General features: G+C 36.0%; 2 protein-coding genes across 2 annotated transcripts in view; one reads left to right on the top strand and one right to left on the bottom strand.

Annotated features, from left to right (window-relative positions):
* Positions 1 to 22,673: 22,673 nt before the first annotated feature.
* On the top strand, positions 22,674 to 38,214 carry TRMT10A (tRNA methyltransferase 10A). The gene is made up of 8 exons (XM_003798504.3): positions 22,674 to 22,806; positions 28,721 to 28,925; positions 29,775 to 29,937; positions 30,582 to 30,653; positions 32,108 to 32,182; positions 34,087 to 34,236; positions 36,219 to 36,324; positions 37,768 to 38,214. Exons 2-8 carry the CDS (start codon positions 28,741 to 28,743, stop codon positions 38,034 to 38,036), a joined length of 1,020 nt encoding a protein of 339 aa, XP_003798552.1. The 5' UTR covers positions 22,674 to 22,806; positions 28,721 to 28,740; the 3' UTR covers positions 38,037 to 38,214.
* Positions 38,215 to 44,758: 6,544 nt separating this feature from the next.
* CUNH4orf17 (chromosome unknown C4orf17 homolog) overlaps positions 44,759 to 54,150 on the bottom strand; it is a 51,903-nt gene continuing 42,511 nt past the window's right edge. The window contains exons 6-9 of the mRNA XM_003798523.2: positions 48,848 to 48,929; positions 47,574 to 47,757; positions 46,358 to 46,401; positions 44,759 to 44,973 (exon numbers count right to left, since the gene is read on the bottom strand). Of these exons, the coding sequence (XP_003798571.1) occupies positions 44,759 to 44,973; positions 46,358 to 46,401; positions 47,574 to 47,757; positions 48,848 to 48,929 (525 nt within the window). The remainder of the gene's footprint in view (positions 44,974 to 46,357; positions 46,402 to 47,573; positions 47,758 to 48,847; positions 48,930 to 54,150) is intronic.

Below are 54,150 nucleotides of genomic sequence, written 5' to 3'. Positions count from 1 at the left end.
AGGCGAAAGAGAGCAAACCAATAGGGCCGCAAAATGAAATATAAAATTTAAAAATCTCTAAAATTAAGCATGTTTCCTCTGAAATTATATCCTGACAAAGAGAATTAAAAGATGAAAATTGTTCTTAACTTCTATTGAGATTAGAACTTCATTTGCTATCATGAGTTTATGTACAAATTATGTCTAAAGTAGCTAACAAAAATAAATCGGTTGTAGCTCGGAAATTTTTCTGGGGTTAAACAGAAAAGATCATTCCTAAACAAGTAGCTTTGTTAAAATATGTAAGCTTTTATGAATAGTAAGGGTTATGACTGTAAGGCAATGTGAAAATTCTTTATTGCTTTTTATTTGAATAGATTTCTAAGGGTTCCCACAACTTCTGCCTTTATAGGGACATAAAACCATTGTAGTCACTCACACTTTACTTACACATTTATTTAAATTAAAGACTAGTTGGCATCTTATTTCATTTGAGGCTCACAGTTACACAGACCTTTAGTGATGTGGTTAGACTACATGGTACATGATACGTGTCCCTTCGGGTAAAGTTCTGTTCGTTGTCAGGTATTTACCAGAGTCCAGTCAATAAAAGGCATATCACTAGTGGCTAATAAACTACACATTGTTTCATCTGAACACTTGATTTCTCCTAGAAAGCTCCTATGAGTCACTGTATTAAGTAGTCATTTCAACATATTGCAGAAAAGACTTCTTTGGATTGTTTTACTGGGTATGAAACAAAAATGTCAAAACCTTTCCATATTCAGTGAACTCTGTGTACCAGAGAAGAAGCATTTTCCTCTGTGGCTCTGTTGATCAAGCAAACCAAACACTGTACAATAAAAGTACTAAATGTACTAAAACTCACCAGCTATTTTTGAAGCAGCCAGAAGCACAACACAGCATAAAAATAACAAGATCAATCATCTACGCAACAATTAACTTGTACAATACACCACGTTGAACACTTCACATATTTTACAGTAGGTCCTCAGAACATTTTACATATTTGAAAAATGATGCTGATTCATTTTATAAAGTACTTAAAGGAAGATAAAAAAAAATAAACCTTGAGGCTTGGTGCCTATAGTTTAGTGGGTAGGGTGCTGGCCACATACACTGAGGCTGGCAGGTTCAAGCCTGACCCTGGCCTGCTAAACAACAATGACAACTACATTCAAAAAATAGCCAGGCATTGTGGTGGGCGACTGTAGCCCCAACTACTGGGGAGGCTGAAGCAAGAGAATTGCTTAAGACCAAGAGTTTGAGGTTGCTGTGAGCTGTGATGCTGCAGCACTCTACCAAGGGCGACATAGTGAGACTCTGTCTCAGAATAAGTAAATAAATAAACCTTGAAACCTAGATCCAAGGATTCTTCTTTGCTTAAAAACATTAGAGATGGGAAGTGGGCAAAAAATTGATTTTTTATCAATGACTGAAGTTTTTAATTTGCACTGTCTTTTAGTAAGTCCATCTCAATTTTGCATGGAAGCTAACAGAGCACGTGATTTTTGTGGTTAGACATTCCAGGGTGAACATACTATGGAAATAATTCATCTGTGCTAGTCAGATCAAAATCAAACGATACATTTTAACACAATACTATTGCAATGAAATTCCTTTGGCAGTACATGACACCGAAATATTTGCTATACTAATATTTTTCAGCAATAAATAAGGATACAATGAAAGGAAGGTGGATAACTGATTCCAAAGTACAGTTGTGTTTCTAGTGAGTGTCAGAGGTTATTAGGACTTATTTTCTAGATTAGAAGATAAATGAACTTTACCCCACTAAAGGTTGGAAGAAAATGCATTACCTTACCAGATATAGATAAAGTAAGTCAGAATGTATGAACCCTGGTGAGAAAAAGTCTATTTATAACATTAGAGCACTTTGTGCTTAGAAGAATGACATTGATGAAAAGAAAGTTTTAGAAGGACACTTTATTCACATTATTCCTAAATGGTGATAATAGTTTAAAATCTATTAATGATAGTAGTTTCAATTCAGTGAAGGAGGTAAAAGAAAGAAGTTTTGAAGGAAACTTGAGAAAAGTTTTTCTTAGGTTAAGAATATTCTTTTATTTTTAAGTTCAGATTGATATGAGGGTGCAAATGTTTAGGTGACTCTGTTTTCATTTCTGAGGTAAAGTTCCAGTTGTAGTTGAGCCTTTCAGCCCAGGGGCATGATGAACACCCTCACATTGTGCACATTGGGTGAGATATTGCTCTCCCTCCTCCCCTCTCCCTCCTTTCTACTCCCTCTCAACGGGATATACTTCTGATTTTCTTTCATGTAGGCATGTAGTTGTTTATATATTGGTTTCTTTCATATTAGTATTGAGTACGTTGGATACTTGTTTTTCCATTCTTATGATACTTGACTAAGAAGAATGTGTTTCAACTCTATTCAGGTAAACACAAAAGATGTAAAGTCTCCATCTTTTCTTAATGGCTAAATAGTACTCCATGGCATACATATACCACAGTTTGTTAATCCATTCACAGGTTGATGGGCACTTGGGTTGATTCCAGATCTTGGCAACTGTGAACTGGGCTGCAATAAACATTGTCGTGTACCACAATGTCCTTGTGGTAAATGATTTTTTTTCTTCTGGGTATATATCTAGTAATGGGATTGCAGGATCAAATTCAAGGTCTACTTTTAGTTCTTTGAGAATTCTCCACGCTTCTTTCCACAGAGGTTGTACTAGTTTGCAATCCTACCAGTAGTGCATAAGTGTTTCCTTCTCTCCACATCCATGACAGCATCTGCATAGTCAGGATTTTGTGATGTGGGCTAATCTCACTGGAGTTAGGTGATAGCTCAGAGTGGTTTTGATTTGCATTTCTCTGATGATTAAAGATGACGAGTATTTTTTTCATGTATTTTTTGATCATTCATCTGTCATCTTCAGAGAAGTTTCTCTTCAAGTCTCTTGCCCATTTATAAATAGGGTTATTTGCTCTTTTCTTGTTGATTAATTTGAGTTCTCTGTAGATTCTAGTTATTAACTCTTTGTTAAATTTATAGCATGCAAATATCTTCTCCTATTCTGAAGGCTGTCTGTTTTCTTTAGTTGTGGTAACCTAGGCAGTGCAGAAGCTTTTTTGTTTTATCAAACCTCTTTTATTTACTTTTGGCATTATTGCAACTGCCATAGGGGTCTTCTTCATAAAATTTTTTCCTAGGCCAATTTTGTCAGGAGTTTTCCCCATACTTTCTTCTAGAATTTTTATTGTTTTATGTCTTAAATTTAAAACTTTTGTCCAGCAAGAGTCAATTTTTGTCAGTTGTGAGAGGTGCAGGTCTAATTTCAGTCTTCTGTGGCTGAACATGTGGCTAACAAGTTCTCCCAGCATCAGTTATTAAACAGAGATTCTTTTCCCCAGTGCACTTTTGTTTGGTTTATCAAAGATTTGATAGTGATATATCACTGGGTTCATCTCTAGGTTCTCTATTCTATTCCATAGATCTATCTCTATTCTTGTGTCAGTGTCATGCTGTTTATCATTATAGACTTGCAGTATAAACTAATGTGCTTATGTAATCCCTCCAGATTTTTTCTTTTATTTCTTAAATTTGTACTGGCTATGTGGGTTTTTTTCCTGGTTCCATATGAAAAAAAAAATACTATTTTTTCAAGTTCTTGAAAGTATGATATTTGTTCTTTGATGGAGATTGCATTAAACCTGTATATTGCTTTGGGTAGTATGGACATTTTAACAATGTTGATTCTTGTCAGCCACAAGTATGGTATGGTCTTCTATTTAACATCCTCTGCTATTTCTTTTCTCAAGGTTTTGTAGTTCTCACTATAGAGACCCTTCGCATCATTTGTTAGGTATATTCCCAGGTATTTCTTTTTTTCTTTTATTGAATGGTAACTATGTACATTAATGCACTTCTTGGGTACAGTGTGGTGTTTTCACATACAATTTGAAACATTTCCATCAAACTGGTTAACATAGCCTTCATGTCATTTTCTTAGTTATTGTGTTAAAACGTTCATATTCTACTCTTAGAAAGATTCACTTATACCCTTGTAAGATAAACCACAGAAGTGATCCCTCCAATCCTCCTCCCTCCACCCATTCCCTCCTCCCCTTCCCTCCCCCCTCCCTGTATTTTTGGGCTGTTATTAGGTTATAGCTGGTATTTCATTTTTTTTTTGAGCTATTGTGAAGGGTATTATGTCTTTAATTTGATTCTTGATTTGACTATTATTGGCATATATGAAGGCTACTGATTTGTGGACATTACTGATTTTTATCCTGAGACATTACTATATTTCTTGATCACTTCTAAGAGCTTTGTAGTTGAGTCCCTGAGGTTTTCCTGGTATAAGATCATTTCATCTCTGAAGAACAAGAATTTGACCTACTCTATCCCTATTTGAGTACCTTTTATCTCCTTCCTTACCTGATTGCACTGGCTAGGACTTCCTGCACTATGTGGAATAGTAGTTGTGATAATGGACATCCTTGTCTGGTTCCAGTTCTAAGTAGAAATGCCTTCAATTTTATTCCACTCAATATGATAATGGCTGTGAGTTTATCGTAGATGACCTCTATCAGGTTAAGAAATGTCCCACCTATACCTATTTTCTTCCGTGTTCTAATCAGAAAAGGATCCTGGATTTTGTCAAATGTCTTTTCTGAATCAGTTGAGAGAATCATATGGTCTTTGTTTTTGGTTTTTTATGGTGAATTACCTTTATGGATTTACTTATGCTGAACCAACCTTGCATCACTGGGATAAAATTTACTTGGTCATGATGTATAGTTTTTATAATGTGTCACTGTATTCTGCTTGCTAAGATTTTATTGAATATTTTTACATCAATAATCATTATTGGTATTGGCCTATAGTTTTCCTTTTTGTTGAATCCTTTCCTGGTTTTGGAATCAGGGTGATACTTTTTTTGTAGAATGTATTGAGGATTCCTTCCTTCTCTATGTCTTAAAATAGGTTATGCAATATAGGTACTAACTCCTCTTTGAAGGTTCGGTAGAATTCTGAGGTGAAACTATCTGTTCCAGGGCTTTTCATTTTTGGAAGAGTTTATATTATTGACACAGTTTCAGTGTTTTATATAGGCCTCTTCAAAATTTCTAATTCTTGCTGGTTGAATTTAGAAGGTGGGATGTTTCCAGGCATTGGTCCATTTCCTCTACATTTTCAAATATCTGGGCATGGAGTTATTTGTAGTTATCATTGAGGAACTATTGTTTTTCTTTGGTATCTGTTGTTATTTCCCCCTTTTCATTTCTGATTGACATTATTAGAGATTTTACTTTTCTGTTTCTGGTTAGCCTGGTTGAAAGTTTATCGATTTTATTAATTTTTTCAAAGAATCAACTTTTTTTGTTTCACTGATCTTCTGAATGATTCTTCTGTTCTCAATTTCACCTAATTCTGCTCTAATTTTGGTTATTTCTTTTCTTCTGCTAAGTTTGGAGTTGGATTGTTTTTCCTTTTCCAGTTGCTTGAGATGGCCCATTAGGTTGTTGACTTGCTCTTTCTGTTTTCTGGATGAAAGCATCTAATGCTATAAAGTTGCCTCTTAGGACTGCTTTTGCAGCATCCCACAGGTTTTGATAGCTTGTGGCTTCATTATCACTTTGTTTAAGAAATCTAATTATTTCTTTCTTAATCTCATCCTTAACCCAGCTGTCATTCAGCATAAGGTTATTTAGTTTCTATGATTTATGTGGGTATAGAGATTTCTGTTGGTGTTGAGTTCAATTTTTATTCTGTGAAGGTTTAAGAAAAAATAATTTCTATTCTTTTAAATTTGTTGAAGTTAGATTAGTGCCCTAAGACATGGTTTTAATTTTGTATGATGATCCATAGGCTGATGAAAACAATGTGTAATTTAGTTTTACTAGGATGAAATGAAATGTTCTTTATATGTCTGTTAAGTCTATTTGTTCTAAGGTCATTTTTAAATCCATTACTTCTTTGTTTAGTTTCTACTTAGAGGATCTGTCCAGTACTATCAGAGGGGTGTTGAAATCTCCAACTATTATGGAGCTGGCAGATATCATATTGTTCAGGTCACTTAGTGTTTGCTTTATGTATTTAGTGTTTAGGTTGGGGGCATAAATGTTAATGAATGAAATCTCTTCATGTTATATGCTTCCCCTGATCAGTATATAATACTCATCCTTGTATTTCCTTATTTTTGTTGATTTAAATCCAATTGTATCCACAAATAAGATTGCAACCCCTGCTTTTATCTGATTTCAATTTGTCAGGGAAAACTGTTTTCCATCCCTTCATTCGGAGTCTTGTTTTACCTCAGAGACTAGGTATTTTTTTGGAGACAACAGACATTGCATTTGAACTTCTGTATCCAATCAATCAGTCTGTGTCTCTTTGGGGGGAGAATTCAAGCCGTTCACGTTTATTGAGAGAATTGATAGATATGGTGTTGCCATAAGGGTCTCACAGAAAAGCAATGTCATGGAGAATAAGCATGCTTATTGAAATTGTGTTTTAAATAAAGGTGACCATCTGCTCGCTCAAGCAAAATGGTGAGCTTCTTTATTCATGGTTGGTTTATATAGGGAATTCTGTACATGTGCACAATACAGCAATGACCTCATTGATCCAATTAAACATCATGTGACTACCTCGTGATTAGCTCCTAGCCATCTGATAATCCATTTAACATATACCTTTTGATATAACCCTATCAACATAACCCAATTTAACATAACTTAATGGAGAACATGTTGTTAGCCATTACTTCTTTGTTCTTATCTGATGACGCCTGAGGCTATGGAGGAACAAGGTAGATTGACTACCCACCCTTGCTGGCCTTGCCATTTGGAGGCTGTTACTTTGGATCTTTGAGCAAAGCATAGAGAAACTTCTTGGGCATACAGGGATTTGTGTGCAAACCTCTGCTCCCATGTGGGCTTTAATTCAGGGTTTTTTGCTGGAACTTTTTATAAGGAATTTTCAGGCTAGACTTCTCAAAAGCCTTTCACAAGCCCAGGTTTCATCTGTGCCATTAGATACCTGTATGCATTGGATAAATTCCTCTTCTTGAGGTCCCCGAACACATTTCCATTCCTGGACCCATCAACAAGCAACCTTCATTAGTTACCACAGATCAGGAAAGGTTATTGATGGGTATCTAACCAGTTTTCCAAAGGGCTTTTTTATTGGCCATATAAAGTCAACCTTAATTCTTTAATGCAGTCTGGATAACTCTGGAAATGCTATTCTAACCAAAGCCTTGGTCATGTTAGGCCTGCAATTAACCTGGCCATATAGGATTCTGCCTCAGTTTCTCACAAGTATGCCTGCACAAAGTCTTTTCATTGCTCTCTCTCAAATGACTTTTTTGGCCAGAGGCATATAGGTATTTTGCCTATACTATGGTACAGTTTTGTTCATCTTGTTTTATGGCTATCCATTGTTTTATTGCTTATACCATTGTGGAAACTAGGCTTTTTTCTTTAATGTCTGGGTGTGTTTACTTTAGTAATGAATCATAATGCTGGTCAGTATGAAAAATGAGTCTGAGTACTTCCTATACAGCTAGTCTAATTGTGGCAAATTTTCTTAACATTTGCACATCAGTAAAAAATTTGATTTCTCCATCACAAATGAAACTCAGTTTCATAGGATACTGGATCCTTGGTTGAAGGATCAGTGATGGCTTTGTTTAAGAAGGTTAAAAGCTGATCACCCTCTTCTGGTTTGAAAAGCTTCAGCTAAAAGATCTGTGGTCATCTTAATATTTTTCCCTTTTCTTATGCCTGGCTACTTTCAGGATTTTCTCTTTTAATTGCAATGTGTATAAGAGATGCTTTGTTTGAGTTGTACTGGGGTTCTGAAACTACTGCAATGAATTCTTGTGTCTGTCACAATGCTTGAGGAATTCTCCATCGTGATGATTTGAAGCAGAGCTTTAGTGCTTTTAGTGCTATTTTCTTCTCCTTAGAGAATCCCTATCATTGAGATGCTCAGTCTTTTGAAGAAATCCCATAACTCTCTCAGGGAATATTCTGTTTTTGTTCTTTTTTTCTGTCTCTGTGAATGATAGGGTTTGTTCAAAAGTCTTATCTTCAACTTATGGAATTCTTTCTTCTCCATGGTCTACTCTGTTACTGACCCTCTCTACTGTATTTTAAAGCTCCTCAAATGCCTCTTTCAATAACTTAAGCTCTGGTATATATTTCCTAATTATGCATAGATCCTTGGTGACTTTGTCTTTAATTTCATTAATTTCTTGAGACAATTTTTGGATTGTTGTTTAGTTTTCCTTTTTCATCTTCTCCTCAATTCCATCCATATTTGCCATCAATGTTCTGAATTCTATTTCTGACATTTCAACAATTTCCCTATGGATTATATATTTTTAGGTATATTTCCCTTGTAATATCTTCAGGGAGTTGATCTGCTCTGATTTTTCATGTTGCCAGGATTCTTCTGCTGGTTCCTCCCCATGTGTATTTTCAGCTTATTTTTTATATTAATTATAGTTTTTTAGATGAAATGTTAGGTTGCCCCTAAATAGTTATTAAGAGATAATCTAATTGGGGACTCAAAGAAAGCACCCCAGAGACCTTTTGGCAACTAAAAGTAAAATTAAAACTTTCAGGTTGAAATTAGTTCCAGAGGTCCCAGGATATGGGTCTTGCTACCTCTTCACTTCTGACCATTGAAATGAATTAGAGTATATATCTGTGGCCTCCTCCACACACAGCCTTCCAAAGCCCCCTTCCCAGGCTGCAGCATGAGATTCTCTAAGGGCCAGCCTTATTTTCTCCAAATTGGGTAGGGTAGTGCTTGGGGATAGACCACCAGGTGCTGGCTGGGTGTGTGTGTGTGATGTTTGTCTCACCAGTCTGCTTCTGTCCTAGTATCAACCAGCCATCAACCCACTTTAAAGGAGCTTTGTAATTTTCTAAAGTTCCTGTAGTAAACAATAGAACCACTGTGGTTCCCCTCTACCCTGCCACAGCACAAATGACCCTTAGGCCAATAAATTCAAAGCTCCCAGGGTTTTCATTGGAGTCCTGGTTGCAACTGACTGGATACACAGCAATCCTCATCATGGCTGGTCAGAGGGCATGGAGGTCTGCTAACAGATTCCCAGATCTTCCTAAGGCAGGGTGGCCTGAGACTAGGCCTGTCTCTCTCCAAGATGAGGGTGGGGGAGCCTGGCTGAACCTCTAGGAGAGGCCAGCAAGGTGCAGACACAGGGCAGAGTCACTCCAGAGGGCAGAGAAAAGATCTCTCCTAGCAGATGGGACACCTAGTAGAGACCCCGCCTTGTCCAAGTCAGTGCAGTCAAGCCTCAATTTTCTCTCTCAGTAGGGGGCAGAGCAGACTCAGTTCACTGGAACACACAATGCAGAAGAGCTCATAGACCCTGCCAGACACATTAGAGGGCAAGAGCTGCCTCCCTTTCCCCATGGCCAGTCAGGATTGGCCAGTTGTAGTGAGGATAAAGGTAGCCTCTGTGGTTCCCTTGTGGGTTTGGTCAGAATTCTTTTGGCTTTCTTGTGCCTGGGGTTGGGGAAGACCCTCTGGACTATCTGGGCCAGCCCGGTCAGTACTCCAATTGCCACTGGCATCTGCAGGGAATAGTCTTTCCATTGACCAAAGCTGGGGGATGCGCTGTGGGCACAAGGCTGCAAAGACAAAGTTTGTTCACTATTCTGTCAGGTGGAATGGGGACCAAGGGGTAGAAATTCTTAGGTGAAAAAAATTGAGGTTTTATAGCTTAAAAGTAGTTGCTAGCATTTAAAGGAGAGAATTGATGGAAGCTCTTTTAGTAGACTACTGTAAAGACAATACAATATTAATTTGATCAGAACAATTTTACTGGACTTTTCTTAAAAAGAAAAATTTGAGAGCATAGTATAATGTCCAAGTATATATACAATTTTGTTTTAAAACTATATACAATGTAACAATTACTTACAGACTAATTCTTAATATATAGCTATAAAAGTATAAGTTTATTTCAAGTAGAAAGCTAATCATTTTAGGTGATCACCAATATAAAAAGATAGACAATATTAAAGAGAGATTAAAAAGAATATGGAGCAACGTGAATGGGGCACATATTGAGGGAGATATTTGAAGAATTTCCCAGAACTTTTAAAAGGCACTGTATTAATTCTCTGTAGCTGCCAGAACAAATTACCACAATATTCATGGCTAAAACAACAATGAATTGTCTTACTAGTCCTGAAGGTCAGAAGTCTAACATTGGTCACACTTGGCTAAAATCAAGATTTTGGCAGGATTCATTTCTTCCTGGAAGCTCTAGGGGACAATCTGTTTCCTTGCCTTTTCCAGCTTCTAGAAGCTGCCCACATTCTTTGGTGTATAGCCCCTTCCTCCATTTTATAAACCAGCAAGAGTGGGATGAGTCCTTTTTATTTCACTCTCATCTCTTGGAACATCACTCTCCTACATTATGGATCCCTGTGATTACACTGGGCCTACCTGGATAATCCAGGATAATGTTTCTATTTGAGGTCAAATGAATAGCTACTTTAATTTCATATACAGTCTTTACATAGATATTTATAGGGTCCAGGAATTAAGACATGAACATCTTTGGGGAACTATTTTTCTTTCTATCACAGATATCAATCCACAGTTTCATGACACTTGATAAATCCTAAGCAGGAAAATTAAAAAAAAAAAAAAAAGGACCACAGTAAGTCAGGCACAGTGGCTCATGCCTATAATTTTAGCACTTTAGGAGGCCAAAGTGGGAGGATTGCTTGAGGCTAGGAGTTTAAGACCAGCCTAAGCATAAACAAGACCCCATCTCTACAATAAATAGAAAAATTAGCTGGGCATAGCAGTGGGCACCTATAGTCCCAGATACTCAGGAGACTGAAACAGGAGGATCATGAGCTATGATGATATCACTTCCCAGGCAACAGAGCGAGACCTTGTCTCAAAAAACAAAAACATAAGGGGGAGGGGAAGATGGCACACCAAAAGGATCTTTCAACTGACCTCTCATAGAACTACTGGGGGAAAAGAGAGAACCCAACCATACCTGGTACAGGGACATTACCCAGAGGTATAGCTCAAGGAGCACAGTGAGGAGGTGGTGAGCTGGATACAGCATATGACCCAGAGCAGTAGAAATCTGATGAATTAGGCAAGTGATGTCCACCAACTGGGTTTGGCTGCCCCCCCCCCCAAGAGATCCAGGATGGGAGAAAGCCTTTGCAGAGTTTTCAGGTGTTGGGCGAAGCTGAGCATTGAGTGGAAAGCTTGAAAGAGTGGGCAGACTTGAATAGTATATGGCAACCAGATTTGAATACTGGTTGGAGTGGATTTGCCATAGGTTTGATGGCTGGAAGATAGCCATACTGAGAAGGGCTTGGGGCCAGGGAGCTGCCATTGTGGGAAGGTCATGAGAAGGTCTTAGCAGGGGCCTAAAGCATGGCTATCTTAATTCTGCCTGCCGGTATAAGAGGTCCACTCTTGGGACAAACTGAGAGTCTTCCACGCCCCATGGGAACTGGAGTCAGGAAGCACTGTGAGACCTGCCCCTGAAGTATTCTTGTGAACTTTAAGATCCCAACATGGCAGTGTCTGAATGCTAATGAAACAGATCTTGATTTGTCTGAGCAATATGATAGAACACCATAATGTCAGGGACTTTAACACCCCTCTTACAGAACTGAACAGACCCTCTAACAGAAACTAAACAAAGATACAAAGGACTTAAATGTGACCCTAGAACAAAAGGGATTGATAGACATATACCGAACACACCATCCTGAGGGGCATCTGTGGCTCAGTGAGAAGGGTGCTGGCCTCATATACTAAGGGTGGCGGGTTCATACCCAGCCCTGGCCAAAACTGCTACAAAAGCATAGCCAGGCATTGTGGCAGGCACCTATAGTCCTAGCTAATTGTGAGGCTGAGGCAAGAGAATTGCCTAAGCCCAAGAGCTGGAGGTTGCTGTGAGCTGTGACACCATGGCACTCTACCAAGGGCAACAAAGTGAGACTCTGTCTCAAAAAAAAAAAGTAAGTAAGTAAATAAATAAATACACCATCCCAAAGCTAGTATACATTTTTCTCATCAACCCACGAAATGTACTCCAAAATCAACCACATCCTAGGACAAAAATCAAACCTCACCAAAATTAAAAGATTAGAAATTATACCTTGTATCTTCTCAAACCACAAGGCAATAAAGACATATGCTATATAATAAAGGTGAAACTCAACTCCAACAAAAACATTCATCTTCACACATAGACTTGGAAATTAAACAATCTTATGTTGAATGATAGTTGGGTTCAGGAAGAGATAAAAGAAAAAAATTGTTAAATTCTTCAAATATAACAACAATGAAGACACAAATTACCAAAACATCTGGGATACAGCAAAAGCAGTCCTAATAGGGAAATTATTGCATTAGATACCTACATTCAAAAAAGATAAAGCAAGTGAATCAACAAATTCATGAACCATCTTATGGAATTGGAAAAATAAGAACAATCTAATCCCAAACCCAGGAGAATAAAAGAAATAACAAAAATTAAATCAGAGATTAATGAAATTGAAAACAAAAGGATCATTCAGAAAACTAATAAAACAAAAAGTTGGGGTTTTTTTTTTTCAAAAAAATAAATAAAATCGATGAAACTTTGGCCAGATTAGATGGAAACAGAAAGGTAAAATCTCTAATAACCTCAATCAGAAACAATAAACAGTATAATGAAACCTCAAATAACCTGAATCAGAAACAACAATGGATGCCACAGAGATACAAGAGAAAATCTCTGAGTACTATAAGAAACTCTGTGTCCAAAAATTTGACAATGTGGAGGAAACGGATCAATACCTATAATCACACCCTCTCCCTAGACTTAATCAAGAAGAAATAAATCTGTTGAGCAGACTGATTTTAAGAACCAGCAGGGAAGAAATGATAAAAAAAATCTCCCAAGAAAAAAATGCCTGGGTCCAGACAGCTTTACACCAGAGTTCTATCAAACCTGGAAAGAAGAGCTTTATACCCATACTGCAGAAATTATTCCAAAAAACTGAGAAGGAAGGAATCTTACCCAGTACATTCTATGAAGCAAACATCACCCTGATACCAAAACCAGGAAAAGACCCAACAAAAATGGAGAATATCAGACCAATTTCACTAACAAATTTAGATGTAAAAGTTCTCAATAAAATCCTAGCCAATAGATTACAGAGACACATTTAAAAATCATTCATCACAATCAAGTAGGTTTCATCCCAGGGATACAAGGCTGATTTAACTTACTCAAGTCCATAAACATAATTTACCATATCAACAGAAGCAGAAACAAAGACCATATGATCCTTTCAATAGATTCAGAAAAAGCATTTGATAAAATTCAGCATCCTTTTTTAATTAGAACACTTGAGAATATAGGAATAGCTGGCACATTTCTGAATCTGATTGAAGCCATCTATGACAAATCCACAGCTAATATTATACTGAATGGAGTAAAACAGAAAGTTTTTCCACTTAGAACTAGAACCAGACAAGATTGTCCTCTATGGCCACTATTATTCAACACAGTGCTAGAAGTTTCAGCCAATACAATTAGGCAAAAGAAGGAAATAAAGGCCAACCAAATGGGTGCAAAGGAGGTCAAACTCTCACTCTCTGCTGACAATATGACCTTATACTTAGAGAACCAAAAGACTCCTGGAAGTCATCAAAAAATACAGTAATGTCTCAGGATATAAAATCAATGTCCACAAGTAGCCTTTGTATACGCCAATAACAGCCAAGATGAGAGGCTAAGTAAGGACACAACTCCCTTCACCATAGCTTCGAAGAAAATAAAATACCTAGGAATATACCTAATAAAAGAGGTAAAGGACTTCTGTAAAGAAAACTATGAAACCCTAAGGAAAAAAATAGCAGACAATACTAACAAATGGAAGAACATACCACGCTCATGGCCGGGAAGAATCAACATTATTAAAATGTCTATGCTTCTTAAAGCAATCTACAGATTCAATGCCATCTCTATTGAAATACCAACATACTTTCAATGTATGGATGTTTACTTTTCTAAGACTTGGAAAAAAAATTCTTCATTTTGTATGGAAGCAGGAAAAAACCCTTATAGCTAAGGCAGTTCTTAGTAATAAAAACAAAGCCAGGGGCATCAGCCTACCAGAGTTTAGGCTGTACTACAAGGTACATTGGGAATTAAATAGAAATCAGGGAATGAAACTAACATCTTACAGCCACCTAATCTTCCATAAAACCAAACAAAAACATACACTGGGGGAAGAATCCCTATTCATAAATGGTACTGGGAGAACTGGATATCCAAATGTAAAAGACTGAAACTAGACATGCACCATCTCCACTCACAAAAATTCATTCGAGTTGGATAAAAGACCTAAATTTAAGGCATGAAACAATAAAAATTCTCAAAGAAAGCACGAGAAAAACACTTGAAGATATTGGCCTTGGGAAAGACTTTATGAAGACTTCCCTGGCAATTGCAACAACAATAAAAATAAACAAATGAGACTTAATTAAACTGAAAAGCTTCTGTACAGCTAAGGAGACAACAACCAAAGCAAATAGACAACCTACACAATGGGAAAGGATATTTGCATATCTTGAATCAAACAAAAGCTTGATAACTAGGGCCTGTAGAGATCTCATATTAGTCCACATGAAAAAAAGCCAACAATCCCATATATCAATGGGGAAGAAAGATAAATAGAACCTTCTCTAAAGAAGACAGACAAATGGCTAACAAACATGAAAAAATGTTCATCGTCCTTAATCATCAAAGAAATGCAACTCAAAACTACCCTGAATGTTAACCAATTTGATGGAAGGATTTCAAATTGTATATAAAACCAGCACCTTGTACCCCATAACTGCATTAATGTACACAGCTATGATTTAATAATAATAAACTACCTTGAGATGTCACCTAACCGCAGTGAGAATGGCCCACATCATAAAGACTCAAAGCTTCAGATGCTGGAGTGGATGTGGAGAGAAGGTCACAGTTTTACACTGCTGGTGAGACTGCAAACGAATACCTTTTTAGGAAGATGTATGGAGAATCCTCAAAGAACTCAAAGTAGACTTCCCATTTGATCCTACAATCTCATTACTAGATATCTACCCAGAACAAAAATCCTTCTGTCGTAAGGACATTTGCACTAGACTGTTTACCACAGCTCAATTTATAATCACCACAATGTGGAAACAGCCTAAATGCCCATCAGCCGAGGAATGGATTAACAAGCTGTGGTATATGTATACCATGGGATACTATTCAGCCATTAATTGTATTAACCTGGATGGAGGTGGAACACATTCTTCTTACTGAAGCATCGCAAGAATGGATAAGCAGGATTCCAATGTACTCTATTCTAGTATGAAGGCATCAGCTGAGCTAATACAAGGTGGGGTAGGGGAATGAGCAAGTGGGGAGAGGGAGGAGGATGGAGGTCCCAGTGTATGGCACCCCTCTTGGGGGCAGGACATAATTTTAAGAGGGACTTTATCTAACAAATGCAACCAGGGTAACCCAATTCTTTGCTCAATGAATCCCAAACAATAAAATAATAATAAGAAAAAAATTATAAAAAGATAAAAAAGCAGAAAAAAACCAAAAACAAAAACAAAACCCTGTAAGTAAACACATAATAACAAAACACAGACTATCCAATGTATAGAGAAGAGGTTTAAAAAAGCCTAATGGAGAACATAAATTACTTTAAAGGAGCAAGAGAAACAGACAGCTTCTAATTTACTAATTACTAATTACTAATTTACTAATTACTAACAACATTAGTTAATATTAGGAGACATTAGAAGGATGTATTCAATGTTATAAGAGAAAATACTTATCAATTTAGTATTCTATATTTTGCAAGTGTCTTTTTTTTTTTTTGAAACAGAGTCTCACTGGAGTGCTATGGTGTCACAGCTCACAGCAACCTCAAACTCTTAGGCTAAAGGGATTCTCTTGCCTCAGCCTCCCAAGTAGCTGGGACCACAGGCGCCTACTACAGTGTCTGGTTATTTTTTGTTGCAGTTGTCATTGTTGTTTAGCTGGCCCAGGCCAGATTCAAATCTGCCACCTTTGATGTATGTGGCTGGCCCCATAACCACTGCTATGGGGGCCGAGCCTCTGCAAATTGTCTTTCTAGTGTAAGATTAAAATAAAAATATTTCCAGAAAAATTGAAACTGAATGTTTACAACTAAAGGACCTCCCTAAGAGACATTTTTTAAAAATCTACTTCAATTAGGAAAAAAATGGCCCCAGAAGCAAGCTTTGATACAAGGAGGAATGAAGAGCAAGAGAGTGTGGTGGGGAAACACAGTGACTGACTCCTTAAATCTCAATAATAATGTGTGGTGGGGTTGAGCATTGCTTATAATGTACACAAAAACAACATGAAAAATGCTGTCATGAGGCCCTTTGTGGTACAGTGAAAATTTGGATACCATAATGTTCATTTAATGACAACAATTAGTTCAATAAATTAGGGTGCAACAAGTCAACAGAATTCCACGAAGCCATTTTAAATACAATTCTACAAATATATTTTTGACATACTTTAACCATACCTTGGTAAGTAAAAGAAAGTAATCTACTAAAAAGATACAGATACGGTTTGAGGTACTTTTTCATTTTTGTTGTTGTTTTTTACAGACAGTCTCAAGTTTATTTATTTTTGTCAGACAGTGTCAAGTCTCTGTCACCCTAGGTAGAGTGCCATGGCATCATTATAGCTCACAGCAACCTCAAACTCTTAGGCTTGAACAATCCTCTTGCCTTAGCCTCTGCGGTAGCTGGGACAGGCACCTGAGACAACATTGGGTTAGTTTTTCTATTTTTAGTAGAGATGAGGTCTCACTCTTCCTCAGGCTGATCTCAAACTCTTGAGCTCAAATGATCCTCCTTCCTCAGGCTCCTAGAGTGCTAGGATTACAGGTGTGAGCCGCCCTGCCCAGCCACAATTTCTCATTAGACATATGAGAAAAGGAGTGGAACAGCATTCACTGAAAATACTAACACTTATCGCTGAGAGGTGGAACTATAGTTTGTGTTTGTATTTTCTTTTTTTGCCATTATTTATATTTTTTCACATTCCATATGTTAACTTTATAAAAACAGTCTAGTGCAGAGGCTCATGCCTGTAATCCCAGCACTTTAGGAAGGCTGAGGAAGGAGGATCACCTGAGGCCAGGAAAGAGTTCAGGACCAGCCTGAGAAACATAGTGAGACTGTATCTCTACAAAAAGAAAAGAAAAGAAAAGAAAAGTTATTCCAGTGTGGTGGTCCTTAGCTATTTGAGAGGGTGAAGCAGGAAGACTGCTTGATCATTTGAGCTCAGGACTTTGAGGATACAGTGAGCTATGATCATGCCACTGCATTGTCATGTAGGTGACAGAGAGAGACTTTATCTGCCAGACTTATAGCAGTTTATAACTGTTTATAAAAGTTTTAAATTTAAAGAAAAATTGCTTAGTTAGTACGAAGACTTTCCATATAATAAGACCTGCATTTCGTTACCTCTATTATTAATGTGTCACATTAGTAGATTTAATAATACTAAGAAAACAATACTGACATGTTGTTAACTAAAATTCATCCTTTATTTAGGTTACCTTTGTTTTTACCTAATCCTTCCCCCCACCCCATTCCAAGATCCTACGTAGCCAGGATACATTACATTTCATGCCATGTATCTTTAGGCTCCTCTTGGGTGCGACAGTTTTTCTTGTAAGAGGCTTCACTATTGGAATTTTGTGATATTTTTCTCATGATTTGACTGAGGTTGTAAGTTTGGAGGAAGAAGAGCAGAGGAAAAGTGTCATTTTCATCACATCACAACACATCAGAAGTACATACTTTCAAAATGATTTAGCACTATTTATGGTGGCCTTGATAGATTGACTAAACAGTGTTATCAGATTTCTCCGTTGTAAAGTTATTCTTTTATTCATCCTCATTTTCCATACTGTCCTCTTTGGAAGAAAGCCCATGCTTAAGTGAAGAATGATATTCCTCCTCCCTGAGGGTGGAGCATCTACTTAAAATATTTGGAATTCCTCTCCATGAGAAATTTGTTTTTTCCTTCCCATTTATGTATTTAACCATTTACATCAGTATGGACTGATGGATATTTATTTTACACTTTGGGTATCATCTAATACTATACTTGTCACTTCAGTTGTTCTGTGTCTAACCACTGGATGGTCCTTCACTTGGCTCCTGTGTTCCTTTGACATACTCCATGAATGTGGTTTGGTTTTGTTCTGGTGCTGGTTCTGGTTTTGGTTTTTAGCATTTCCTTATTCTCAGGTACTACAAAATGTTCACGACTTATCTTGAATGTTTTACTCCCATCCTAGATTAAATCATTTCTCTAAGCATCCTTGGTTTCTATAAGAAAAGAATGATATTAGAAACCAAGATTTGGGCACTAGATGTGCTCATTTCTACAATATCGAGTCTTCTAATCCATGAACACAAAATATCTGTTCATTTCTTTAGATATTCTTTGATTCTTTTTGTCAGAGTTTTGAAGCTTTTCTCATAGATTCTGTACATTTATTAGATTTATGTCTTTTGGGGGTATTATTGTTTTTTAATTTCAAGTCCCAATTTTGCACTGCTGGTATATAGGAAAGCAATTGACTTTATATGTTAATCTTGTATCCTATAATTACTTATTAGTTTAGTAATAGGGTTTTTTTTGGGGGGGGTTGGTAGGTTTTCGTTTTTTGGTGGGTTTTTTTTGATGATTTTCTAGGTAGACAATCCTGTTGTCTATGTTTCTTCTATTTTTTTTAAAAAAAGAATCTTATTGCAGTGGTTAATACTTCCAGCATGATGTTGAATATATGTGCACTGTGTGTATGTATATATATATGTGTGTGTGTGTGTGTGTATCTTTTCTTTTCTTTCTTTGAGACAGAATCTCACTCTGTCATACCTGCTGGAGTGCAGTGGTATCATCATAGCTCACTGCAATCTCCAACTCTTGGGCTTATGTGATCCTCCTGGCTCAACTCCCTGAGTAGCTGGGGCTGCAGGTGCATGCCACCACACCCAGCTACATATATATTTTCTTAGTTCTGTTACTTCTCTTCAAATCTTTGTTTAGTGAATCATTTCATTTATGAGACTTTTGTCTTATATATTTTTAAATATTTTCTATCATTTAAAAAATTGTTCTTGTTTTGAAATATTAGGCCTGCTTTTTCTTTGCCCCTATTGTCCCTCTCCTGTTCAATTTGGATTCTGCTCCCAGAGGTTTCTCCTTGATGCTCAGCTATGTTCAGAAATGGAGCTCCAGTTTGTTAGTTTTGAGAGGTTACAGGCCTCACACCCCTCCAGCAACTTCATTCTCATTCCTTAACATGAGCACAGGGGCGAGAAACCTGGGGCCTTGAGGTCTCATGTGGCCTTGTTGAGTATGATCTTTCGGCTGAATCCAAATTTTACTGAACAAAATTTTTTTATTATAAGGGGTGCTGCAAATAAAGATGAAGGTTTTCATGCCTCCTTTGGTGCTTTAAAAAGAATAATTTTGAGATCAGAAGGCTGCAGGATCCCCATTCACTGAACTCCCTGCTAGTTTTGCTGTTGACCTAGCACTGGTCCCCTCTCTCTCTCCTCTTTTTCAGGGATTACTTGCTGGCAGTTTAGGTGGCCTCCCATTCTCAGAGCTTTCAGATGCTCCGTTGTCTTCCCACTATTTTCTCCTACACAGATGCTGATATTAAGTTGGCTTTGTTCCTTCCTGCTCATATTTTGGGGTTGGTAAGGATTCCTTTCCACCCAGCTATGTTATAGCTTATCATCTGGGATTGTTGCTGTGTTACTGTTGTTTGTTTATCCTAGATATTTTACCAGTTTTTTATGAGGAGATTCACAGACTATACTGCCTCCATAGTTGTCTTTCTAAAGTCTTCAATATTATATATCATTTGGGGGGGGGGTTAATATATTTAACAATACATCTTAAACTTTTCCTATATTTTGAAATCAATAAAATTGTAGGTTGGAATGATTACAGGTGAAAGGTTAATTCTTCCTTCTAGATATCTTTGTGTTTTAAAATTGGTTTCTTTTTGGCTTTCTTAGCCTGAAAGTATTCACAAATGTTACTCTATTCCTACCTCCCCACTGAAGAGTACTCTCAAACTTAAAAATCCCATTTAGACTTGAAATAATGAAATTTGTAATGATTGTCAAATGTTTTGAAACCAAACATATGGAGTAATTCATAACCATATTTATTGCTGTGCTTTTTATTCTAAGATTCTAGTTGAAGCTGTAGCCCCTTTCTCACTCTATGATCATCAGTCCAATTTAACAAACTGGATGCCAATTTTCTGGATGTAGTCCACAAACAAGTTTTGTTTAGCCTGCTCAGCACTTAAAAAAACTAAGAAAACAGTTGTCAACATTTTAAAATCAGACCGTACGTACAAATTCAGTTTCTCCTATTCTAAAAATTGAAATCTGGTGCCATTATGCCCACATTGTACCCTAATTAAAGAGGGAAGGATTCTTTCCTCCCAATAGCTTCTCTCATTTGTTACCTTCCAGTTCCCATGATGTATAGAGTAGTTTCACCTTGAGTTCAACTTCTTATACTGGCTTACACTACGAATATGTTGATGAATTTTTTCAGTGTTTCTACTTAGATATCTTGGAGACTCTCCAAAATCCACACACTCAAACTTATTTTTTTAAAACAATTTTCTTCCAGTATTCTGTACGTGACCTAGTTAATTTTAGTATATCCCTACAGTTATTCAAATTTTAAAAACCCTTAGAGTTCTTTCCTCCTTCTCATTCATCCTATTCACACCTCTACAGTCATGTGCAAAATCATGACATTTTGCTTTCACTGTTCCCAATATTTTTAACTTCTGTGCTTGCCTGATACCTGAAAAACTCCTATTTTCCAAGAAGATGTAAAAATCATTCAATGTCCAAATACATTTTGTCTGCCTCAAGAAGTATTTAGTAACTTCTCTCAATATACAGGGATCTCAAGTACATAATATTTACTTACTGTGGGCTTTCCTATTGGACTATGGATTCTGTAAGGACAGAAATTATGATTTAAGTCATCTTTGTATTACCAGTATTAACACAAAAAGTTTGAAGCTCAGTAAGTGGGTCAAATAAACACACTAATTTTACAAATCCATCAAAAGATTCCTTTGTATCACATGATTTCACCTTAAGTTCCTATGTTTTATTTTTGGTTAAATTGACTTATAGGAGGGCACTTTTTTGGTGGTTACTCTGGGTTGATATTAATAGTAGAATCATTTTAAGTTTTGTAACAAATTACTACAAAGTTAAATGTCTATGTCAAAGGAAAATTTGGCTTCATTATTAAAATATGGAGGGTCTTTTTGTAACTTAAAAACTAAGATGCCAAGTGCTAACTCTGAAAAAAAATGTATAAATGTGTAATTATTTATAAAACAGATCCCATAGGGGCAACTGAACAGCTGTTGAAAGATCTGGCACATCGCTATGTCAGCCTGAATTTAATGACCTACATGTGAAGGACTACATATCCAATTACTAATCCTCCCTCAGCTACTTTTTGCTCTCATATGGAGGCAGCTGAAAAAAGATGCCCTACTAACAGATCAGAAATGGACCCAGACTTCATTGCCAACACTCAGTCCACAAAGATCTTTTAGATTTGACATAAGGAAGAAATGGAAAGGAGCCCACAAGAATGCTATAGCTGACAGTTCTTCAAATAAATTTCTAGGGTTTAAAGTACAAGTGACTTTAGTTTTGTAACTAGATTCATATTAGGTTTAATTCTTTTAGAGAATCTCAAATTCTGGATTTAATTTCCTATTCATTGAAGGCTTTAAGCATGGTAAAATTTTTTTAAGCATCAAGAATCATTTAATTCAGATTTCTTTCCAAATTGAGAAGGCCATCTTCTATTCAAACCTTCAAATCTTATTCTGATCTTCAAATTCGGCAATAATCACCTATTAGAAGAAGAGCCAAACAAAAAACGAAATAGAAAACGACAATCTATGGGATTGTGTTTCATTTCTCCCTCAGTTGACTTGGTCTATATATAGAAAAAAGATTAAATAAGGTCAAATATTATAAACAATGAAATGTCACCTGATATTTTGCAAAACAGCATAGGAAAAATAGCTCCAGTAATGAATAAAGAGTAAAGCTATGGCTATTTCACTTAAGCCATAAAAAAGACTTAGAAATTCTAAACTTAAATGTACCTTACTATGAATTCGATTCACTTTTAAATTTAATTATCCACTCGAGTTATGTAAAATTATGTAATACTGTAACCTTTTTTCTGTATAAATTATAAACAATTTAGACAGAGAAGCTTTCATTTTCAACGCAGAAAAATTAAGAGCCTTTTGTCTATTTTGTAAAAAGGGCCTATTAACCCCCCCCAACACGCACAAATACGTGAATGAATTGATGCCTACAGGTATACCGCTGCACTCACAAGGGGAAAAACAGACAGCGCTGCAACTACATCCCACTCCCCAACCCCTAGCTCCAGACCCCGCCCAGTGCAAACCCCTCCCCTTTCTCCTGCTGCGGGTCCGAACTGGGCGCAGTTCAATGACGTAAGGAACAACCGCCATAGCTTCCACCGGATAACTACCGACCCTGCCTCTGGGAGTTGAAGTTTCTGAGTAAGGACTCGAGAGCGGTTTGAGACCACTCCTGGAAGGCTTTCTGTGCACGCACGTTCCAATCAATCCCTCAATCCGGTAAGTCTCCTGGCACCGGAGCTGACACTCGCCTGCCTCCTGATACCTTTCGGGTGTAAAAGGACCGCGTGCCATGCTGCCCAGGGCGGGCAACGAGGATTTCCGGGGGAGAGGAGTACGGGGCTGTGGAAGCGGCTGCTGCGACGCAACTCGAAGGAAATGACGTTAGACGATAGCGGCTCCGCGGCACGCCTGTCCGCTCCCTGGTTCGCCGGCTGCGGCCTAGTCCCACCTCTAGGGTGCGTTCGTGGGCGGGGCCCGGAGGAGAGAGATGGGCGAGGCTCTGCCCGTCCGCAGTGCGGCGCTTTTGGCTAGCGTTTGTTTTGTGGGTCGGGATCTAGTCTCCGGTTTGTGAACAGTGTGCGTTTGCAAAGTAGGAGAGGGAAAGCTGGACTCTGAAGGGACGGAAAACGAGTTGTGGTTGTGGAGACCTTGGGCAATCGCTTTTCCTCTTTAAACCTGCCTTACCTCGTTTCTCCTACGAGGGGCTGACGTGGATGAGCTCTCTGAAATGGAGAGAGCCAGATGGGACCTTGCTGCAGGTGCTCGTAAGGCCCCCTTGGTGGTGAGCTGAAGATGATTTTGAGAAGATCAAAGTGTTGCTTGATCTCACTGACATATTTTAAGTTGGTTTTTTTTTTCTAGAGATACAAAGTATAAAGCGACAGATTACTTTATCTTTTTTCAAATAGAACCTCCTCTCCCCCCTTCATCACTACCCTCCGCCCAAGGGGCTTGACAGCTGAACAAAGGGCTTTAGCTAGGTCAGCGCGTTTTTAGAAGGGTATTTCTTCGCTATCGCTGTCAGGTCATTAATTTCATTATGCAGTTATTCCAGAATTCCTTTGTATCTTTCTGAAAGGGAGGCTGTGCCCATAAATTTATAAGAGAACTGTTTAGCCTGTGTGAGAAACTCTTGCAAGTTTTAAAAACTTTTTTCCTTTGGATTTCACTCATTTATGAAGTGTGTCTTCCCTGCTGTAAGCTGTGCTGAGAAATGGAAGTACAAGGAATGTTGAGATACTTTTTCACATTCATTCCACCCACATCAAATGGCCTTCGTCATCTTTTTTTTTTACTTTTGAAAACCATTATCTGTGAATGAACCGCCCAACTTTATTTTATGCTAAAGTAAAATTTCACACATATATTTCTATAATTACTGTAAAGTATTTGTTGAACTTGGCTGAAAGCATGAAAATGCACTCTTAGCGTCATTGCATGTGAGGGAGGAACACCAAACTCTCTGCCACACAGATTTTGTAAATTATTGCTTAAACTAAGATAATCAGATAGTCTTAAGTACCGTATTTTGTTTAACAGGTAATCTGAACAAACTAGTACATAGTGCAGTACGTATACATTATACTTACGATATACAGTGTGAGTTGGTAGCTATTTTTATAGGTAAAGTATACTGCAAGTAATTTATAAAATAACAGGCTAGCACAATTTTTGCTGCATTCTACTTATTTATGTCTCAATATGTCTAGCATTACGTAAAGCTTTAAAAGATTCACTTAGTACAACGTATTTTCTTAAGTGAGAATAGCTAGAAAATAATGACGATGGTGGTGATGAGGTTGACTAGCTCATGACCTTTCCTTGCATTTAATAGGTTGCTTTGCTTTAAAAAGTTACTATGATAAGTCAAGTTAAATTTAACTTGAGACTTCTTAGATGGGAAAGGCAAATGCTCCCCCTGGTGTACATGAGCTGTAAAACATTACCTTTTATGAATGTTCACGTTCCAGTGAGCATTCTAGGAGAACTAGCCCAAAATAATGCCACTGATAAACAGAAATGTACACTACTGGAATATTAATTATTATTTCACGAAGAGGGAAGTTTGTTTCTTGTGAAATTTAATTGTGCTTTTAAGTTTTCTTGTTGAGTTTGATGGGTCTTAAATTTTCTCCACCTAGTATTGTTTTGGACACATGGATTTTATTTAATGTACTGTGCATTGGAAAGAAAGGAAAATAAAATTGATCCTGGGGATTGCAATATATATATATCTAGATAGATAGATATAGCTATATAGATATTTAAAAAAAAAATTTCCTTCTAATCATTTTAGGCTTATGGAGTTTCTCCTGACTCCAGTTTTTTAAAATGAATGCTTAGCTTATTTTCTAGCTTTAGAAAAAAATTAAAGAATGCATTACCCTTTCCCCCTTGTATCTCTTTCATCCTGTGGCTTACCTTCTCCATGTTATTTTCTGTACTATTTCTCTGTATTTTGAGTCAGATTGTCACGATGTTTTCTAATTCATTAATCACCTCTTGGACCACAGGTAATCTTGAGTTTATCTCACATATTGAACTGTTTGTGTCTTCATTTTCTAATTTTCAAGTTATTTTTCTGTTTCATGGGTTCTTGTTTTTCCATTTTTTAATACCTTTTGTGTCACGCAATTTTGTTTTTTGTTTTTATGGTTCTTTTTTTTATTTCTCTGAAATATTTTAACTAAACTTATTTTAAAGTCATTTTTAGATTGTCCTATTATTTTTAATTTGTATAGAGTGAATTTATTTCTTGATTATTGACTTTTTAAAAATCAGTTCTTTCTGTAATTTTGCTTTGCAGATTCATCTTGAATAGAGTTATTACCTCTCCTTTCCTAAGCCCTCTCTTGATCCCTATTGATACCATCTACTACTTGACCTTTGACCCTGTTCTGTGTTCCACCAGTACACAGCAGATTCATTTTTTTTTAACTTTATTCAAATTAATATGAGGGCACAATCTTTAGGTTACATTGTTCTCACTTCCAGGGTAAATTTTCATTTATAGAAGAGCCCCTCACCCAGGGGGTGTGTCATACACTCTCACAATGTGCCCCTTAGGAAGGGAAGTACAAGGAATCATCTTCAGCTCACCACCAAGGGGGCCTCCTGCCCTCCTTGCTACACAGCACATTCTTACAGGAGCGATTCAGATGAAATCATATAATAAGTTCACTTGTCACATTATGGTCCAGGATGTGACTGAGAGGCTATGTCAGCTTTTTTCAGGCTGAGTACCCAAGTACTCAGTTTTATATAAACCATAGTCTACTTGTACTTGTTTTCAGACCTTTTTTTAGGGAAGGAGAAGGTCCACTCCAAGTCTAGTTTCAGCTCATCTGTCCCCCATTTTCCTGCCTTATATTATTATTATTATTTTTCTCCCTATTTTAAAGCTGAAGAAACTTACAGTCTGACTGCCCAGTAGATCCAACAAGAACAGTCTCTGTTCTACTTCTTATTGGTAGTTTTGAGAGAGGCTGTACCTTTTTCTATCTCCATTTTATATTTTATCTACTGTTTTCATGTATTTCAAGATTGGGAGGGAGGATGCCTCAAAGCGTAAACTTTTGGCAACCATCTCTAGAAAGTCTGTTCAAATCTTTTGATTCAGTGGTATAGAAATAGACCTAGAGCTATTTTTTCTTCTTTTTCGGTGACACAGGTCTTCTCAGAGCCTCTATCAGCAGGATTAAAGCACCATAGCTCTGTTACACTCCTTGGAAACCTCATTTTCTAAATAAGGTTTGGGGTTACTAAGAGTAGTAGAGATAGATTTGGGTTTGAATCCTAACATCCATCATTCAACAAAATATTTTTGAGTATGTACTTTGTGCTGTATTTGTAATTCTTGGCAAATTAACCTCACTGTGCCTTCTTCCTTTGTAAAGTAGACATGATGTTATCTATCTAATAGGATTGTTTCAAGGATTAAATTAAATAATAAATTCTTTATTAAGCACAATGAGACTTAATGTTTACTATTATTATTTTTATTACTTTTAAAAATGTTTTGTAATATTCTATTTGCTCATTTATTCTACCAATATATAGTAAGCATCTACTAAGTGCCAACCACCGTGTTAGTACTGGCCATATAATATTAAGCAAAAGCAGACATCATCCTTCCTCCCATGGAGTTTATAGTGTAAGATCAAATTTGAGTCTTTCTTTCTAGGGGGTATTCTCCCAAACTGAGTATACTATTTGATTAATGGAATAAGGAAAATTTGTGAACTCTTACTTAGATTCCTAGACAATTCTTTCCCCCTTTTAGAAGTTCTGTGCTTGCTTTGGCAGCACATATACTAGAAGTTTTGTGATCTAGTAAAATGACAGGGCTTTTGTAGCCCCCAAAGCACACATCTCCTTAAAATTTGTCTCTCAGTCAAAATTAGGTACATTTCTAAGTTTGCTTTGTTATCCTCATATATCTTATTACAGCATTGCACTTTAAAGAAAGCGGGAACAATATAATAACACCACTGTTTAAATTATGTTTTGCAAACATCTTTGTCTGCACATCTTGGGAGATTATCTTGTTTCTTTTAGCGTCTTTGCACAGACTCGTTAGTGATCCTATATGAAAGAAGATTCGTAGAATTTTCCTTAAGGCCAGTAGAACATTTGGTAGCATCATGCTTAATCTTTGGTAGGGATAAATAAAAGGTACATTTCTGAGTTTTGGTGTTGATAATCTCTTAAAGAGAAAAAGAATCTCACTGTTTCTAGTCTTTCCTTAAACTGAAGGTAAGTTCAGTTCTAGTCAATAGGGAGAAAGATGTGTGTGGTTAACTTCAAATAAAGATATGTTTGAGATGACCCTAAACATTCCACAAAGCCAGACTGATTATGAAATCAAGTTTCATGTTTTGTTTCATAGCCATGACTAAAGAGGAATATTTATAATTAATCTATTTACCATGAAATATGTTAGAGGGGGGAAACCAAATTTGTTTTCTGTCCTGTTCAAAGTTTACAAAGCAACATATAACATCTCTTTTGTCAAAAACCTTTTGTGAGTGTACACTCAGATAATGAAAAACATTCTTATTTCTCTTGTTCTACAGCATTAAAGAAGACTAAAGAAAAGGTTTTTCCATCTGTGTTTAAAAATATTTTTTCATAAACAATATATTTTCATTTTATAAGATACAGAACATGCAGAAAACCATGGGTAAGAACTGAACATATGGGGCGGCACCTGTGGCTCAGTGAGTAGGGCTCCAGCCCTACATACCAGAGGTGGCAGATTCAAACCCAGCCTTGGCCAAAAAAAAAAAAAGAATTGAACGTATGTTTGTGTATATACTTTTTAAAAGCAATTGGGTATAAATATCTATATGTATTGGTTTTTGTTTTGATTTGTTTATTTAACATATTATTTCCCTTTATGACTAAATAATTTTGGCTTTTCATCATTAAACCGAACACATGGTGTATATACTGTAGTGCATATTTTTGTGTACATTTCTGATTCATTTACAGGAATTAGTCTAAGGAAATAAATTACTAGATCAAAGATTATCACTGTTTTAAAGCTTTTAAATTGTCTGTGTTGCCTTCTGAAAAGATTATACCATGACATACAATAGTATATAAAAAACATCTTACTTCGGCTTGGTGCCTATGGCTCAAGTGGCTAAGGCGCCAGCCACATACACCTAATTTGGTGGGTTCGAATCCAGCCTGGGCCTGCCAAAAAAACAACAACGATGGCTGCAATCAAAAAATAGCCAGGCATTGTGGCGGGCGCCTGTGGTCCCAACTACTTGGGAGGCTAAGATAGGAGACTTGCTTGAGCCCAGGAGTTGGAGGTTGCTGTGAGCTGTGATGCCACAGCACTCTACCCAGGGGGATAGCTTGAGGCTCTGTCTCAAAAAAAAAACCCCACACCTTACTTCTTCAGACCTTTATCAGCATTGCTACTGAATGATATTTATTAATTGACATTAGGTGATATTTAAATGGTGTTTGCCAATAAATGGCATTTAATTGTCTAAATTTGCATTTCCCTGTATTACTAATAGGATTTAATTTTAATCATATGTATTTGATATTTGGGATATTTTTACTTTTTTGTGTATTTTTAAGTTATCTGTTGATGTCAAAAGTTGCTTTTCAGTTTTTCAGAGTCACCAAATAATGTCATCTGAAATGCTGCCAGCATTTATTCAATCTTCTAATGTTGAAAAAAGGCAAGACTTAAGTGAAGATCAAGAGCAGAGCCAGAAGCCAAGATTAGGTGAAGGGTGTGAACCAATATCTAAACGGCAAATGAAAAAACTTGTAAAACAGAAACAATGGGAAGAACAACGAGAACTCCGAAAGTATGTGTTTCAAAAGTATATGCTCCACTCCTAGTCTTAAGTATGAATGTTAGATCTTGTGTACCCCTTTGTCCTCCTAAAAGTGATTGTGTTAATTAAAATTAGGGTTATACATGTACTTAGCTATCACTGTTGGCTGGCTGTTAAAACTACATGTGCTTTGAATTACATTATTGGAATATTTTTAAGCAGTGTTGATGAACTTGCACTCAATAGATTTTCCACCCAGAACCTATTATGAGTAGCACCACAATTTTTGAAACAATCATCTTAGAGAAGGGATATAGTTAGTAGCCGTATCCTAGGTATAGAATCAAAATAACCAACTCAGAAAGATCAAGTTTTAGCCTGACTTTGATTTTTGTTAGAAGAACCATTTCAGGTTTGGGGGAGAAGAGTTAGGCTGAATTTGTTGTATAAATGCCAAAATTTACTGAGAGAAAATAAACTATAGTTGCTATAAATCAAAGAAAAAGTATGCAAAAATATACCACATAAATGTTTTAAAATCTTATAGAGGATGAATGACGAAAGTAAAATTCATCATAACTCCCAAATTCAGTATCTAAAAGATTATCTTGGAGATACTGTGATACCAATAACAAATGAACCTATTGAGGTGGTATAGTTAGGATTTAGATTGAAAGATAGATCAGATTTTTTGCAAGCTCATTTCCTTCTTATCGAAAGCTTTCAGATGGCCATATAAATAGCTATCTGTTCACAGAAGTGGCAGTTTCACATGGTTTAACTTAATTACTTCAAAATGTTTCATATCTCTATTTAGAAGAGTTTTATGAATATCTGAGTATACAGGTAACACAAAGTTATTGTAATTACTAATTTTAGACAAAAGCGAAAGGAAAAACGCAAGAGAAAGAAATTAGAGCGACAATGTCAACTGGAATCAAAATCAGATGAAAACGACAGAAAACGTATTCGAAGACAAGCTGTTCACAGCACCCTCCGCCTTATCATTGACTGTAGTTTTGATGACTTGATGGTTTTAAAGGTATTACGAATTATTACTATGTACAGAAAAATTCTGCAGGTCAACTAGGCTGAATCATTCTTGTTTTTATGTGTAGTATCACTTTCATATAAACTTATGTACTAAAATGCATCTTAAGTTTTTCCAAATCTCTACCCTCTAAGTTAAATTAGCTAGTAAACTGCTTTTGCTATACAAAGCAAAGTTTAATATTTTAAATTGCACACAGACTTTATGGACAACCTGTGTATGTATATTTATGTATATGGGTGTCTGTGTATGTAGATAGGGGAGACAAAGACACACATTTCCTCATTAGATAATAAAGCTGAATAACTACATATTCATAATCATTGAGATCTGTGGGGTTTTACCAACATCATTGGTAAGGTGTGAAAATTATAATATGGCTCTCAAAGAATTATTTGTTTTTGTCTCTTAAGAGAGTAGTACAAAATATGAAATAATGGGTCACCTACAGAGTATTTATTTGTATTTTTTCTTAGTATGTAACAAAATCAAATGAAAATTATCAGAATGGACTTGTATTAAAGAAGAAAATTGTACCTATCTAGTCATCCTTTCTGCTTAGTGTAGCCCTTTAAGATCATGGAATGGGCATACTGTATTTTGATAACTTTGCTTTAAAAATTGTACTATTCTAGGACATTAAGAAACTTCATAAGCAGATTCAGCGATGTTATGCAGAAAACCGCCGAGCACTGCACCCTGTGCAGGTATGTCTGAAGAATTTAAAACAGATTCCAGTTTTCCTTTGTATCCTCCATGGCAAAAGACATAGATTACAATTCTGTTTTTTTTTTTTTTTTTTTTTTTTTTTGAGACAGAGCCTCAAGCTGTCCCCCTGGGTAGAGTGCCGTGGCATTACAGCTCACAGCAACCTCCAACTCCTGGGCTCAAGCGAGTCTCCTGCCTCTGCCTCCCGTAGCTGGGACCACAGGCGCCCGCCACAACGCCCGGCTATTTTTTGGTTGCAGCCGTCATTGTTGTTTTGGCGGGTCCGGGCTGGGGATTCGAACCCACCACCTTAGGTGTACATGGCTGGCGCCTTAGCCGGTTGAGCTATAGGCGCCGAGCCAATTCTGATTGTTTTTGCCAGAGCCTTGCTGGTGATCTTGTTTAATGCCTATTTGAAAAATGTTTTCTTTTTTATAAAAAGAAAGCAAACTGTTTTAAGCATATTTTCACATATGCCATTCTAAGACACTTTGTAGTCATTATCAGTCTTGGACACATTAACCTGTTCACAGCTGTGTAGTTGAATGTCTTTGTTATAGGACATACACATTTTTATACCAGTTTCTCCACTTTGAATTCCTGAGATAGGGTGGTAGAGGCTGTGGCTACCATTGCCTGATGTATGCTGTGGTACCTATTGCATAAGTTTTATCTATTTAAAGGATTTTTTTGTCCTTTTGAGTCACTGATAATTTTGAGAAGTATTTCTTAAGCTGGGTGAGGGAGTGATTGGGGAGACTAGTTGGCTGCTGTTAAGAATAGGGTCTTTTTGTTTGAGTTCTGGGTGATCTAAACATTAACAATGGCTCAGTGATGTTAAGAACCAGGATCTCTTATTTTTAGTTAGATATTTTCTTTTTACCAAGTGATAGTAATCTTATATTTTTGTATTTTGTTTTTTCAATTTTATAATTTTTTTATTCTGCATCTATCATAATCCTTTATACCCTTATTTTTAACTATACCCTTTAATCTGTAATGGGCCTCTTCTTACCCTTGATTAAGACTTATATAGATGTCAGGGTTCAGAATCAAAGAAAAATTACAAAGACTATGGATTGGTTAGAAAAAAAAAAAACCAAAAACTGTGGTGCCCTCCCAAAATAAAAAAAAGTCGAAGGGGAGTAATGGGAACTTGACCTGTAAGCAAGGATTTTGCAGAAAAGAGATCAAGTAGAGGCAGATTTTAACTACATGAATGAGAAGGATGAAAATGTAGATGGAATACTACAGCTAGTAAGTTATGAGTTATACAACACATATCACTTCTACCACATTTTATTGTATGCCTAAAGCATGTAAATATTTTTTTCCATTGAGAATAAATATATCATGTGTATCATTAATGATGAAGTGAGTAGATGAGGGAAAGAAAAATTGGACTTAAATAGTTATTTGCTCTCTCTTTCTGTACATACCAATCTCCTGTTAGTTTTACCTGACAAGCCATGGAGGCCAGCTGAAAAAAAACATGGATGAAAATGACAAAGGATGGGTCAACTGGAAGGTAATTAAAACACATCAACTCTCACATAATTTTTTGTATTTTCACGCTTCTAAAGGTCTATATTTTTACCTAAATTTCATGGAATGCTACTAAATTTAGCAGTCTGCAAACCCTATGTGTCACCAAACCTACGTCCGAGGTTACAGATGGAAGAAGCTGAAGAAGAGAGGAAGATGTGTGTTAGTTTGTACTTGCTCTTGTTAATTCTTGCCTACTCTTTTGCTATCTTTAAAACATTTTTTTTAAAGAAAAGACAATTTGAAAGGTCTTTGTATAATTTCTTCCTAGCAAGCCAGCTATGTTATACATTATCTAGAAGAGTGAAGTCATTCTAAAATTTGGAAGTGTGCCTACATTTGGTTTCTTCTAAATCTGTGATGTTCAACAAGTGACTATCAGCCTTGTGTGGCTGTCAAACTCTTGAAATGTAATATTTTGAATTGTGAATTGAAATGTGCTATTTCATCCCTCTTCATATGAAATATATGCTGGATTTAAAAGGCTCAGTACCAGAAAGAGGGCGAGAGAATACAAAATATCTCCTAGTTTTTGAAATAATTATATGTTGAAATAACATTATAGGCATATTGCATTAATAAAATGTGTTATTAAAATTAATTTCACCTATTTTTTTTTCACTTTTTTTAATGTGGCTACTAGAAGACTTAAAATTGCATTTGTGGCTTGAAGTTTTTTCCTATTAGACTGAATTTTCCTCAGTCATTGGTAAAGATGACTAAGATTGGCTTTAGTATCAATGCCTAAGGAACTCTGTTCTATTCAGACAGTACTGGGTTATTCCTATACTTTTTTTCTTTCTCAAAGTCAATTATCTTATTGATAAACTTTCCCTTTCACATGCACTAATTCCATATTGACTGCATTTGTTTCATTAATAACCTATAATATGAAATATTTTCAAAGGCTTTTTAAGTACAATATATTCATCAACTCTTATATCTGTGCCTATTTTCCTAAGAAGTAATTTAATAAATTATAATAGGTGGATTTTCAGTTATTTTTGTGGCTTCTTAACTTTAACATTTATACTACCAGCTTTCCAGAGAGACATGAGTTTCCCTGGTCTCTAATGACACGGGTTTCTCTTGAGGCCTTTATTGAGTATAGGGATCAAATTTATAATATACCACTTTTCAGAAAAGTAGCTGTTTATTAATAAATTATATATCTTAGGTGAGAGTTCTGCTTTTCTCTTGATTTCCTTAAGAATTATTGGGTAACTGTCATCTGAGACTGGTGATATATCCTCTTTTATGCAGTTAATGTTGTTTGCAAAATCCTAACTGTTGTTCAGTTTTGTACCTGTGACTTGACAATTCTGGTGAAGAAGTTTTCAAATCTTTGTAGAAATAGATGCATGAGATTAACTAAATCTATAAGCAATTTCCTTTCATGATTCATGTAGATGGAGAGGAAGTAATTGGAGAAGGCATTCTTTGACTGGAGAACAATATCAGCAAATATGTGGCAGTAAAAATGCATTTGTTTTGTTGGAACAGAGATAAAATTGGAAAGGTAGGTTAGTGCCATATTTAGGAAAGAGTTTTTAAATTAAGGAGTTTGGACTTTATTCTGCAGTGAAAGATAAAACTTCAAAAGTAGCGTTTTTAGAAAAGGAGCCTGCCATCAGTGTGTGGAAGTAAATTGTAGAGGTCGGAGGCCAGTGACAGGGAAATAAAATTAAGAGGCTATTTAAATGACCAAAGTGTAAGGCAATAAGGATTGAAGTAGTAAGTTCTAAATAACACATTGTAATGATACTCTTTCAAACTTTATTTCAGATGTTTTTGGATGGGTTTGTTTTGGGAAAAGAGGATATACATTTTTAGCCATCTTTCACAAACTCCTGTAAATTAGTAATGTCTTTCCCCTGTGTCTTAAAGGATATACACATCAAATCAGAGCACTATAGTGAACTCATGAAAAAAGAAGATCTGGTTTATCTTACATCAGATTCACCTAATGTACTGAAGGAATTAGATGAATCAAAGGCCTATGTGATTGGAGGATTAGTAGATCACAACCATCACAAGGTACTATTAACTTTGTATTTTTGCCTTTGTTTATACTTTAAGTCAGAGTTTCCTGATAGTAACAGCAGTACCAATAATAGCTAATTTTTATTGAGCATGTACCATGTTTCATCACTTTAAGAGAAAAACAAAGTTAGTTTGCTTAATCCTCACTATAGCCCAGTGAGGTCAGTGCTATTACTATCTACATTTTACAGATAGGGAATATGAGGCACAGAGAAATTAAATCTAAAATCAATAGTAGTAGGTGTCAAAACAGAGAGTTGAAATGAGACAAGTTGCTCCAGAGCCCACATGCTTAAACATGATACTGTATTGATAGAAGATGCTGCTACTAATCAATTCCAAATCCATTGAAATTTACGCACCAAGGCTACAAACGTGTACACTCAGCCTGCTACTGTACTGAATACTGTGTCGGCAATTATAACACAGTGGTAAGTATTTATGTGTCTAGACATCCCTAAAGATAGAAGAAGCATAGTTAAATGATACAAATGGTGCACTTGTATTGGGCGCTTACCATGAATGGCACTTATAGGACTGGAAGTTGCTCTGGGTGAATCAATGAGAGAGGGGTGAGTGACTGTGAAGGCCTGGACATTACTTACATCACTGTAGACTTTATAAACAGTGTACACTTAGGCTACACTATTTAAAAATTTGTTCTTCAATTATTAACTTTAGTTTACTCTCACTTTTGTACTTTATATATTTAAAATTTTTTAAAAACCATTTGACTCTTAGCACTTAGCTCAAAATACAATCACATTGTACAGCTGTACAAAAATTTCTTAATGTCCTTATTTTGGACGCTTTTTCCTACTTTTAATATTTTTTTTCACTTTTAAAAATTTTTGTTAAAAACTAAGGCACAAACACACCCATGTTTCATCAAAATCACTGTCTTCCACCTCTACATCTTGTTCCACTGGAAGGTCTTCTGGAACAGTAACAGACATGGAGCTGTCATCTCCTATGACAGCATTGCTGCCTTCTAGGATACCTCCTGAAGGATCGGCCTGAGGCTATTTTCCAGTTACCTTTTTTATTTTTTATGAGTAGGAGAATTACCTCTAAAATAACTATAAAAATATACTATAGTATATACGTAAATCAGTAACATAATTCTTCTTTATCATTATTAAGTATTATGGACTGTACATGATTGTGTGTGCTACACTTTTATATAACTTCAGCATAGACGGTTTATTCCCACCAGCATCACCACAAACATGTGAGTAATGTATTGCACTATGATGTTCTGATAGCTACAACATCACTAGGTGACAAGAGTTTTTCAACTCCTTTGTAATCTCATGGGACCACTGTCATACATACTGTCTGTCATTGATTAAAATGTCGTTATGCTGTGCATGACTATATTTTAAATGGAGAAAAAGGCAAGGGGGAATGATGAAAAGATATTTGAGTCTGGAGATGAGTGAGCTACATTTTTCTTGTGGTTCTGCTAGTGTGGAGTAGGGAAGATAATGTCTTTGGTTTCCTCATTTGTAAATTGAGAAGGTTAAAACATATGCTCTAAACATTCTCACTATATTTATTGTCAAGAGAATGTTACAAAGTTAGCAGTTAAACACACACATGCATGCACACCTTCCCTCTTCAGAAAATATTTTGCATCTACAATCTGTTCTAAAAATTACTGATACTGTCATAGACTTTGAAGTAATGTAATGTTCTACTCTAGGAGTGTCCAACCTGAGGCCAGTGGGCTGCATGTGATTTGAGAGACAGGTTTTGCTTATGTGTGGTGTCAGATATTACCAGAAGTATGCACAGACCTTTTCTTCTCCTTCCTTTTTTTTTTTTTTTTTTTTGCTAACCAGCTTTCATTAGTGTTTGTGTATTTAATGTGTGGCTAGAGACACTCTTATTCATCTAATGTGTGGCAGAGGAAAAGGCGGGGCACCCCTGTTGGACACTAGAATCTAGTTCAAGTCATAGTGTTTTTGTTTTAGGGACTCACATATAAACAAGCATCAGATTATGGAATTGATCACGCACAGCTCCCTCTTGGAAATTTTGTGAAGATGAATAGCAGAAAAGTTCTGGCAGTTAATCATGGTAAGCTATAAAAGTAAACTGAAAATATACCTGAGTAAACATTGTGAGAAGGTACATTATCATTTGCAATTTGGACAAGTAGAAAATATTACATCCTGCTGGAGTCAGAATTATAAAAAGTAATCATTTAAAATTTGTTTAATAAGAGAAATAACTCACAGTTTAGAAATTTTGAACATGTACAAAACTCTAAAAAATTAACTGTAGTCTTTTTTGGTGTTGGCTTCCAGTTTTTTCCCTGTGCATATATGTTGTGTACATACACATATTATATGACTGGATTCTTATACTCTGTTACATACTATGCTATATAACCCCATTTATCATTTTATTTTTCCATGGCTGTATAATATTCCATCATCTGAATATATAATAATTTAACCATCCTCCTGCTAAATTGTTTCTTTCTTTTTGCTATTTGCATAAATAACACTGAAATAGACATTCTTGGACTAAATTTGTTAAGGAGAGATTTTAATCAGTAAACAACTACTTATTGAACTCTTTTCCTATGCCAAATACTTTAGGCTCTAGGGAGTTATAGAAATGAAGGTATTGATTCAGGGAACAGACTTCTTCTAAAACCTCTGATACATTGTGAAAATTACTTTTCTTTTTTTTTTTTTTTTCTTTTTTTTTTTTTTTTTTTTTTCTTTTTTTTTTTCTTTTTTGAGACAGAGCCTCAAGCTGTCCGCCTGGGCAGAGTGCCGTGGCATTACAGCTCACAGCAACCTCCAACTCCTGGGCTCAGGCAAGTCTCCTGCCTCCGCCTCCCAAGTAGCTGGGACCACAGGCACCCGCCACAACGCCCGGCTATTTTTTGGTTGCAGCCATCATTGTTGTTTGGCGGGTCCGGGCTGGGGATTCGAACCCGCCACCTTAGGTGTACGTGGCTGGCGCCTTAGCCGGTTAAGCTATAAGCGCCGAGCCGAAAATTACTTTTCTATAAAGTAATCTAAGTTAGCACTTCCTCAGTGTGTTGATATTCAGTATTGATAATTCTTTACTTGCAACATAAAAATAAAGCAGGTTAAGACACTCCTCAGAGTGAGTGGCTCCTTATAGGACAGATAGAAGAAATTTAGATGAATGTTAATCATTTTTTTCTAGGTGTATCTTAGCACATAAAGAAGTGAGAGGACTGAAAAAGAATAGGAAGGAAACTACAGAGGTCCTTTGCCTATTATTTATGATTGACAGGGGATACTGTAAATTTCTGAGTACTTAAGAACTGAACCGAGGAAAATCTAGAAAGGAGGTAACAGGCAGTAGAACCTTGGGGCAGATTGGCCTTAGTGGCTAAAAGAAGAAGGAAAAGATAAGAACAAAGTAGTTATTAGGACAAGGTAATGCTCTTAGCAAAAGACAGTGTATGTTAAAAGACAGTATATAGCACTGTAATGAACCTGGCTAAGAAATGTATGGAGTTTGTCTTTGTTGCAGTGTTTGAGATTATTCTGGAATACCTGGAAACCAGAGACTGGCAAGAAGCCTTTTTTACTATCTTGCCCCAGCGGAAAGGAGCTGTTCCCACAAACAAAGCCTATGACAGTTCTTCCCAGGACAAACAATCTGTCAGGGTTGAAGATGGATCAGATAGTGATTCCAGTGAAGAAGAAGATAGCAGAAATGAACTAAATTCACCACAGGAGGAAGGAAAGCAGGATAAGGAAAATAGCGCTGAATCCACAGAGAACTCTGTACCACACTAACGTTACCTGGTTTTCTTTTAGTTTAAGGAAAAATGAGAAAATGAGGTGCTTCATAGAATGTTGCTCTTATTTGTCATTAATAATTTTTTTAAACTTTTTTTGGAGCTGATCATAATAAAAAGCCCTGTAAACTTGGTGAGAAAGTTTTTTTGTTGTTTTTGCATAAGAAGATTTAAATGTTCATGTGAATTTTTTAAAATTTGGGGGGACCTCAAGTGATAGTCTCTAGAGGATTTTACTTTCTTAGTATTCCCTCCATTCTCTTTCATTTACTCGGTTATATTCAGAATGTGCCTTCTGACCTTCCAGTTTTATTTTATGTTCACAGCATTATCTTTCTGATCAATTGTTCACATATTTGTGGGGGCAGATATTTATAAGTACCTATAAGTCTACCAGAATGTTACCCTCTGTTTGTACCTCTTATTTTCAATGTAGTTACTTCAATGAAATAGTAATTTCAGGAAGAAGTTTGAGTTTGACAAACTCAACAAAATTCATTTCTTTTGAACTATGAAGCCCATATCCGTTCCTTTGGTGATACCCATATCTGTTCCTTTTGTGATGCCTTTTTATGGTTTTGAAGTAATCACTGAGGAGTTTAGAGTCTCTTTAATACATTTTCTGAATTCTTATAATGGTGATAAATTATTTCAGTTTTAAAAATTGAATTTTTGCAGGCTGAATTATTTATACAGCTGTTAGTTTTGAAAGATCAATTTTGTCTTTACCGTTAAATGAAATAGCTCTTAGCAGCTGTTGTTTCCTTCCATTTTTTAAAACAAAATACCTATTGTTTTTTTAAAGTGAATAGTTGATATATGCATTTGCCTCCTATCTTATAATAAAGTTCAAACTAATATAAATGTGTTTGGTAAATATCATACACATGTATGAAAATCTGTATAATTGTATTTTCGTCTTTTTTCTACTTCATGTATGGTTCTTAGTTACTAATTGATAACATCATAGATTTGCCATATGTTTGTATTATTTCTATGAATGGTTGTGTTGAACACACTAAGCAATTTGGGTTTCAGTAAATGCAAAAATCTATAATTAAACATATATATGGGAAATTTGGCAAGAGAGAATAGAGCAAAAGAAAGATGCTTTAGTTCGTAGTAATAAAGCAGTTAAATGTTTATGGTAAGATGACTGTTCTCTGGTGTAGTTAAAGTAAGATTTTAAGAGTCTTTACTAAATTTGGATGAAATAAGTTGCTTTCCTTTTTTTAAAAAAAAACATAAAAGTTATATTAAAAAGTGCATAAGTTTTTTATGTTAATTCTAACTAGAAACTTTATTGGATTTAGGATTGATATTCACTGTCTTTTGCTTTTCGTTGCTTATTCTTAGTAATCTATTATAGGTATCTATGTTAAAGTAAGTCTGTAAGCAAGGTATATAAATAAAAGTTCTACAATTCTAAAATAACAAAGCTATGTCTTAAGTTATATATTTCAAAGATTTAGTTTTTTTTTTTTAGTAAGTGTTGTTTATCAGCTTGAAATATTATGCCTATTACTCGAATTATTACATATGGAATACGGCACTGTTTAATTATGAAAGGTAGTAAAAAATCATTATAGACATTACCTATTTTGATTTTCATCAATTATAAAAAAGTCCTGTATTAGTGTCCTAGGAGTGCTGTAACAAATGAACACAAACTGAGTAGCTTAAAATGACAGAAATTGATTGTCTAAAAGTTCAAGGCTAAAAGTCCAGAATCAAGGTATCAAGGGCCAAACCTCCTCTGAAGGCCCTTGGGAAGAATACTTTTTTAGCTTTTTCCCTGCAATGCCTAGTGTTCCTTAACTTGCAGTGGTGTTACTCTTATCTCTGCTTTGTTGTCACACAGCCAGTTATGCTCTGTGTTCCATGTCTGCTTCTATGTCTACATTTTCCTCTTCTTAGAAGGCGACCAGCACTGGATTAGGGTTCACCATAATCCACCTCACCTGAACTTGATTATATCTGCAAAGACCTGTTTCCAAATTAGGTCATATTCTTGGGTGCTAGATGTTAGAACTTGACATATCTTTTTAAGAGACACAATTCTACCCACTACAAGCCCATATCTTATCTAGTTTGTTAGTGGTAAGAAAGTGAAGATTACCACTTCTTTTGAAATAACTAATTTTTGAGGTAGTTAAAAATTTGATACTAAAAATATTATTAAATTTTTTTCACTTTAATGTATCTTTTTCTCTGAACATTGTTTTGGTTTATTTAGGTTCCTTATTAAACTTTAGTAAATATTAACGTTACTTTTATTGTGACATAAAAAGGCAGTAAATTTAATGCTTAAATATTTGCATCAAAAGGTTATATGTCTCCTGATCTAACAGGATTTGCCCTCATTCAATTTCTTCAATAACCTGCAGTCTTCATAAAACACACTTCTTTTTTTTTTTCAGACAGAGTCACTTTGTCATCATTGGTAGAGTGACTTGGAATCATAGCTGATAGCCACCTTAAACTCTTGGGCTCAAGTTATCCTTTAGCCTCAGTTTCTCATTCTTAGTAGAGACAGGGTCTCACTCTTGCTCAAGCTGTTCTCCCACTAGTGAGCTCAAGTGATCCACCTGCCTCAGCCTCACAGAGTACTAGGATTACAGGGGTGAGTCACCGTGCCCAGCCTAACAAATTTTGCAAAGGATGGACCATTCTTCAGTCTTACTCTTCAGAGTGTGTTGACATCTTGCAGCATTTGAAAATGCTTGGAATGGAAAAGGAAGAAATTCTACTGAAGAAATGTCTCTTAGGTGGAAAATGAGCAATGAAGAAACCCACCAATTACTGGCAATTAGAAACTAAAGTGATGTTACCACTTCACTGTAAATGGAAACGGCCATTAAAATACATAGATGAAAGAATTGTCCATCGAGCACTGAGAACATGTACAGACAACACATATGAAATGAGATAAACAAGAAAAGAAAAGATAATGGCAGGGATTAGAACTAAAGGCAGCCAAGGAATATGCCGTCATTAAACTTTGATCTCAGCATTGAGATGTTTATGTCTGTTTCACTAACTCATTGCCCCACACATATATTAAGCACTTATTAAATGTGAAGAAAAGAACCAGTGACAAAATCAATGGACCCATTGCCTCTGTTGTATGCATGACTTTGGGCAAGTTTTTCAACTTTGTAAGTCTCAACATACATATATGGAAAATGAGAATCATCCCATTTACCCTATTTCTTAGGATTTTTGCAAATAATTGGGTTTGGAACCAAGCAGTTGCTAATTCAATAATGTCTCACATTGGCTTTCTCTCATTTCTTGCCTTATTCTCTTGTATTTCACTCTGCATGGTTAACATTGCCTGCTGTAAAAAAGTGTTAATATCAAGCTTTTGTTCTGAAGTACGCAGGCTTAGCCACGATTCTAAAAATGTAAACTTTCTAAATTGAGAAAGGAATATTTACTAAATAAAACAAGGAAACTACAGACCATTCAGCAAAACATTTAATAAAAGCAATTAAAACAATGCCAACAAAATATAGTAAACACACAAGACAAAATCTGTATGTCCTAGAGGCAAATATAAATGGTGTAAAAATCACTCAGGTTGACTAAAAAACGTAAATATATACTGCAATTAATATTACTTAGTAATGTAGAAAGTAAAATAGTAAAAAACATACTGAGCTAATTAAAAGAAAGAAGTCACAGTTTAACAGTGAATAAGGTCCAACACATTGTGAATAAACAAGAAAAAGGAGGTCATGTTGTAATGGTCGAATAAACAAGAAAAAAAAAATGCAAGCCTTAGTAAAGATCTAACAGTTGTGATACTGTGCACCAGGTAGCATAGTTTCAAATTCATTTTAAAAATTACATTAAACAATAAGAAACATATCAACATAAAGAGTCCCAAGTGGACAAAACAGAAATACCTGTGTGGAAAATGTAAACATTGTAATGATGCCGATAGTGATATTAAGTTCTACTGGCTACAAACAACAAAAAGAAATGCACTTTGTTTTCCAGTGTCCATGTGATATTCATATAAGTAGCTATATTTCAAAACTAGAAATTATATAGGCAACTTCCCTGATAACAATGCACTAGAAAATAAACGGGATGAGATAAAATCCATATCACCTAGAACTTTTAAATTTTTTCTCAAGCAAGTTTTGGATGAAAGAGGAAATCCAATCTGAGATTATAAGATATTTTAGAAGTAAACATAATAAAAACACTACATATTAGACCTGTAGATCCAGCTAAAGCTGTGATTAAGAAAATTCAAAAACTTATGATAATGAGAATGACTGAATATAAATATATTAAAAATATTCAACTCAAGATATTAGAACAATAGTGAACTTAAAGAAACTAATAAAAAAAAAAAGTAGCCTAAAGAAATAAAAAATGAAAGGAGATGAGAAATAGAAACAGGAGGGCACCATCTATGGCTCAAGGAGTAGGGTGCCAGCCCCATATGCCGAGAGTGGCGGGTTCAAACCCAGCCCTGGCCAAAAAAGTGAAAAAAAAAAAAAAGAGAAACAGGAAAATTATTGAATGTGTGAATAAATCTGAGATCCAGTCTTTTGAAAATGATAGTAAAAAGTCATGAGCTAAGTAAGTCAAGAAGGAAATTACAAGTAACACAAAAAATAAGATTGTAGAATAAACAGGAATTTCAAAGAATTATGAGACAAATCTGCCTTAAAAAATATATTTGGAAACCTGAACAAAATAGATAATTGCCTAGAAAAATACCAATCACCAAAAGTGACACCCCCTAAAAGTACAGAAAATATAAACAGACCATTTACCACAGAAGAAGGGTAGCCCTTGTCAAAGGGCTACCACCCCTTAAAACACAAAACCTACAGGGTCTAAGAGGTGAATTTTACCAAATTTTCAAGGGAAAGGAATTGGCAATGCTATTACCACCTCTTCATAAGAGGAAAGACAGAGCACTTCCGTATTAATGTTATCAATTGAGCATGATCTTATTAAAACATATGTCAATAGCACCAGTAGTGAAGCACACAGACTCCCACCACACTTTGAACCTGTCACTAAACTGATGTGTCAGAAAGTTAACTGTCCATTAATTTTCCTTTCCATAGAATATAGCTATGGCTAGAATATAGTCTATACTCAAGAGCTGTCGATCAGCTTCCCCATTTCCAGGCCAAGACTTTAAGCAGATATACTCTTTTTGAAGAAGGCAGAATAATATCCCCTCAAAGATTATAATCCCTGGAGCCTGCAGATGTGTTATGTTACATGGTAAGGGAAAATTTAAGGTTTCAGATGAAGTTAAATCACTAATCAGTTGACCTTCAGATAAGGAGATTATTTTGGATTAGTGTAATCCAAAACAGGCAGGCTTGGTGTAATCACAGGAGTCTTTAAGAGTGGACAAAGGAGGTGACAGAGTCAGTGTCAGAGTGATTTGTTTATGACAACTCAACTGGCTATTGTCTTTGAAGACAGACAAGAGCCATGAAACAAGGAGAATTGGTAACCTCCAAAAAAACAGAAAAAGTAAGGAAACAGATTCTTTCCTAGATCCTCCAAAGGGATGCAGCCCTGGCAACATCTTTATTTTAACCCAGTGAGACCCATCTTGGACTTCTACCTCCAGAAGTGTAAGAGAACAAACATTTGTGTTGCATTAAGGCACTAAATTTGACAGCAGCAAAAGGAAACTAATGTTGGAAAGGAAACTACTCTCATTTTCTTCCTTTGCCAACTAGATAGAGTTGGCAATGAAGCTCTAGTAGATGGCTGAGCCGCAAGCTGGAAGGATCCTGGGCCTCTAAATCATCAAGTAAGCAATGTCATCCTCTGACTAAAAATACACACTTTGGACACTTACACGAGAAATTTAAAATTTGATGGCATTTGTTACAACAAAGAGTTCAACCCTCTGCGACTCAGTTTTTGTATTTAAAAAATGGAATGATAATAGTAGCTACTTTAAATATTTGTATGAATATTAAACAAGTTACTATATCTAAAGTGTTTAGAAGGATTCTTGACACATAATAAGGATGATATAAATGCTATTAAGATTGCATACACACAAACATAAATTCTGTATAGCATTTGGTAGATATAATCCAGCCATACACTGAAAAAATGATGGCCATGGCCCAAGTGGTTTATTTTAAAATACAAAAATATTAGGCAATTTGTTAATATCTACCATTAGCATTGAGTAGCAGCTATCTCCTTTCTCACTCATAAATTAGAAATAATTTTTATGTCTTTTCTTTTTCGGTTGTGGGGGGTGGGCTTTTTTTCCAATAGTAGTTGAACAACTCCGAAACACTGATTCCAAATTATCAGCTCACATGTTAAAACTCTCAGTATTTTGGTGTTTTATTTTTTCCTTTTCTCTAAAAGACTTTGAGGTAGGTGTCACACTATAACTGCCTAATTCTGATTATGGGTGATTTTTCTAGTCAAGGCCCTATGTTTAGGTATTAATACTAATGGTGTGTGACTGGAAATGTAGTTTATAAATAAACATTTTTTACACATGGCATTAAAATTAACTACAAAAAGAAAAACTGTCTCCATTAATATTTATTTGTAGCATTATATCCAGGTGTTTTGGGATTTACATGTGCCACCACAAAGACCATTTGATTCCTCAATACCAAAAATATTCTTTTAAAAAATAATTTCATGTTATACACATGAACCTTATGTTTATGACAGAATTAGCCCAGTCTAGACTTTCTACCTTTGGTATGTTGAAGGATAAACTGCTTTGGGGGAACAGAGATTGTATCCGTGTGTAGTGCTTGCTGTCATTGGTTTTGCTGATCCACTATTCTGAGAGGTCGGCCTGGGAGAGACTAGGGAGAGGTCAGACTTTGGTTTGCTGAAATATTCTGTAATAGGCATTTTCATCTTATTTCTTCTAATAAACAATGGGTGCTTATGTTCAGCCTCTGAAATAGAAAAAAAATCTAAATTAGACCATAATTGAAACAGTTTTTTCTGTGTTTTCGTAGCAAATGGTATACAAACCCCCAATTCATAAAAGAACCTATTCCTATCTTTCTTACCACCTGATCATCTTTAATTAGTTATGTGTTCTATAACATGCAGAATATGTTCTTTTATTCCTAAAAGCACTATGATTTTGGTAGAAATGATCTAGAGTTGGTGATGGGTAAGTGTGACAGGTAAGGGCAAGACAAGTGAAAGAAAAAAGATCTTTGGCACAAATAGGCAAAATAAGGTTAAAGGCAAGCAGGTTAAACTTTCCAAAGGGATATACATGGTTGCACCCAAGCAGGGATTTGAGGAGATGTTGAATATCAGTAATGGAGAGAAAGAAGATTTGGAAGATTTTTATACCAAAAATATGCCAAGTATCTAGATGATGAAATATATGGACCTTAGAGGTAAGATATAAAGTTGAATAATAGAAACCATTACTGTCATTATTTGATAGTCCTAGAATGAGGATGTTGGTAGGAGAGGCCAGATACAATAGGTTATCCTTGGAGTCAGAGTAAGAGAGTACTCTCTAATTTCTAAAATACACTTATTGTCTGCTATCACATAAAGCCTCTTGGGTTTGGTTACTCCAGTGCAACTTTCTGTGGTCTAGAGTGACCCTTAGGGACTCTAAATGATTACTATATCATGCCTGGTATGAAGGGAAGTTGTAGAAATAATAAGAGAGACTTTTATTTGAAGCTTATAGATGCTGCTTCACAGCTGCTGCTCTATAGCCATTATTGCTATGTCTGTCTTAAAGCTAGAATCTGTCAAATCTACAGGGATGCTTCACTTGGGCTATTCTGGACCAAAGTAGGACTTTTCACAATTCTTGGTTCTCCCTGGTCCAGATTGTAGACTGGGGCTGGGCCGTTGGTGGGGGCACAAAACTGCTCTTTTTAAATTATATTTCAGTTGTCTCATAGGACACCTGCTGGGACTGACTGTCATTTTGCTTTTTTCTCTGGTTGACTTTGTTGCCAGTGAAATCATTTATCTCCACAACAGTCAATCTGTGAAGAACTGAAAATCTGAGATCACCGTCCTTCTGTTAGGTCAATGCAGGGCTTCCCTGGCCACTGAATTGGCCTGACCAAAACTATAGTTCCTGACACACTGCCACCTTGCTTCAAAAATAAATTGGTGTAATATTGATCTCTATGGGAAATTCAGCAGATGCTATTTGTTAAGAGTTGAGGAGCAGATCACTATTGTATTTTTTCGTTTTTCTTTAAAAGCACAAATTCTTAAAATCTATCCCCAACATAGTGAGTACTGACTAGGTTCTTCATACCAACTTAGTAATTATCACAAACTGTACTTAACCTTTTGGCACTTCCTTATTCCCTTCAGATCCTTGACTTGACACTCTAAATCAATTGGAGAAAGAAAAAAGTGAATTTCACAAATACAGACAAGTACTTTCTGTAGACTACACTATGGTCAATAAACTCAATGTGTATGTATCTCAAATATGCTCTCCTAGTTCTTGTTTTTTAATGCATACAGAATTAAACTTACTTCTTAATGAAAAATTCTTGTCTGGAGTATGTATCTAACAGGTATATCATATTAATATGTTAGTCATTAAGGTAGAGGATGACCCTTACTACTCTTGATTTTATGAAAACTTTAAGGTAGAAAGAGAGAAATAGCAATACAATTTTTTTCTGTCCTAATGCTTTTTTAAAGTGACATACAGTATAACCTCTGTAAGTTGACCACCCTAGGGATTATAACAAGCTGGTCAACATACAGAAATGGTAAACATAAAAAACGAGGCCTACTTTACTGATATATATGTATGGTGCATGTCCAATCTATGAAAATTAGGTCAACTTGAGGAAGCAGTCAATGTAGGGAGGTGGTCAACTAGGGAGGTTCTACTGTATTTATGTTTTCAAAAACATAATATTTCTCTAACTTTAAGCTTTACTCAACATTTAATTTTAATTTTACATAAATATGTGTTTTTCTTATTACTGAAATTATAGGGTTTAAGAGAAATTTCTCTTGAAATAATTTCCGATTCTCTTAGTAGTTATTTTTCTCTCTAGGAATATGTCAGAGAAAATCAACTGAAGCAATTTAGTTTAATCTTGCATTGTTCTACACAAATATGCAATACCTGTATGACATGCATTTGACAAACCTACAATATCATCATACAATTTTGTTTTCCTTAATTGCTTCTATGTTTAGTCAAATTAAAAACAAAAACCAAAAAAAAAAAAAAACCCTTTATTGTCTTAGACTTCTAAGATAACTTCTCTTGCTTTGTCTTTAGCAAAAAAGAATTTTCCTCAAAAAGAAAGATTTTTGGATAAGGAAGGCATAGTTCTGGCCAAAACGTTCTAAACAATAGAATTGAGAACAACTCTCATATTACATTTATGGAAATGAAAGCAAACACATATTGTACTCATTTACGGAATAAAGAGGAGACTTATGATATCAACATTTTTACCCTTTTGTAAGATAAATGACAAGAGAATTCAGTCTTTAGGTAACACAGGCCTAGGTGGCTCTTATACCTAATTACCTGGTTACTTGATCTTCTTTAGCTTTGGTCAGTACTACTGATTTTTCAGGTGAATTTGGGGGTGGTGTAACTGTAGGTGGCTTCTCAGTCTCTCCTGCTGGTTCCTTTGAGGTAGTTCTTCTGCGAGTCAACATGTTTATCTCAGCCAGCTCAGAATGAATCAAAGCAGAGACCCACTCTTTCTCTGAGTTTAAAGAAAAAAAGGAGTGTGTAGGTGGTGGAGCAAAAGTTATAATTATGTTGGCTAGAAATAATAGTTACAAGCATATCCAGAAAGATATACACCCAAGTGTTCGCTGAAATGATGCCTGTGGTAGCTTCATCGATTATTCCTGTTCTTACATTTTTTATTTTTCTTTCTGGTTCATCTGCTCTCTCTCCCAGTAATAAGCATTTACCACCTGTGTACTTTATTAAATGTTATATTCTTTAAAAGGAAAACAAAGAGAATAGCTAGAGTCTCCTTCTCCCCAAGTACTTCTCAATTGCCTGCAAAGCTGTATTGAATTTGGGTAAGGTACTATATCCGAAATGCTGCTCATTTTAAAACATTAGTCTGTTCCTCAGACATTGGATCTCATAACATTGATTAGTGCAGTGATTCCTCAAAGAGTGGTCCCCAGACCAGCATTATCAGCATCGCCTGGGAACTTGTTAGAAATGCCAATTCTCAGGTCCCACATTGGAGGTTTTCCCTCAGTCAGTCTGAGAATCAGCTGAACTTGAGCATAGCTTCTCTCTCCCACTTTATGGTTGTCCTGCTAGGGAATGGCATGTGTTTTCACTGAAAAGGACAGGAAGGGCCCCTGGGAGGCTGAGAGATGACTGATGTGATGATTTTGATGGGGCATTGGCAGAGCTAATAGCATCTGGACTTGAAAGGCTATGCAACTGCCCTCCATATCAAAGGAAAGAAAAACCTGTGTTCCAGGTTCCCAGCAGGCCGAGGGGCTGCTCAGGGAGAACCCTGGGTGGGTAGGCTCTGAAGGAGAAACACATACCAGCTCTAGCTGAAAATAAGGCCTCCCATGGACACAGCGTTTTATCTCACCCAAATGAGTTCAATCTGAGACAGGATCTGGGGGTCAGTGAATGATCAACATGTATGCAGTTAAAGATATAGGACTAGGACTGCAATGATTTTGCCACACTAGGAAATAATGTTGTAATATTATTTTTGCAAATTCAAAGTAGAAAATTCAAGATGTTGGCATATTTCCAGTTTCTAAAAATAAACTGAACTCAGTGTGTAAAAATGCTTATCTTAATCTCACCTTTTGTACTTGCATGAAGCAGCCACTGTAGCACTTCTCCCAGAGAATCAGTGTGTAAAATGTCACAGAGCTTTGCCAGGATCTGACAGAGAATATTAGAATTACATGTGAGCAAATGAACAATCCAAGGATTATAAAGTTTCCCTTGCCTTATTCAGAATCTCATATTCCCAAATGTCACTCTCTATGTGATGCTCAATTAAGTCAACTAGATTACAACTGAAGAGGCCAATTTCAAATAGCACACAGTGGAATCTTAGCAAAACAAACAGTTCTATGACTAGTAATAATTCAGGTTAGGCCACACAGTGTGTCGCTCTTGTTTTGTCTGTTCAGTTCTAATGCCTTCGGTTGGGGCAATTTACTTCTCTTGGGGAATTGACCCTTTCTTACTGCACCACAGGGTTCTGATGAGAATCTGCCAGGCCCAGAACTGGGCAGGTCTGCCTGGCTCCTCTCCATAGGCTGGGAGAGAGGAGTGTGATCTGAGCTAGATTCATCATTGCACCTCAGTTCCTGAAACACAGTGATTATGTGGAATATAATTCCCTTTATTTATGCTTTAATTTCTCTTTTTTCTTCTTCTTCCAAGACTACAATTACATATATGTTAGACTATCCAATATATGCTCACAGGCCTATAGCTTTCTTTTATATTTTTAAAGTCTTTTTACTTTCATTTGGGTAGTTTGTGTTGCCCCATCTTTAACTGCCCTGGCAATTTCCTCTTCAGTGTCAAGTCTGCTAAGCACATACAGTGAAATTTTGATTTCAAATGTTGTATGTTCATGAATTGCTTAATAATAGGAATACATCTTGAGAGATGTGTAACTAGGTGATTTCATTATTGTATGGACATCATTTTAACTATATCATAGAATGTATTTACCTAAATCAAGATGGTATGGCCTAGGTTTATGGTATATCTTCTTGCTCCTAGGCTATGCACATGTACAACATGTTACTCACTGAATGTATACTGTAGGAAATTGAAATACAAGGGTAACTATTTGGGTGTCTAAATAAGATAAGGTAAAAGAAAAATACCATATTGTAATTTTATGGGACCACTGTTGTAAATGTGGTCTACTGTCAACCAGAACATTATTATGTGGTGCATGGTTGTATTTCTTAGTTCTGAAAATTCTTTTTGGTCCTCTTTTCATATGATGTCTATTTCTTTGTGAGATTCCCATCTGTTCACTCATTATGTCCACCTTTTCTTACGAATTCTTGAAAATATTTAAAACAACTACTTTTATGGCCTCCTCTAGTAACTTCAACACCTGCATCATTTTTCTGTGTGTGACTGTTGTCAACAGATTTTTTTCTTCAGGTTATGGGTTATAGTTCCCTGTTCCTTGTATTTCTAAAAATTCTTTATTATTTGATGGACTTTATATATGCTACATTGTTGTGAGTCTATATTTTGTTTGTCTCTCCTTAAAGAGTGTTCAGTTTTGTTCTGAAAGTTAGTTGATACATCGACTGATGACCTTGATTTGTTGAAACTTGATTTTAGAATTTGACAGCCTGGGTCTAGAGTAGCCCCTACATTAAGGCGACAGTAACCCTATTCTGAAGGTATGACCTTTTGGGGATCCAAACTGAATTCCTAGTATGTTCAGCAATGTCTCTTCACTTTGGCAAATAAGAACTCCAGCAATTCTAAGCTTTGATAGCTCCCATTAGCTCTCTTCAGCCAGGTCTCAGAATCTCACCCTGTGCATGTGCAGACAAAGACTAAGTGGGACCCTGTACAGATTCCTGGAGCTCATTCTCTGTTCATAACTCTCCTCTTCAGTATCTTACTTTGCAAATTCTGGAAACCTCAGCATCCCCAACTTCTGAACTCTATTTTCTGTATCTAGTAAACCTGCTGTTCTTTGTTTGGGCTCCACTTCTCTGTGTCATGACTGGGCATATGCTCCAGGCAGAAGTCTGGGTGGAATATAGAAAGTATCTGAATTGTTTTTTCTTCTCTCAATGGTCATAAATATGTTTTAATACCTTAAAGCAGTTTTTAAATATATTTTTCTGAATTATACATTTGTTTACAACAAGAGGTTAAATCCTGAATCTAATCTATCATTTTGGAACCAGCATCCCTTGCTTACCACTTTATCACCCCCCATAACCCCAAATTAACTCTTCCTATTATATTCAGAATGATTTTTTTTTTCAAAGACAGAGTCTCACTTTATTGCCCTCAGTAGAGTGCTATGGTGTCACAGCTCACAGCAACCTCAGATTCCTGGACTTAGGCAATTCTGCTTCAGCCTCCCGAGTAGCTGGGACTACAGGTGCCCACCACGATGCCCAGCTATTTTTTTTGTTGCAGTTTGGCTGGGGATGGGTTCAAACCCACCACCCTCAGTATATGGGACTAGTGCCCTACCCACTTAGCCACAGGCCCCACCCCAGAATGACTTTTCTAAAGTACAACCCTGACTGAGTAATTCTTGTACTTACAAAGTAATCCAGTGCCATTAAGTGCTTGAAATTCTTTACTGCTTCCCACAGACCTTGGGATAAAATCTGGACACCTGGATATGGCTTCTAAAGTAGTCCATTATCTGGCCTCTGCTTATATCCAGCCCTATCTCTTGCCACCTTCTCTCTGCACTCTCTGCATCAACCATATTAATTGCTTTAGTTCCTTGAATAAGCAGTGCTCTCACCCCTTGGCTGTGAGATCTGCAGGTCCCTGGACTAGGAAAGATCTCTTCTGTGCTTCTCTTTATCTTCTAATTATATCTTAATCATTCTTTAGGTCTTTTTCTCCTTGAAGACTTTCCTAGCTACAGTCTCCTTCTATATGTTCTATAACACCTGCACAATCCCTCTCATATACACTCCCTACAGTGTAGCATTTTGTAGTTTGATGTTAAATATTTACAGAATACATAGACGTGACTGGCAGACTTTTGATGTCAGTAATAAAGAAACAGTCATGTGTATAAATTCCAGATCGTTAAGAGAAAGGATTAAAATAAGGTGCTAATAGATACATAATTTTGTTTTTCTTTTCCTTTAAGATAATAATTGTGAAAATGCATGCTCTTTCACATATAACTCTGCATAAAAATTTCTTGATTTCACAATCCATTCAGAGTTACTCCCTGGATAGAAGGAAGTTGGAAAATATTCCAGATTTTTTTTTTTTTTTTTGAGACAGTCTCACTCAGTCACCCTGGGTACAGTGCCATGGCAACCCAGTGCACAGCAACCTCAAACTCTTGGACTTGAGCAATTTTCTTGTCTCAGCCTCTCGAGTAGCTGGAACTCTAGGCATCTGCTATGATGTTCAGTTACTTTTCTATTTTTAGTAAACACTAGGGTCTCACTCTTGCTCAGGCTGGTCTTGAACACCTGAGCTCAGGCAATCCACCAGGCTTGGGCTCCCAGAGTGCTAGGATTACAGGTGTGAGCCACCATGCCCAGCCTCAGATTTTTTTTAACAAAAGGCATGGAGGGATGGGATACCTCTGATTTGCGCTCTATTTTTAGGGCTTTTTCATATAAGCCAATTTTTTTCCATTTTCATTCATTTATTTAAGAAATAGTCAACAACTATTTTGTAAAATGCCATGCTCTGTGTACCCGTTAATATTTTCCAAGCAAAGTGATGAGTGCTGAAGAATCAGTTGTGAACAAGGCAGATAAGATCCCTGCCTTCAAAGAGTTTACATTTCAGTGAGATTTTAGTTGTTATCATTTGTTTGTTTTATCAATAGATGTCCAGATTAAGCTGATACTTATAAGATGAGAGATTGTTTTGAGAGGAGGGCTCTTTAACAGATGCCAGCAGAGTCAGTTGTATAGGATTATGCTGATTTATCAGTGTGCTGCCCAAGGAAATGTGATAGTCTTCCTAAAGCTACATTCAATTATGGTGTGTTTGAGTTGAAGCCCTTTATATTTTCTATAGTTCCATTTTTATCTTGAAGACTTTTCATTTTAATTTTTGTTCATACAACAAATACATACTTAAGAATCACTACCACTTTGTCAGGCACCGAAGATAAATCAGTTACCGGGATACACAAGTACGAGCTTTTATATGACTTAAATTTTAATGGGAGTGGAACCAAACAAATAAATAAGAACATAGCACATGTTATGCAAAAATTAATACAGGGCATTAGGATAGAGAATGACTATGTAGCTACTTTAGATTAGGTGTTCAGGGATAATATTTCTGGGTTTTTTAAACAAAAAAATTTATTATAATTTGTAATAAAAAGATAACAATTAAAATTATTTTTTTAATTTGTGTTTTTTATTTCAGATTAATGTGGGGTACAAACAACTAGGTTACAATGTTTGCATTTGTTAGGTAGAGTCTCTCTTGTAGTTGTGTCCCACACCCAAGAGGTGTGCCATATACACTTATATTGTGCCCATTAAGTGGGAGCACACCCATCCGCTTCCTTCTTCCTTTTCCCTCCTCTTCCTTGCTCCCCTCAACTTGAATTGAATTGAGTTTTTCTCTTATGAGGGCATGTATTAGATCATCTACTGGCTACATTTTAGTATTGAGTACATCAGATACTTGCTTTTCCATTCTTGTGATACTTTACTAAGAAGAACGTGTTTCAACCATGGTCAGGTTAATACAAAAGATGTAAAGTCTCCACCTTTTTTATGATTGAATAGTATTCCATTATATATGTATATATATATATATACACACCACAGTTTGTTAATACATTCCTGGGTTAATAGGCATTTAAGTTGGTTCCACATCTTGGCAATTGCATATTGAGCTATGATAAACAATTTAGTGAAAATGTCCTATAATAAAATGATTTTTTTTCTTCTGGGTAGATGCCTAGTAATGGGATTGCAGGATCAAATGGAAGGTCTAATTTGAGATCTTTGAGAATTTTCCATACTTCTTTCCAAAGAGGCTTTCAGGGAAGGTATTGCTGAGTAACTGATATTTAAACTGAGACCTGAATGAGAAGGTGATCATTGAAAGGATCAAGGGGAAGAGAATTCTTAGGGCAAAGCCCTTCACAAGAGAATGACCAAATTATAGAAAGATCAGAGTGACCAGAGTGTATCAGGTAAGGTGGAAAGATGGTGATTCTGAAGACTCTGTATAATATCTGTCATTAGCCAGAATCATCAGGAAATCATGTAAACACAAGTCAAATCTGCAAATACTCTCCCTATTATGTCTTTCCTTTTATTTTCCTTACCAATTTTAATCATCAGTATAAATTGTTATACCAATAGTGTTAATATGCTATTTATTTATTTTTGAGACAGAGTTTCACTCTGTCGCTCTGGGTAGA

This window comes from Otolemur garnettii, unplaced genomic scaffold, assembly GCF_000181295.1.
Source record: "Otolemur garnettii isolate 467f Iridium unplaced genomic scaffold, OtoGar3 scaffold00137, whole genome shotgun sequence".
In the NCBI taxonomy this organism is placed as follows: Eukaryota; Metazoa; Chordata; class Mammalia; order Primates; family Galagidae; genus Otolemur; species Otolemur garnettii.
The sequence above is the reverse complement of the archived record's forward strand: the minus strand, read 5'-3'. Positions and strand labels throughout refer to the sequence as shown.

Coding starts and splice junctions, on each gene's coding strand:
- TRMT10A (XM_003798504.3), top strand. CDS start 28,741: ATGTCATCTGAAATGCTGCCAGCATTTATTCAATCTTCTAATGTTGAA. Junction 30,654..32,107: donor GAGCACTGCACCCTGTGCAG/GTATGTCTGAAG, acceptor ATCTCCTGTTAG/TTTTACCTGACAAGCCATGG. Junction 34,237..36,218: donor TAGATCACAACCATCACAAG/GTACTATTAACT, acceptor TTTTTGTTTTAG/GGACTCACATATAAACAAGC.